This window comes from Marmota flaviventris, chromosome 5 (assembly GCF_047511675.1).
Source record: "Marmota flaviventris isolate mMarFla1 chromosome 5, mMarFla1.hap1, whole genome shotgun sequence".
Lineage (NCBI taxonomy): Eukaryota > Metazoa > Chordata > Mammalia > Rodentia > Sciuridae > Marmota > Marmota flaviventris.
The window spans coordinates 1860035-1921241 of NC_092502.1; the positions used below are offsets into that span (position 1 = coordinate 1860035).

Genomic DNA, 61207 nt, shown 5'->3' on the forward strand with positions numbered 1-61207 from the left:
ACCGCTGACCCCCAAACAGAGCCCAACTTCCTAAGGGTGACCTGCAGATGCTGGGCTGATCCTTGGTCACCCAGCAACCCCCCAACTCCCGTGGTCACTGCTCAGGGGATGAGGCTGCAGGCACAGCTGCTAGGCTCAAGCCAAGGGATCCGCCCCTGACAAACATTTCCTGGGCAAGGTGGTGGTTGAGGGAGCAGCCCGACCACTGTGAAGGCAAGGGTGAGGCAGTGTAGGAACGAATAGGGGGGTGTGTGTCCCACCATAAGCAAAAGGCGCGCCTGGCTGGAAACCCAGGAAGCAGCCCAGGAATCCCAAGGGGCGCGGTACAGGTGCTCCCTGGGGGCGCCTAGGGACTACACCGTACCGGATCCCGGCGGGAGCAGCTTTGGTCCTCGAAGCCAGCTTACATACATTCCAATACCCCACGTCCACCTGGATACCCCAGCACTCTCCACTCCTGCGTGCAACTGCACACCCTTAGGACCCCCCTCGTGCCCCGCGCACATCTGAACACCTTGTGCTACTCATTCGGACACTCCTGCACCCCGCATACACCCTCAGCACCCCAGTACCCCAAGCGCTCCCACTCACCCCGGCACCCCACGCACCTACGGCCGCAGGAGGGGCCAGCACCACAAGGCTCTAACTTCTAGGGCCCCGCCCGCCCCCTGCCCGCCCCGCCCCAGCCCCAGCCCCGGCGGGCGCCCCCTGCGGCGCTGCCCCGCCCCCGCCGCCCCGCGCCGCCCTGGGCCTCGGCCCGCCGCCCGGCCGCCTGCCCACCTGGCGCAGCGCCGCCCTCGGAGCCCGCGCACCGGTGCACACCCGTGCACACCCGTGCACCCCGCGCACCCCGCGACCACAGGAGGGCCGAGTGCCGCCGCAGCTTCTCCTGCTCCCCGGGCCCGGCCCGCCCCGGCGCCCGCGCTCTCGGGGCGGACTCCTGGCCCTCAGGTCCTCAGCCTGGCAATGGCTCCACTCGGATACTTCTTAGTGCTCTGCAGCCTGGAGCAGGCGCTGGGCAGCTACCCGATCTGGTGGTGAGTGAGCTCCTCGCGTTCTCCCCGGCCCGGGTGCCGCCCCAGAGCAGCCGTCCCTTCGGGCATGGCCCCTGAAGACGCTCCGCGCGCGGTCAGTCTCCACTGGGACCTGTTCAGGCAGCGGGTAGCGAGGTTCTTGAGGCAATTACCGCCCCATCTGGGTAGAGGGAACGGAGAAGGTTCCAGCTGTCCCCAGCATCGGCGTCGGGCATCGGACAGAGGTGGAAAGAGGGTCAGTTTAGATAGCACTAGCCTAGGCGAGGGGCGAGGGAAGAGGGCAAGTGGGAAGCAGCGCTTCTCCAGAGACTCTTTTAGGGTATCTCTCTCTCTCTCTCTCTCTCTCTCTCTCTCTCTCTCTCTCTCACACACACACACACACACACACACACACACACACACACACACTTTAAAACAAAGTCAGAGAGACAAGACTGAACAGCTCGGAGCCGTGCAGTTACGTAAAGACAGCCCGGACCCGGCGGGGAGTGGCGCGGAGCGGGCGGCGGGCGCACTGGAGCCAGCTCTGAGCCTTGCGCGCCGCCCGGCCAGCCGTTGCAGATGTGGGGGTCCCCAGGGACACTCTCTGTGAGCCCGCTGCCCGCTGCCTGCATCTGCCTAGCAAGGAAGGGCTGCTGGAGAGAGGGATAAAGCAATGGATTTGAGAGCGAGGGGGAGGCTCCAGGACTCGCATCCGAGAGGAGCGTGCTGTCTGATCCATTCCACACAAGGCACGCTACTTGCGAGACCCTCCTCAACTTAGGGGTGGAAGTACAGATAAACCAAAAGCAAGGTCTGCGTTCTCCTGTCTCCAGTCTCCGCTGCACCTACCCTGAAGGGAGGGAGAATAAGGGCGACTCTTCCCCACTGGTAATTCCTCAGAGCACCCCACCATCGTGCAAGGGTCATCCCAGCTCCGACGCGGGGACGCTTGCAGATGCCCAGATGTGAGGAACACCAGTGGGAGGAATGTGGGCGCCAAGGGGCTGGGAAGCGTCGCTGATGGGGACCTAGTTGGACAGAAGCCTCCCCGCAAACATGCACACTCTCCCCTCCCACCCAGGAACAACTCTCCGACGGCTTGCCTAGAATTATAATAATTACACCGAAGGGAAGCGGGGAGACCGAGCGAGCCGAAGTACATCTAATCCGATAATAATTTTTCTCTTCGAGATGGTTCAAGAGAGGAGCCAGGGAGCCTGAGGTGGGGACGCGGGGCCAGGCGCAGCAGTGCGGGGAGGGTGGGTGGGCAGCTAGGGTTGCTGAAGCCCTGCGGACTGCCCGCTCCTGCGCCAGGCTGCAGGACAGCGGACACGAGATCCGCTTCAGACATCCCCGCATGCCCCGCGTCCCCGCGTCCCGGCGTGGCACCTGAGGCGCCGGGTGGCCTCCCCGGGCGCCGGCTGAGACGGCGCGCGCCCCTGGGGCGCAGGGACACTGACGCGCGTCCCGCCGGCTGTGGGGAGCCAGGGGCAGCGCGTCCAGGAGAGCCCCGCGGGCTGCCCGCTCCTGCGCCAGGCTTCTAATTAGAACCCGCCGCCGCCGCATTCCTGCGCGCAAGAGGAAGCGCTTCGCCCCCGCGCTCCTCCCATGGAGATGGGCTTCTTCGCCAGCCTCTGGGCTGCCCTGCGACCTGGAATCCTTGCCCCGGCCGTCCTGGGGGTCCCTAGCCTTGCCCACCCACCCCTATACAGATTCATAACCCTTCTCACCTGGGCTGTATGAATTCCATCCCAGATGGACTCTCAGATACACTCAGTCGCACCCTGGCATTCTTCAGGTGAGCCAGGAGGGATGCAGCCTTCCCCACCCCCCCATCAAGAGACTTGGGCAGCCCTTTTGCCCCAGGAGGCAGGGGGTGGCATGGAAGTCCGTCCCCTATGATAGGGGTGGGTGGGAGGGCCACCTTTCCACCGGCCTACACTCCCACTTTGTTCTCAGTAGGATTCTCACACTTAGCAATTCTGCTTCCTGAAAAGAGGTTCCCCGCCCCCCTTGTGGAGGGTGACAAGATAGAGTCCTCCTCCTGCCTCCTTATCCATCCCCACCCCACCCGCAGCTGGGCAAGAGCACACAGAGAGGAGGGCTCCAAAAGTCAGTGCCTCAGTGACTTGGCCAGCCACAGTGTAGTGTCCGTGCCTCAGTGACCTCGGCGAGGCGGGTGCAGCCAGGTGCAGCTGCTTCAGGAAGCTTCTCTTTCATCTGCACCCTCTACCTGCCCAAGCTTCCAGTGCTTGGTCTTTCCTGCTCCCACTCTGGGCCAGGCGGATCATTTCTCAGGGAGAGGAAGGGCCATCTTAGCCATTGTTGGGGGCGCTGGTGGTGAGCAAGCAGAGAAGGTGCTTAGGGGGCTTTCTTTATGACTTCTCACCTTCACCCTCAGCCTCCCTGATTGGCTATTTAGTTTCACCTTCCCTCCCTAAAACAAAGCAGCTAGCCCCACCGCTCTCCTCCCTGCCCCAGCACCACACATAGAATGTGCATGACTGGGACCTCCTCACCTGGATAAGCCCAGCCAGGAAGCAGCTCACATCAGGAGCGATTAGGCTTTGATGCTGGTGTGACTCTTGGGGGAGGGGAGCAGGGAGGTGTCACTGCAGCCATTGCTGCAGGCAGCCCTGTGGGAATGTGAAGGGCTGCCCACCCCCAGACCTGCTCAGTGGGGCTGTGTCTTCAACCCTCCATGTGGTGCTCTGGGGTCCCAAGGCAGAGTAGGAGTGATCCCAGAGAAACTAGCCATCCTAAGCAAGACCAGAGCAGTCCAGAGCTGGGTGGAACTCCAAGAAGGTCCATCCTGGGATCTTCAAGTGACAAAGGGGAGCCAGGTGAAGGGACCAGACCAAGGCATGGCCCTACAGGAACACACACTGCAGGGAGGTATGTCTCTTGCTCCCTCCACTCGCCTATTCAGTTCTCTTTTCATGGAAGTATAATTCATCAGAAGAGCCCACATATCAGCGGTCAGGTGACGCGGCTAAGAGGACATGGAGGACAGTATCCATAGGTACTGATTGATCTGAGATGTACTGTGAGCTCCTCCTCCTTCCCATGTCTGGGCTGATGGCATCTCATCATGTCCCCAGCAGGCCCCTGGAGGCCAGCCTCTCCTCCCCAACCTCAGCAGCTACTGGCCCTCTTCCAAGTTCCTGTGCTTCCCTCACCAGGCTGCACTCCTGCCCAGCCACCTCCGACCTCCCTTCACAGTTCTCACCCACTGTCCCTCCCTTGGGCCTTATGCCCTTATTGTCACTTGGATTTCCCATCTGATTTGGCCACTGCCCACTGCCTGCAGAGCAGGGTGAGCCCATGCCCTGGCCCCTGTCTCCCAGCAGGGCCCCTCTCTTGCTGCTTGGCCCCTCTGTGCCTACTGGACATGAGCTCCTAAGCACAGAGGCCATGCTATAGAGCAGTATGAGGCCAGTGTCCAGCCTTCTCCCTGCTCCTTGGTGGCTCAGATTTAGACAACTCCCCCTCTGAGGGACTCCCTGGTGCCCTCAGAGCCTGATGCCCATATCACAGTGACAGAAACACTTCATGAGTGTAGGACCATACCTGAATCCCTCTGCTCAGTGTCAGCCCTCTGTGGCCTCTTTCCTCCTCTTTGACCCCGATCCCCACATGCTGGCCCCACCAACACAGATGACCTGGGGTGGAGCACTCAGCCCTTCCTCCCAGCCTAGCTCCACCTGGAGGTGCCTGGTCATCAGTGGCCCCACTGCTTGTGGGGACCAAGCATCCCAGTGGAGTCAAGGTTGGTGATGGAGAGTGTACAGAGAGTGGTTGGGACCCTAGGGAGGGGTGGGATAAAGAGAAGTTTCCAGATGAGATTCACAAGCTCGTGTGATGAGAGGCACGTGGCCAGCAGTGCAGAGCAGATGAGGAGATCAAGAGACCAGCTGGGCAGGTACTGGTGACAACAGGGACCCAGGGAAGGCTGAGCAAGGTGTCTGGCCACCCCCCCCCCCCAGAGCTGGCCTGCTCCTTTGAACCTGCCCAGGAGGATAGCCCCCCCCCCGCCCCATCTCTCTGTCTTTTGGGCCCCTTTCTGCACCTCTAGCTGGCCAGATCAGTACTCAGCATACAGAACTTAAAAAGCGAGAGAAACCAACATGCTAGATGAATCCTGGGCCTGTGCTGGGAATCTCAGGGAACTGCGGTGAGGATTTCTTTCTGGAACCGACAAAAATCAAACTTTTTACAAGGGGCACAATCAGAAGTGGCTTCAGGAGGAGAATCTGTGGCCAGAATCATTGTGGCACACAGGACCAGGACCAGAACCCACACACTAGTTCATGGCAAGCCCCTTCCTGAGCACAGAGCTCCTGCCTCAGCTCACTTGTCCCTCCTGGGCTTCGGTGCCTGGGAGCCTGCCTAGGGCTGCATCTCCCAGGCTGCTGCTCCGTTTCTTCAGACCTTGTGCCTTTTTACCCCGTTCAAATGATGCTTATTTGCATAAGCCTTCTAGCCCCTTTGTAATCAGCCGGATGGATGAGGTGATGGATGGGTAGTACAGTCACATTGAATGCAATCTCAGGGGACTGCCAATGGCCTGGTGGACACTTCTTCCAGAGTCTCTTGGACAAACCTCCAGCCTAGGCAGATGGAAAATTCCAGCCCCCTGGCAGCTCTGCCTCCCTTCTCATGGTGTGACTCAGGAAGGAGGAAGCAGAGTTCAGATTTGTTACCTGTATCCAGAAAACATGGCCGGCACTTCTCGAGGTATGGTTCGCCCACCAGAGCCTGTCTGTGCACAGCTGGTCACTTGTTAGGAAGAAATAGAAACAGAAATTGGAAGAAGAGTTCCCGGTGCTGTCACAGCTGTGTCACATGCTGCAGTGTTCCATGCCCTTTGCCAGAGTGACTGGTGTCTGCAGAGCACCTCCACACCTGCTGGCCTGTCTGGACCACCTCCAGAAGGGAGGGTCTTCCACACACACTGCTGCCCCTGCCCCTGTCCTTGGAGGTTTACATTTGCCCCTGTTGAGAGAAGTTAAAGGGCTGGGGACAACACTGCTGAGAGGTTTCAGAAAAAGGCTGGCTTGGCATCTCTGAAAGCCACTGCGTGGCTCCAGGAGAGGAGCTGGGAGCCAAGGGTGCAGGTGGTGGACAAGAGGGCTGGTTTGGGCTCAGAGTGGGGAAAGGCTGCCTTGGGTTGATGTAGATGGCCATCTGCAGAACCAGAGGCTGAGGACAGGAAGCAGGGAGCCGGGAGCCGGCCGTAGACACAGCGCGATCCTATGACACCACTGGGGACAGAACCACATGCTACAGCCACTACCAGTCCTCCCAGTAGATGCACGACCCTCAAATCCACAGCCAGAGGACAGGTGTTGAGGGCGCTGGGCTGAGGAGCAGGACTGAGGCATGGACTTGCCACATGCCCTGACGCCTGCTCACACGGGATGTGTCCCTCCCTTGTGAATGACCCAAACATCACCTGCACCGTTGGGGCTGGATGTGGGTGCGGGGTGCCCAGTGAGCAGGAGGCACTGTTCTCCTCTCCTCTGGTCCTACCTTTCCCCTCTGCCGCCATCAGGAAGGTCATGTTGAACGAAGAACAGGTGGACAGATGGGCAAAGGGTCTTTCCTGTGGAAAACAGACACTGCACTTGAGTTTGGGCGGACAAGAGGACACAATTTAATGTTTTCACCACCTGCCCGTCCCACTGGTTGACGAGATCCCAGCCCTGAGGCTCAGGGGCCCGGCCTCTGCCTGTGCCTCGGTCTCCCTCCCAGGTTCCCCAGGTGACACCCTGGAGGTGTCTCACACATTGGAGCTTCCACATTCCTTCCCCAGCAAAACGTGCTGCCGCCGCCCAGGGAGGCTGGCAAACGCATGGCCGCCGGCACGGGAGCCTCCCCGCCTGCTGGGACTCGTCAAGGTATGTGTCAGTAATCCGCAGGCCCGGTGGGGCAGGACTAGGCGCTGACTGTGAGGGCCCCAGGCAGGGCTGTGCAGCCTGGGGAGGGAGGCAGTGGCCCCGACCCCAAGGGACTGGGAACCCCCCAGCTCAGAAAGTCTCTGGCCACTAAGAAGTGCCTCCCATGGGTGAAAAGAGTCCAGATGGCTCCCGGGCAGCCCCTGCTGGCGAGGACAGACTACTTGGGTCATCCATCCACTGAGAGGGTGAACAGCCCCACACTTGGGGTCATAGATCTGAGGATGGAGATCTTATCCTGCCCATGCAAAGGCCCTGAGGTCAGAAGACCCTTCAAAACAGGACTAGTGCTCCGGAGGCCTTCATACACGCAGCCCAGCCAGGCCCTCTGCAGCAGAGACCCCCCACACACACACACGAATTCTCCTTGTCGCTCAGGGCTGGGCAGAGCCACTGTATCCTCCCTGCCTAGATCAAACTCTGTGCCAGTGAAGAATAAGACAGGAGAGGTGCCTCCTACCCCAGATGCAGATGTGGGAGAAGTTGGGTGAGGGTCAGAGGCACCAGGAAGGCACCAGCAGGGCCAGGGCACACAGCTCTCCTACTAGGGGTGACCCCTGAAGAGCTGTCTTGGGATGGGTCCATCCCCAGTAAGGTCAGAGGAGCAATGCAGACCTGGGAGTGAACACAAGTCCAGCCCCTCCTCAGCCTCTCTCGTGGAGCCTTGGGTAGGTCAAGACCCGATCACCTAGTCTGACACAGAGGAAAGGTGAGGCCCAGGCCGGGCAAGGCTGTCACAGTGAGCCAGCGAATGCTGGGGCCCAGCCGGAGCCCACATCCAGGCCCAGCGCAATACCACTGGCCTCAGCCCCACTGCCGAGCCCTTCTCCCTGCCAGCAGCCTACATGAAGAATGACTGGCAGGTCCCCTGCTTGCACCTGGACCCCCTCCCTGGGACATGCAAGCACAGAGTTATGTCCTTGGTGCACAGGTGCTCCGACCTTGCCAAACTGTACTACAAAAAGAAACCTGAAAGCCTGCCAACCCCGGGAGGACTTACTGGGGAGCAGCAGCAACTCTGGAGCAGGACCCCCTGGGCTACCAGAACCCCACATCCACAGGGTATGAGGAGGCCTTGCAAGTCCAGCATCACAGAGCCTGCCCTGAGCTAAGTGCCACCAGAGACGGGACACATGAACACTAAGACACACTTGAGACCCAACAGAAGCTGGAGGCCCTCGGCCCAGAGAGGCCAGCACTGGCCCAGGCTGGGCTGGCCTGCTGCCCGCCTTGAAGTCCTGGGCTGGCCTCCTTCCTCCAGCATGTCACAGCCAGCATCTCTGCTGTACCCCTGGCCAGGTGCCCGGCCTTTCAACAGGAGCGAGGGGAGGAGGGAAAACCATTAGTGCTGGCGGATGGCGGGCGTGGCTCGTGTGGCTGTGGCCACAGCTGAAACTGTGAGCGAGGCACAGGGTCCACTTTCCAGCACAGCATTCTGCAAGCTCAGAGTTGAAGGCAATGGTCTCCCCTTAAAGACCAGTAGGACCGAAAAACAAAAAGCCACCAGCGTGAGAGAGTGAGGCAGGACACACGTCCCACGCAGGCTTCTCCAGTCATGCTCATTTCACTCTCAGACGTGCTTCCCACAGAAGGAGAGGCCCATGCTGCTTTCTAAGGCCTCCTGTCATTGTTGAACAACGTCTTCCTCCTTGATAGTGACCATGGGGTGGCCTCCACTCGCCGGTGCCCAAGCTTGGCCATTGGCCCTTTCTGGCCGGGGCATGGTCTCTGAAGGCTGTGATTCCAGAGGAGGGCACAGCGGTGTGTTCCACATGGACACCAAGTTTGGGGGTCTGGGGGACATCGCCTTGTCACAGTGGGACAGTTGAGAGCCTTGCTGCTTGGCCAGGGGGCAGCTGAGCAGGGGCTGTGCACACCTTCCAAGACTTGGTTGGCTATGAGAGGGGAACTGGAGTGAATTCCTCACAGGGTGAATCACCGAGGCCAGGTGCAGGGAAATGGGTGCAGCGAGGGCGGGCCAGCCTCTCGGCTTCTCCCCCTGGGGCTGGGCAGGGCCCTCCAGTCTCTGCTATTGCCACTATCCCGAGGCAGGGATGGACCTCCCTGTGACCTGGATGGACAGACAGGTGGGATGCAGGGTGTGAGTGGAAGTTACTGATTACAGGGTCCCACTCCCAGTGCTCACCTGAGCAGGCCGAGGGTGTGATCTGAGCCCAGACTCCATGGTCCTTCAAGTGAGTGACTTTGAATAAAGGCCTCCTCTCGGTCTGGACGCTGGTCTTCGTCCTCTGAAGCCCCTTTGTGAGAGGGTAGTGAGAAGCCTGCAGGAACCTGGTGGGAGTTGGGTGGGCACCTGAGGCTCCAGGCAGGGGTGGGTTCATGCTGGAGGGGTGAGACCTCTAGCTTGGCTGCTGGCCTGTAGATGTCTCTTGGGACCGACTGCCAGACTCAGGGTCCACTGGCTGTGTCCCTGCCCACACCTGGCAGCTTTGCATCCTGTGCCAGCCTACTCTGGGGTGTCCCCACTGTTTGTGTATCAATGGTACACCTGGCTCTCTGTAGCATCCTTGTGTCCTCCAGAAGGCAAGTTGAAGGTCTAGACATCCGGACCCTCCCAGTTGCTTCTATGGAGATGGGCTGGAGGGAAGCAGGAGAGCAGATGGCAGGGACCTTGGGATCCCTGTGAACTTATACTCAGGGCTGTGGAGGGCAAACACATTTTGCATTTGAACTCGTTCTTTGAAAATTCCGGTCTGTCCACCAGCCTTTGACATCTTGGAACATCTGAGTCACAAGTAGCCTCAGAATCCAGCTTGTCTTAAACCAGCAACTCTGCTGTCTTGGGACCACCTGAGAGGACCCTGCTCTAAACCAGGGACCTCCCCCCAGTTCAGCAGAGGTGTCAAGAGTCTCAAAGGACAGGCCAGAGTAGACCAGCCCTGGGGGGCAAGACCTGACAAGGGGCCACCACCCTTGTCCCCCTCAAGGACTATCCTAATATGCAAATGGAGCAGGGCAGGAGGTGGGCATCCTGTGACATCCTATGTCCTTAGCCCGTGGTGGCTGATGTGGGGGCTATTGAGCCATGCCATTGAGATCAGACTCATCATAAATATTATTTTGCATGGACAGGGCTTAGTACATTTTAGGGTCACCATAGGGTATTGGGAAGGGAGGACCTTGGGTCCAACATGCTGGAAACCCTGTTTTGCCATCCCAACCCAACAGCATGCACAGGCTCCTGGAGGCTCTCCAGTTGTCCTGCAGGTTGTGTGTTGGAGGGAGCCATACACGGGAGAGAGGGCGTCATCCATGAGCTCCGTCCAGTGGTCACATGGGAGATGGGAAGGGGGAGACAGCTGGGGACAGTCACAAGTGGCAGGAGCAGTGGGGGGTTGGAGGAACCAATTTAGCACAGCAAGAGTCCCTGTGCATAGCAGGGCACTGTGGCACAGGCGTGGCAGGAGGTGGATCCTCCGGGCGGCTTGCATCCCCAGAGCTTGTGGCATTGGGCTCAGGAAGTTGTGTCCCTCCTCAACACATTTCTTTTCCCCTTTGGGCCCAAGAGCTTAGAGGGTGCTGAGACTCAGGGAAGGTGGGAAGTCCAGTATGAGCGGGAGAAGGGAGGTGGTAAACCTTAGGCTCCTACTGCTGTAAGACAGGGGCTCCTGAGGCTCACAGGCCTGACTGCATCCGAAGCTCAGGGTCTCAGGAAGCCAAAATCAAGGAGTCTGTTGGGCTTGGGAAGAGCCTGTCTCTACCCTCATCCTCGTGGTCGAGGAGCAGTTGCTAGCTGTAGGATCTACTCTCCCAGTCCTGGAAGGCTGTGGCCCAGGGTCCCTCTCAGCTCTTAGTGGTCATTCTATGGTCCTGGAGTGTGGCCCCCTTCTCAGGACCAGCAATTGCAAGGTGCATCCCAGGCTCCAGAGAAGACTCAGAGAGCTCAAGGTGGCCACAGTAACTCGGATTGCCCGACATTGATTTTCATCTGCAAAATACCACTGGGACATCCTCTGCACAGTTCTGGGCCCCGGGATGGGGAAGTTGGGGTCCTGCCAGATTCTGAGCTTGCAGAGGTTTGGGGATGAGGACAAGGCAGGTGCCATCCACTATCCAGGCCAGGTCCTCTGGGTGCAGAGCAGACAGCTGAGAGGAGCAGCAGGAGAGCTGAGGTGGAGAAGAGCCCTGGGAGAAGGTCTGTGTCTCCAGATCTCACATCACATCTCTATTAAGGCTCAGGGCAGCCTCCGGGTGCCAGGCCACTGAGCAGGACCTCTCCAGCCTTCCAAGACAGGAAAACAACATCTCATTTTCACCTGCCATTAGTTGCAGCAGGGTCTTGCCTTCCGTCCTAAATGGGGGTGGCTGTGGCCACACTGTCACAGGGAGAAGGCAGGCACTGTCATCTCAGGTAACAGTTGATGTGGAGAACACAAATGCCATCAGTTCTCTAAAATTGTGTAGGAACTCAGCCACTTGTTGGGTGAGCTGAGGGTCACGGCCGGGGACCAGGAGGCTGCTGTCCACATGTCTGATTCCTCCTTCTGTACCAGTGCTCCAATTGTCCCTTCTGGGCCAGCACTTGAGAAGGACATATCCAGCACCCAGACCAGGGGTTGCATGAGTAACAGGGGCTCTTGATGTTGTTCACTAAGGACTGATGAGTGGCTGGGTCAGGAACTTGAATTTGACAACCCTCAGCCATCAAATGCTTGGACTTGGTTCCTTGAAACTGTTCCCTCTCCACCTGCTCCCTCCTTAGTACTTGGGCACCTCAACCCACAAATGCAGACTTCCATGTCTGTGTGACCGGCCCAAGAGCCCAGGTGAGTTTGATGTCATATTTTGTGCATCCTGAGAAACTGTTCTGAGAGTGGCTGGGAGACACAAGCACTCTGTGCCATCCTGGGTGGGGTACTTTTCAGCTTGTGAAGTCCTCTGCCACGCAGCACCACCATCCTAGCCACAGCTCCCTAAGGAGGCCCGTCCAGGCCTTCCCCTCTCCTGGCCCTTATCCCAGGCCAGAGCTCCCATGTCCTCCCAGAGGGTGCCACAGATGGTGGCTTTGCAGCTATTCATTCATTAGGGGCACCTGTGTTCTCCCTGGACTAGAAGTTTGTGTCCTGGGGATTCTGGGGAAGGGAGGGACAGTGTGCACAGTGTGTACTTCTGTATGATGTTTCATAGGACAATATATCTTGTGTGGGGTTGTTAAGGCCCAGTTGAGCCCCCTTGGGCCTTATGCCTCTCCCTCATCAGTGAGAGCCCTCTCAGCTGCTGCCCCCAACCTGAGACGCTGCAGTGCTGGGGCCTTCTTGGGCCCAGCTCTCTAGGAAGGAGAAAGGGTCTGGGTACCCTAACTCAAAGGGCCCTGGGGTTCAGAGAAGACAGGAGAGGCCTCCCCTCCAACCTCCCCAAGTCCATGAGGACAAGCATAGGGACCCAGTGAGGATTCGTGGGGGCCAGAGCAGCTGCTGGCACCCTGGTTGGGGAAGGTGGCAAGCTGGGGCCTGCCAGGGCAGTGGGGGGAGCAGAGGAACTGACTCAGCACCCGGAAGAGCTGGCGCTGGGAGAGCCTGGGGAGCCCCCTCTGCCTCCCAGCAGCACCCCACCCTACCCCGTCCTGACCGCCCGGCGAGGTGGGAAAGGTGCTGAGACTGCAGGCCCTGTCCTGTCTGCAGAAGCTGCAGGGTCCAGGGCTGGGCATTCATCAGCTCACTTCCCCCATCCACCATCGGCAGCCCCGGAGTAAGACGCGGCCTCTAGCATCCAGCAGTGGAAGCCACCTGACCTTCAGAAATGGTCACAGCCCCAGGATCAGTTCCTATTTTGAAGACAGCTAGAGAGACGAGTCCTCGTTTTTTCTGTCTAAACAGATTCCTTTATTTTCCATTTGTTCTCCGTCTCCGAGTCAACAAAACATCCAACAACAGTTTCCTTCTTGTGGATGGATGGACAGATGGACAGACAGGTGTAGCTCACCCCTTCCCTGGTGGCTGTGAGTAACCAAAAAGAAGAACAGGTTCTGTGGGCCTCAGGACTGGGCCATTTCTGAGAAGCTCTCAGATGGAGCCACAACCTACAAACCTCTCCCCACAACTTTCTGTCAGGGAGATTGCCGAACATCCAGAAGAGATGCAGAACCTGAACCCCAAACACCGCGGGTCCGCACCCCACATTCCACACTGCCTGGAGCGCCCTGGACCTGCCATCCTCTCTGGCCCATCCTTCCCTCTTCATGCTTTTGTGTACAAGCCAACCCCTGTTGCCCTCCACCACTTGGGCATGCATGTCGCTAACTAGCACCTCCTGTGTGCCAGTGTCACCCCATAGAAGGGGTGGAAGTGAAGCACCCTGGTCCTGGTGGAGGAGAGGTCCACCAAGGTAACTAGCCCATCCCCAATTAGACAGAAGGCTCCCAGTCCTGAGTGGCCAGTCCCCCAGCTCACCGCACTCACTTGCCCCTGAGGCACCTCAGCTGGGGCTGGGGCTCCTGGCTCCCACCATGCTCAACCCCCACAGAGGGCTCCCTCCGCACCCCCTTCTCATCATTCAGGAGGCCTGGCAGGAAGTGAGAAGGGCCAGCCAGAGGGAGACCAGATGTCTCCTCCAGTCTGTTCCTGCCCGTGTGCTGGACACCCAGGTGACCCCCAGCTACTTGGTCCTCAGAGACCCCTCTCCCTGAAACCTCCACTCATGGCTGAGGGTGTCATCCCAACACCTCAGGCTGCCTGTGAGGGCGGACCCCAAAAGGAGAAGGCACAGCTGAATCCAGAGGCCCAGCGCCACATGCAGGAGGGGACCCAAGAGGGAGCCGGGGAGAAAGCCTCAGCAGTCATCAGAGTGGGGGACGTAGAAACCAGGATGGAGAGGGTTGGACAACAGGTGATGGAGGTGTGGGTGCTTTGAAGGGAAGCATGACTGAGGTCCAGGGGAGATTCTTCTTAGTTTTTACAGCTAGGAGTATCTTGGAACAGGGTGGGTGCCAGTGGACAGCTGGACCAGAGGGAGGGCTGAGGCGTGGAGGGAGTGGCTAGAGCTTTTCATGACTCATTGCTGCAGGAGGTAAGCAGGTGCCCAGTGGGCAGGCCTGATGTGGGTACATCTGGGGGCCTCTGGTTTTCAGTGTGGTCAGCCAAGAGTATAGGGGAGCATGAGGTACAGCCACACCCTTCTCCCTGGTTCAGTCTTTCCCCTCTCTGGGCTCTAGGGCACCTGGCCTGCCCCTCCTCTGTCCCACTCTTGAGGGCAGGGACCACTGATCCTGGCCCCATTCCAGTTTCTCAGCCCCTGAGCCAGGGCCCAGGCAGAAGGCTGACCTTCTGCTAGGCATAATGGCACATGACTGTGATCCCAGCTGTAACCCAGCTGGGGGTGGAGGGTTGCAAGTTAGAGGTCAGCCTGGCAACTTAGCAGGACCCTGCTTCGAAATAAAATTCTTGGAAAGGGCTGGTGCAGGAGGCAGCTCAGCAATACAGCTTGCCTAGCATACAGGAGGCCTTAGGTTCAAGGAGAAAGAAAGAGGAAAACTGTCCTTCTGTCCTGCCAAGTGCCACTCAGACTACACCTGGAGCACCCATGTGGTTTGTGCAGCACTAGCATGGACACTAGGGGGTCTCCATGGCCTGTACCCAGAGAGGAAAATGTGAGCCATTCTCATCCCATGTGGGGCAGGTGTACCCTGCGCTGGATCTAAGAGAGAAGCACAGGAGCGTGGACGGGAAAGTCCATGTGACTCTGAGACCGGAGGTGGCCCCCCAGGTACTCCAGGGCCAGCCCTCCCAGTAGCACTACAGGGAGGGACATGTGGGGAAACTTGGCAGGTGTCACCTGCCCGCAGACCCCACAATAGTGGGGTGAGGAGCAAGCGTGACCCACAATGTCCTGCACACAGGGGACCCATGACACCATGAGTGGGGTTTGGAGGCAACAGAGGGGGTGGTGGCGGGCAAAAGGCAATTGGACCCACTGATGTCTCTTTCTGTTCTTCCCACCCCACCCTTCTCCAAAAGGACTTGGCAAATCTTTCTTTTAGATTGAGGTGCAGTTTTATAGAGCTGGTCCCGCATCTGAGGCTCTGCATCTGCAGGGTTAACTGAGGATTGAAATATTTGGGAGAAAATTGCGTGTGTCCTGAACCCTGGGGTCCTATTCCCTGAATGATACACTTTAGCAGCCATCTACACCATGCTACATTGTGTCGGGTATCACTGTAATCTAGAGATGATTTAAAGTTTTAGGGGACAATGTGCCATTTTATGCAAGGGACTTGAGTAACTGCAGATCTTAGTATCCATGGGAGATCTAGGAGCCAGTCCCCACCCTGTGGATACTGAGGGGTGCTGTGTCTTGAACACATCTTATTGAGGGTGCGTGTCTTGTATCTTTGGGGTAAATAGCCAAATATGGGCAGGAATGGGTTTCATGTGATTCTTGCCCCGATCACATCCCTACTCCAGAAGCTGAGCTTCTCCTCCTGGGCCCTAAGGTGCCCCTATTTAGGAAGCCCCTGTGCAGGCCTGGGGCCACCTGCTCTGGGGTACATCCCAAGGCCCTAATTTAGTAGCCAGCAATTCTAGTCTCTGCATTCTCCAAAAGCATTGGGGGCCTCCACCAGTGTCCTAATGCGCCCAGGATCCCTGCATTCCCAAGGGTGGGGGGGTGTGGGCCCTTCTTTTGCCTCCCACATCCGTCAGTTTGCTCGGTGCTGTATCAGGTACACGGATGGGAAGGGCCCTGGCTTTTCCTTAATATCAAGTTTCCGTCAAAGCAGAAGTGTCCTGCCCCTCAGTGCACATGTGCCCCCAAAGCAAAAGGCCTATGTGTGCCCCAGGGCAGGGCAGCCTCCCCACTGTGTTCCCGGCTGGCCCTAACCACCTGTCCTCCTTGCTAGGTCACTGGCCATCGGGCCCCAGTACACCTCTCTGAGCACACACCCCATCCTCTGTGCCAGCATCCCAGGCCTGGTGCCCAAGCAGCTGCGCTTCTGCAGAAACTACGTGGAGATCATGCCTAGCGTGGCTGAGGGTGTCAAGCTGGGCATCCAGGAGTGCCAGCACCAGTTCCGTGGCCGCCGCTGGAATTGCACCACTGTGGATGACAGCCTGGCCATCTTCGGGCCTGTGCTCGACAAAGGTACCTGCCCTGCTACCATGTGTCCTCTCAGGGACTTGGGAAGCCTGTGAGGGAGGGGCAGGCTGGCCTGGGATGTGCAGATGCAGGGTCCCTGGGTGTGCCTCCTCCTCCCTCCCTCTCAGGAGCCAGGGCTTATAGGGAGAAAACCCCAGGAAGGGAGAGGAGCTGGGGCTGTGGGTTGGTCCAGGAAAGAGAGGACGGTGGGAGACTGGGTGTTGGTTGGCTGCTGCCAAAGAGCAAATTAACCCATAATGTAGTGGCTAGAGCAATGATTACCATGTGCCATTGCAGCCTGCTGGCCAGGGGTGCATCTGCCCATGTCATGAGGCCAGCCCAGCTGGACACCATGAAGGGCCTACTCGACGGGGGCTTCTTAACAGCCTGGGGCCTGGATCTCAGGGCAGATATAGGGAGAGAGAGGAAGAGACAGACAGAGACAGAGACAGGCAAAGAGAAACAAAGAGACTGAGACAAGGGACTAGGGGACAGAGACAGGGAGAAACGGGTAGGGAGACAAAGACACAGAGACCCAGAAACAGACACAGCCAGGCAGAGAGACAGAGGGAAACAAAGAGAAACAGGAGGCAAAGGTAGAGAGAGAGACACAGAGGGGGACCATGGGAGAGAGGACACACAAAATGCAAGCTTTTGTGGCTTTGGAACAAAACTGAGGAAAATCAAATGATTGGAATCACTTCTAAGCATACAATCCTGTGCATTAGCACATTCATAGAATTGTTGACACAACCTCTCATTCCAGAATGTTTGCATCACCCTCAAAGAAACCCATGCCCATGAGTGGCCCCTCCAGGCCCTCTTCCCCTCCAGACCCTTGGCCACTGGCCTGCTGCCTGTACCTATGGACTCTCCTGTTGTGGACATTGCCTACAGCATGGTCACTCACTGTGCGACTTCTGGGGCTAGCTTCTTCCCTCAGCATGGCGGTTCAAGGGACGTCTGTAGGAGCATGTCAGTACTTTGTGGCTTTTAGTGGATGAATACTCTACTCTCCCAGGAAGGATGGACCACATTGTCTATCCCTTCCCCAGTTGGTGGACACCAGGGTTGTCTCCACCTTTTGACTATGTGAAGAGTGCTGCTAAGAACAGCATTTCTTGGGCAAGCATTTCTTTTTGAATCTTTGGGGAATAAAATCAGGAGTGGTGATTGCTGGGTCATATGCTAATTCTATACTTAGTTTTTCAAGGAACTGCCCAATGTTTTCCATAGTAGCTGAACCATTGTGCATTCCTACCAGCAATGCCTGAGGATGCCGATTTTACACATCCTCAGCAACACTCAGTTTTGCTTGTGAGCCATTGTGGTGTATGTATGAGGCATCTGTCTGTGTTTCATGTGCACACGCCAATGGTAAAGTGTGCTCATTGGTTTTCTGCATATTGTATTTGAAGAATTGTCTGTTCAAATCCTTGATCCATTTTTTAATTGAATCATTTGTCTTCTTATCATTGAGTTACATGTGCTTTTTATATATTCTGGATACTAAACGTTTATCAGATACATGATTTGCAAATATTTCCTACCATGTGTATCACTTTTGTGATAGCAGCCTTTGATGCACAAAAGAGCTTACTGTTGATGAAGTCCAATAAATTTAGATGTCATATCAAAGCAAGCATTTCCTAAGCCTAACTCACAAAGATGCACAGCTATGCTTTCTCTCTTACCTTCAGGCCAGGTGAGTGAGCTACTTTGAGCTTCTTTATGCATTTGCTATCAAGTGGGGATCCGGTCACATTCCTCTGCCTGTGGAATCCTGTCATTCCAGTACTTTCTGTTGAAAGGTTGTTCCTCTCCCTCTGAATGATCTTGACACCCTGGTCAAGAATCAGTTGGCCAATTCCATTCCATTGGCCTATGTGTCTATATTTTTGTGAATACTACACTATTTTGTTTGTTGTAACTTTGGAGGATGTTTTGGGCAATGTGTGTCCCAACTTTGGATTTCTCTTCCAAAATTATTGTGGCTATTGGAGTTCCTTGCAATTCTATTTTTTCCACTTTGTTGTTGTTGATGATGATGCATTATAGTTGGTTTTTTTTTCTAATAAACAAAATTGTATTTACTTAGAAGCATTCAGAATGTCAACAAAACAGCTGCAACTTTTTTTTTTTTGCAATTACAGAGTGGTATTCAGTTAACAGAACAACAATTATTTCATATAAGCTGCATCAGAGACAACTGAAGATGAAAAACTACCGTCCCCATATATAACTAATTTGTGCTGTGCACCAACAAGAACCTGCTTTAAATTTCCATGCCAATTTACAACCCCCATACTGTACCAGGCAAGGTTAGTGGCTATTGAAAATACCACCAGGACAGGGCTATCTAAAGACACATTCGGTAGTGTGTTAACTATACAAAAAAAGACACTGTACAGTTTAAAAACAAATCTTACACAGCCTTACATTTCAATTTTTTTCTTTAAAAGGAGTGAGTTGTGTACAAGGGGGTTAAATGCTTTATAGACAAGAAAAAAAAACTGCGCTAGAACCAACTTATTCATCATCATCATCTTCTTCTTCATCTTCATCTTCTTCATCTTCCTCTTCCTCCTCATCCTCTTCATCTTCCTCATCTTCCTCCTCTTCCTTCTTTTTCTTGCTTTTTTCAGCCTTGACAACTCCCTTTTTTGCTGCATCAGGTTTTCCTTTAGCTCGGTAGGCAGCAATATCCTTTTCGTATTTTTCCTTCAGCTTGGCAGCTTTCTTTTCATAAGGCTGCTTATCATCTGCAGCAGTGTTATTCCACATCTCTCCCAGTTTCTTTGCAACATCACCAATGGATAGGCCAGGATGTTCTCCCTTGATTTTGGGGCGATACTCAGAACAGAACAAGAAGAAGGCCGACGGAGGCCTCTTGGGTGCATTGGGATCCTTGAACTTCTTTTTTGTTTCCCCTTTAGGAGGGATATAGGTTTTCATTTCTCTTTCATAACGGGCCTTGTCCGCCTTTGCCATGTCTTCAAATTTTCCTTTCTCTTTAGCAGACATGGTCTTCCACCTCTCTGAGCACTTCTTAGAAAACTCTGAGAAGTTGACTGAAGCATCTGGGTGCTTCTTCTTGTGCTCCTCCCGGCAAGTTTGCACAGAGAATGCATATGATGACATTTTGCCTCTCGGCTTCTTAGGATCTCCTTTGCCTATGTTTAGTTATTTTTTTAACACAGTAGTGACATTAACTTCCCATAAAACCAGACGGGAACATGGCAATGATAGCCGATTCCTAGAAGTGGCTATGCCAACCAAAAGACGGTCCTTCGGTGTAATCTCAAAAAGCCTGGATATTCCATATATGTTATGTATATCTTATCTGCCTGTGTCGGTTCTGAATTTCTTACGGGTCATTTAAACAATTTTTAAATCTGCAAAGCCATTTTTAAACAACAAAACCAAAGGTCAAAAAAACTTATGCTGCCAAATTGTTGATTTGCGGTAGACACAAAATAAATAAGGAGACCAAGTGAGTTGACCTTTTAAAATTATAGGCCGTAAAAAAAAAGGAAAGAAAAAAGAAATCATCGTGCATCGAAAGTTTTCCCGATTCCTTAAAAAAAATACCCTCTTTGCATAAAACTTTGCTCGGAGGGAGGAGCAGCAAGCCCCAGGGCTCGGGACCAGGCTGGGGAGGCGGTGGCACTGCAAGGCAGCCTCGTTTCCTATCGGTTTGGCCCTGAGATGTATTTCTGTTCTGACTAAACACGTCCGGTCTGAAGTTTCTTCGAGTAAACAAGGATGAGGGACAAAAGCCACTCCTGCTCGCGGTTCCGCGGCCCCCTCCCCCCGCCGGGGGAGTGTTTCTGGGAGCCGTGAAAGTTGGGGTGCCTCAGCGCAGGGCGGGCGCCCCAGACTCCAGAACATGTTGATGGGTTTGTTATTATATATACAAACGTGCACACAACATGATAATATAATTTGGCCAAGGTCACTCTACCTTGCAATTCTATACAAATTGTAGATCAGCTTTTCCATTGCTGCAAAAAGTCAGTTGAGCTTCTGGTGGGACTGAGTGAAGCTGTGGGCTGCTTTGGGATGGTCCTGCCTTGCCAACCACACTGCGTCTTCCCTCAAGAGCGCAGGATGGAGCACCCTCTCTGTGCCTACTTGTATGCTGTGGCTTTCAGGACACAGGGCTTGCACCTCTGTGGTTAATGTATTCCCGAGTGCTCTGTTCTCCTGGTGCTGTTGTAAATGGAATTGCTGCCCGATTCTTTTTCCAGGTTGTTCATTACTGATCTTTAGAGACACATCTTGTCAGGTGCCATGGTGCATATCTGTAATCTCAGCAACTTGGGAGACTCAAGACAGGAAAATCAAAGTTCAAGGCCAGCCTTAGCAAGACGCTGCCTCAAAATAAAGAGTAGAAAGGGCTGGGGATGTAGCTCAGTGGTAGAGTCCCTGGGTTCAATCCCAGTACCCCAAAAAATTATAAGATAAGAGTTTTCTGTGCTTTGAGTCTGTATCCTGCAATTTTGATTATTGGCTGTGAAGTGTGTGTGTGTGTGTGTGTGTGTGTACTGTTTGCACATCTGTGTGCATACCGTTTGCCCCTTGTAATCCTCTAGGGACAGGTTGAAGAGAAGCAGGACTACTCTCCCCTTACCTCTTTCCCTAACTCCTCTGGCTTGGACCTCCAGAGCCCTGCTGAAGAGAAGTGGTGAGAGTGGCAGCCTGCCTGGTCCCCCACCAGGCCGGAGGCCTTCAGCCTTCACCACTGTGTGCCACTTGGTTACAGGTCCCCACGAGGTCCCCAGGTGGCAGAAGTTTCTGTACTTCACTTTTGAATGTTTTCAAGGAAAACCCTGTGCAGTGGCTGCTCTGCCCCCACAGAGTTCAGAATTCAGCAAAGCAGTGTCTTGACTCAGAGAGATGCCAGGTCGATTTTTGGATGCTGGCTGCCACTTGTACCCAGACCTCCCTGTGCCAGTCTCAGCCCCCACACCCACACCACCCTTTGCTGGGCGCTGTGCCCTTTGGCTATTTCCAGAGGTCTGACTGTGGGGTCCGGCAGTTTGGGCTTGCTTTTCCATGGCTCCTGGAGTTTCCTACCGGGTCCTGGGGTGTGAGCAGACCACAGACCCCACCACTCGATGGCATAGAGGTCACCATGGAGGAGCATCATGAAGTTTGCAGTGTAGTCAGCTCCTGAAGGGGCCATCGCTTCCTGGAGCAGGGCCCAGGAACACACTGTCCATGGAGGCACCCAGGTGACCAGCAGGGGGAAGGAGCTTGGGCAGAGGGCCAGGTCGTATGGGAAGGGCTCACCAGGGACCCTGCATCCTGCAGTGTTCCTCACAGCATGGCCACAGCTGGGGTCCACTTCCCATCTCCACAGCCCTTCTCCTCTGGCTTCCTGGGCTTGCGCCCACAGCCCCAGCCTTCCATTGCTCAGGTCAAAAGCCTCGGGCTCCCGATGAGCCTCTAAGGCTCAGAGCCCCTTGGCAACACCTTCAGCCTCCATCCAGAGCCTGGTACTTCCCACCATGCCCTCCCACCACCCAGATCCCAGTCACTGCAGGCACTCCCATGAGACCCCTTGGCCATGCCCCATGACCAAGAGAGCTGGTGTTCCTCCCTTGACAGCCATGCCACGCTGCCCACCTGCCTCCTTGGCCCCGTCCCGGCAATGCACAGAATGTGTGTGCCCCCGCACTCCTAGCCCCCCAGGCCACGGTATCAGGAGGTAAAGCCTGTGGGAGGTGATGAGGTCATGAGATGGGAGCTTCAAGATGGGATCAGTGTCCTTATCTGGGGATCCCAGGGAGCCCTCCCCCAGGATCCACCTCTGTCCTCACCATGTGAGGACAGTAAGATGGGTGGCCGTGGGCCAGAAGCAGCCCTCACCAGGCCGGAACCTGCCAGGCCGTGACCTTGGGCTTCGGCCTCCAGAACTGGAGCAGCACATCTGTGTTTCACACCACCAGGGCCAGCGTCCTTGTCAGGCAGCCCAAGTGGACCAAGACACTCCCTGACCCGTCCACCCGTGGGCCTCCTGGCTGCTTCTCAAACTCGAGGCACAGTTTACTCCTGACTCACACCAGGGAGGGCTGCCAGGAGCACTCTTCCCACTCTGTCTTTACAGATCACCACCCGGGTCCCACAGGGCCCTGTCCTCATGCCAACAGGTTTTGTCATACATAGCACCCCCGCCCCCAGTGCTTCTGTTCCCCTCACATGGCTTCTCAGTCCACCAGCCCTGCCTCAATTTTCCTTCCCATGTACAGTGTCAGTGCAGCCCACCCTGCCCAAGGCCAGGGGAAGCCCACCTTGCACACACTGTCTGATACCCAAGGAAGGAGCAAGTGGCCTTGCCATAGCCCAGCAGCTGGGATTCAGGAGGTTGGGTGTCCAATCGAGGAGCCAGCCCTGCGGGCCACAGGCATTGGTGGAAGCCAGCTGAGGAGGCCTGTGTGTGGCTGGTGCAGCCTGGCTGGGAGAGTCTGCACCCTGGTGTGGCCATGCCCCACCCCCATCCATCCAGGATGGCAGTCCGGTTGGAGGTAGAGGAAGAGACTGGAGCTGGGGGCCTGAGGCCCCTGTGCCCTTGAAGGAGAGTGGCTCACGTCCTGGACTGTCAGCGTCCTGTCTATGAAGTGGGAGAATGCTGCAGCCTGCCACTTCACAGAGCTGCTGGTCAGGTGTCACAGACTTGATCGCAGCTTGGTTCTGGAATTGGAGGAGTTGGGTCCTCAGGGCCACATGGCTCCCCAGGAATGTCAGGGTATGGGGGTGTTACTTGTGTAGGCATGTGCACTTGAGTATGGGATGTGTGTATTGTAGTGCGTGCAGTGCTGACACACAATGGTCCGTGCACATGTGTATATATTGGCCATACACAGTTATCACGTGTGTGTGTCTTGGTGTGTGTGGGTGCAGGATGTGCATGCATGTGGCACACACATGTGCTACAGTGTGTGCTGTGCATACAGGTAGCACTGTGTCTTGGTGTGTGTGGGTGCAGGACGTGCATGTATGTGGCACACACACCCGCTGTAGTGTGTGCTGCACATACAGGTGGCACATGCAGCTTGGTGTGTGCTATGCACGTGTGTACATGGTGCGGAATGGTGGCCCGGGGCAGGGAGAAGTGTGCCGCGTGTGCTGCTGCCAAGCAGACCCAGACAGGGTGCTGGTGTCAGGGGGGTGTATGGCTCGAGAGCCAGGTAGAGTTCCCAGGGCCTCCCCCTCCCCAGAAAAGGAGTAAGCAGCAGGGATTTGGAAAGAAGGCAAGAAGCCTGTCCACCTGGCAGCTAGCCCAGGTGGTGGAGGAGGGTGTGCGGAGTGGGGTGAGGAGGGGACACCATCCTTCCCTAGAAGCCCTGTTGCCATCCAGGGAGCCTGGGGGCATGCCACACCAGTCAGGGTGTCTCTCAGGAGAGGGGAGGATACCTGCATGATTCCATAACTGCTGTCCTTGGGCCAGAAGAGAAGATGGCCCTATGACCCCATTTCAGTGAGGGGCTGCAGGGAGCAGGTAGACGAACTCCTGTAGGGCTGCCACTCAGACAGCAAGTCTGTCCCCAAGACTAACCCTCGGGAGCACAGCTACCAGGGCCTGGATTGGACCACAACCTTGGAAAGGCACAGGTTTGCACACCAGGGCCCTAGACTGGAGATTGACTTTGGGACCAGCTGGATGAATGCAAACCCCAAAGTCAGCCTGTGGCCTCATCTCAGCCAGCTGGAGGAGCCTGCAGACGTGTCCTTCTCTGAGCCCCTGGCATGCCTTGGGACTCATCTTCAGGGCTGGGCTGTATTCCTGTGTGGCTAGACCACACTTTGCTTATCCACTCGGATGTTGATGGACATTTGGGTTGTTCTCTCTTCTGGCCTATTGTAAACAATGCCACTCTTTGTGGGGGTGTATGTTTCCAGTTCCCTGGGGAATACAGCCAGGGCAGTGTTGCTGGCCACTGGGGACCACTGGCATTCGAGGAACAGCTAAACGTCTGCAAAGCATCTGCGTCCTTTCACCTTCCTTCGGCCAGAGATGAGGGCTCTGACTTCCGCTCCATCTCACCAGCACTTGCTGTTTCTGGCTTTTGCTCTGCTCTGAGCTCCCTGCTCCGTGAGCAGGGGTGTCTCACTGAGTTTTCCCTTGGATTCCCCAGAGGCCCGAGGGTGTGGAGTGTGTTCTCCTGTGTTCATTAGCCATCTGAGTGTCCTCTTTGGAGAAATGTCTGCTCAGTCCTTCCACCACGTTCTGATGGCGTTGTCTTTTTGCTCTGGAGTTCTGAAGTCCTTTGTATAGTTGGTGTGCAATCCATTATCCAGGACATGATCTGCACATATTTCCTTTCACTCTGTGGATTATCTTTTCACTTTGAAGCATAAAAGTTTTCAATTTTGATGAAGTCCAATTCATCTTCTTTTTTCTTTGGTTGCTTAGTTTGGGGCACCACTGCCTAATCCAAGGTCACAAAGATGTATTCTCCTCAAGTTTTCTTGTAAGAGTCTTATAGCTTTAACTGCTGCGTTTGAGTCTCTGATCTGTGTTGAGTTGATCTTGTGTGTACGGTGTGAGACATAGATTTTCCTTTCCATGTGAAAGTCTAGCTGTTCCAGCCTCATTTGCTGCAGGGACAGCTCCCCACTTCCACAGCCAGCCCCGTTGGTCTGGGCATCCTTGTCAAAGCTGAACTGCCTTTATTTATGGGCCACCTCTTCTGTTCCACTGGTCTTTCTGCCTGACTCTACACTGTACTGTAGAGTCAGTACTGCTTTGGTATCTGTAGCTCTGTAGCATGTTTTGAAGTCAGAAACTGAGAGGTCTCCAACTTTTACCTTTTTTTCAAGATTTATTTGGTTATTTGAGGCCTCTGACAGTTCTGCATGAATGTTAGAATCAACTTATCAGGGGCTGGGGCTGTAGCTCAATGGTAAAGCGCTTGCCTCATATGTGTGAGGCTTTGGGTTTGATCCTCAGCACCACACAAAAATAAATAAAGATACTTGTGTTCATCTACAAGCAAATGAATGTATTTTTTAAAAAAAGAATCAACTTACCAGTTTTAGCACAAAAGACTGGATTTTTAGGGGTTGTGTGGAATCTGCAGGTCAGTTGGGGAGTATTGCCATATCAACAACATTAAATCTTCTGATCCACGAACACAGAATCTTTCCATTTACATTGGTCTCAATTTCTCCCAATGTGGCACAGTTTGAGAGTACCGTTCTTATTCTTCCTTGATTAAATCCACTCCCAACTGCCATATTCATTTTTGATGCTGTCATAAATGTGTTGTTTTCTTCATCTTCTGTTCAGATTGTTCATTCCTGGTGTGTGGTGTTTGTTTTGGGGATTTTGTTTGTGGTTTGTTTGCAGACCTGGACGTTGAACCCAGGGCCTTGTAGATGGTAGGCAAGTGTTTCACCACGGAGCTACCCTCTCAGGCCTTTGTATTTCATTCTGAGACAGGGCCTCACTAGGTTTCCCAGGCTGGCCTTGACTTTCGATCCTCCTGCCTCAGCCTCTGGAGTTACTGGGATCACAGGTGTTCACCACACCCAGCGTTGTATATTTTTAGTATGCCACAGGAGCTCTGTAACCTGGCTGAAGTTGTTCATTGTTCTAACAGACGGGATTTTTGCAGATATCTTTTTTTGTACATAAGAGGGTTTTACCTCTTCCTCACAGTCCAGGTTCCTTTTATCCAGGACGTGTTGAACAGCAGTAGAGGTGGGGCACTCATGTTTCCCTCCAAATCGGGAAGATCCAGCTTCTCACCATTGGGCACCATGTCAGCCGTGGGCCCAGCCCATTTTTAAGCTTTATGGATCTAGGTGTGAAAACCTTGTCCTTACAGATAAAGAGAGGAAATGGGAGAGTTTTATTATAATGCATCATTCAATTCTTTGGAATTTTTTGGAGTTATATGTGCCCAAAACTGTAAGGCCATCTATTAACAAAAAGTTTAAAAGTCTGTCAGCACACAAATCAATTAGATCTTCCTTAAATTGTGTGGAAAACAGGAAATTAGAAGTAACTGATTCTCATAAGATCCAATCATTATGAATAGCACCCTACTTCTGGGACAAATCCCTAAGGCTGAGGGCTTTCCAGGAAGATTCTGGGATATCCTAGAACCAGAGGGGTATACATGGGCCTGATGTATACAGTCCTCCCTATTGCAGGCACACACCCGGGCCTGTACACAGTTGGTGCCCTGAGGGCAGCACAGAGGTATGCTCCAGCTCTTCGCAGGTGCTCTGTGAAGGTGTGTCCAGGGTAGACAGGGCTGTGCCTGGGGCTGTGAAGTGGGAAGTGTTCCCCCAGGGGAAGCACCCTTGTCCAGATCTCCTAGTACTCTCCCTCTCAACACACAGATGGTACTTTCCATGTACCATTTCAGGGCTCAACACCTGGCAGCCACTCAGTCCTAACACCCATCCAACAAGGCCAACACTGTCGTGAGCCTGTTTTCCAAGACAGAAAACCAAGGCACTGTGGCCATATGGGCCTCCAGCCTTAATGGCTTAGCTGCAAAGTCTCCAAACAGAGGGTGGGGCCTCGGATATAAGCCCAACAAGGTCCCCCTGGTGTGGCTCAGGCCTGTGGAGGTAGTGGGGACTGCCTGGAGGGTAGGACAGTTGCTATGGAGGCCAGGAATGGGTTAAGACTCCTGAGCCCCCACCTCACCCCCAAGTTTGTTTGAGGAGAGGGTGAAGAGTCTGCAGGTCACTGAAGATTTCTCAAAGGGCCTGAATAAACTCAGAAGGCTCCCCAAGGCCAAGCAACCCCTGCAGGTGTCTGGTCCTGCCCTAAGGAGCGGACAGGCAAGCTGGCTTCTGGCCAGAAGGCTAGAGGAACCCCTGACCCTCATATTCATTCCTTCACTTCCTAACAGTGGCCTATGTGCTGGCACCTGGACTGTTTGGCTTCAGCATCCCACACCCTCTCCCCACCAATGCAGACCCTGTCCTGCCTCAGGGTGGGAGCAGGCTACATTGTCCCTTCTGCAAACATGTCTGAGCGCCCGCCATCAGTTAGCAGCCTCCTCTGTCTCCCCTGCCCCCCCTTCTCTCAGGCTCCCTCCCCTCTCCTTGTACTTCTCTCAGACTGTCTCACCCTCCTCCCTTTTCCACTGGATGAGCAGGGAACTCTCACTGCTTGGTTTAAATAGGAAAGAGGATGCCTGGGATTAAAGGGCAGGATTCCTAGTGGGCCCCTCCAGGTGCCCCAGAGAGAGGCCAGCTAAGGGAGCCATTGTGGAATCCCCCGACCCCGCCAGCCTCAGAGGCTCAACTTGGCTCACAGTAATCAATCTGATTGGATTAGGGTCAGGGTGACCCTAATCATGTCAAAGGTCACTCCCGGCTTTGTGGCAGACACCATGGGGATGCCTGGTCACCCTGCTGAGGCGGCCTCGTTGAACAGAGTTTAACATCGGCCAACCTGTGAGGGGAGCCAGCCTCACGCAAGTGTGCGTGTGAAAGTGCATCTGAGCATGCACTGTGTGTGGGTGTGTATGTGTATGTGTGTGTGCACATGTGTGTGCACGTCTGTGCTGTGTGGGGAGTGTCTGCGTGTACGGGCATGTGTATGATGCGCCATGCTGTGCTTGTGGAGTGCACATGCATGTGTGTGAATGTGTGTTATGTGGGCGGCGTGTTTGCAATGTAGTAGTTTGTGAGAATAGGAAGGAAGGGCCATGTACACCTTCTGCTTCTAGTCCCATCTGCCCTTGGTCCATCTGGCCTGGGACTGTGGGCCAGGCCCACCAGACAGCTTGGGGAAGCACCGGTGCCTGGGACAGCCAGAGAAGCAGAGCCGGGCAGGTTCTGAAGAGTTCTCTCCTCTTCAATCCAACCTAGCTCTGGGCAGAAAAGCATTTGAGGAATTTTGAGAGCATGGAGACTGGTGCAGCTTATCTGTTCCTTAAGGCCGGCCCTGGACACCTGGAGGGCCTGAGCCAGCTGACACCCTCTCTTGACCTCTGGTGAGGTGAAGCCAGTGGGGAGGCTGTAAGCACAGAGGCCTGCCAGGGCTGTCCAAAGAAGGCTGCTCAGCCCCAGGGCCTGGGACCCACGGATGGACGTCAGAAGAGCGGCAGACATTCCTGGGAGGAGGCCAGTGGGAAGTGCAGTAAATGTGGCTGCCCAGCAGGGTTGGGGGTGACTTGTGGCTTTGCTGGGAGCCCATCTTTGTATTGGCTGAGTGGGCCGTTTGTACCTCAGAGAAGAATTACAGGGACCATAAGGGGATGAGATCTGATGCCCCAGGACCCCTGGATGCTGGGGCCTCAGGTTGCACTCACCCTGATATGAGTTGCTCCCAGAGTCCTCCTAAGCCCAGGTTCCTGGGCCATGCAGCTCCTTTTGTAGGAGGGGCCTGTCAGGGCTTGCCTCTCTGAACCTGCCTTGGGGGCATTTCTCTTCCACTGTCCCCAGCAGCCCCTGGGGGTGCTCTGCTGGCAGAGGCAGCCCTTAGTCACTATAGGGTTCTTACTGGAGCCTCACCCACTTGGACAGTCCCCAGCCCACACATTCTGACTCCTGTTGAGGGGTGGCTGACCCCACTCAATGTAGGGTATGGTCAGACTCCCTGTGTTCCTCAAGCCCCAAGGGTGGCAGAGGTGGGGATTTTGGGGTGTCAGGTTCTCAGTGTGTGCCGTTGGTCAGCCCAGAGACAAACCCCCACGTCTCCCAAACTTAAACCCTGTTCTCTTTAGAGAGGGGCAGCCCAGCTTTCCTTCCCTCCAGGGCAAAGCCCCTTCCTAATGATTGTCTCCAACATCCGGAACCCCTCAGGGGGTGGTCCCTGCACCGTCCTGTGTGTCCACAGCCTACCCAGAGGGCCGGCAAGGGGAGGGGCTGCCGGCCAGCCCGGGGAGTCCCCAGCCTGCATGCTCAGGCGGGGACCAAAGGGCAGCTCTTTAGGGAAACGGCATCCCCAAATCCAGGTTGCGACCCCTGACCCCTCCCATCCGAAAGTGTTGCCATTCACGGCGCATTGGGGGTGGGGGCTTGGCTGGCTCCGGGGGCCTCTCCGGTATATCATTAACTCTCCGCAATGGGAGGGGGACCCCGGCCGACACCCCGCCGCGCCCGGCTCTGAGCACAATGTCCCCGCGACGACGACAAGATTAAGCACAAGGGAAAAGTGAAAATGCTGTTGGCGATTCACACGCCCTTCGGGGTGTTGAATTAGAGCGACTGAATAGGGATTTCCCCTCGCGCCGACGGCCCGGCGGGCAGCGCATACTTCCAGGTTGCTATGACTGGCCGGGGATCGCCTAATCACCGGCCAGGGGGAAATTCATATAAAATATCGCCGGCCATTGTGGGCCTAACGCGGCGTGACAGTGCGGCACAAAGCCGGATTCATCAGCCCCAGCGGGTCAGCAAGGCGTCCGGCCGCGCGGGCCGCCGGGCGGTGTCAGGGGCCGCGGCCACGCTGGGGCGCGGGCGCATTCCGCTCTCAGGTGGCTCCTGGGCCTTTTGTGCCGCCGTGTGATTACCAAATGCCACCGCGACACCCCCTCCGGGCCGCCAGGCTCCTCAGCGGCCTGGAGAGGGGCCGCGGGAAGGAGGGAAGGTGGGCAGCTTGGACAAGAGGCGCCGGGGCGTCGGCCGCCAGCGCGCACCCGCTGGGGCACACCGACCGCTCCTGTCTGCCTGGCAGTGCCTGGTCCTCCCGCCAACCTGACTAGCTGGAGTACTAGGCCGGGAAGGGGTGCCCACCGTTGGGAGTTCTGGAAGCCCACGGAGCCCTCCCTACCGAAATGGGAAGGATGGTTTGGTTGCTTCCAAGTGACCTAGGATTGGAGCAGCCTGGACCATGTCCAGAGTGGCCTGGAGGCCCCTACCAGGATGGACTCCATCGCTGAGTCCTCCCATCCCAGCTCAGAGTGAACCCCCAGACAGGACCCTGGTGGAAACTGAGAGAACTTGAGGAAGAGGCTTGGTGTATTTGGGGCAGCAGGTGCCCACCCTGACCCTTGTGTGGGCCAGGTGTGGGGGGGTGTTGTAAAGTGCTGATGCTGATAGATTAGTCTGCTGTGCTCTCTATGACCATCTGCCAGGATCTCCCCAAGGTCCATTCCTGTGCAGTGGCAGTTTCATCAGGGATAGGTCCTGTGCTCCAAGAATTCTGAGGCAGAGGAGGACCCAGAGAGGGCTCTGTCTGTGCAGGCTGTGGCTGGATTTGAGCTTCCCTGCACCTTGCTCATAATGAACTCTCAGATCCTAGATCAATGAATGGACAGTTGGTGAGTGGATGGCGGTTGGGTGAATGGAAACTGGAAGACAAAATGGATAGAATAGATGATGATGGGTGGATGGGGGTGGATGGAAGCTGGAGAATAGGATGAATGGGTGATTGATGGAGAACGTATAGATGGCTGGTTAGTTGGATGGTTGGTTGGTTGGATGGATGGTAGCCAGATGGATGGATGAGTGAATTGATGGATGGTGGATGGATTGAATAGATGGGGAGTGAATGATAGATGGATATAGATGGATGGGTGGGGAATGGTGGATGAAGGGTGGATGGGTGGATGCGTTGATTTTAAAAAATGGAAAGAAGGAAGGAAGGATAGATAGTTGATACTTTGCTTGAACTTGCTAAATGAAACTACAGCAAGTGCTGGATGAAGATGGTTTCCCCAGGTGTCATTCACTTCTATTTTGGAACAATTTACCACATATTTCTCTTATTTTTCTCTTTCCCTACACCTGACCACAGTGTAGGAAGAATCTTGGGTCTGAACAGAGCAAGCTGTCTATAGCCTGAAAAGTTCACCCAGGCTCTGCCTGGCCAAATGTCAGCATTAGTCTAAGTGTCCTGGTCCCTCAGCCCACAGCCTCTCCCCCTCCTCCTTTGACTTTGAGTGGCCCATTTGAAATAAGGCATTTTACCTCAGACTGGAAAGGTCTCCTGCTCTCTGGAGTGATGGCTGATGGCTTCACCCCACACCCACCCACAGACCTCTGTGGTGCCAACAGAAACGGAAATTTCTAACAACGGTGTTATTTGTGGCAAAGAAATTGGCTGTGATGAAGGCAGCAGCCTTGCCCTCCTCAGGGACCTCAGGAAGCCTTGTCCCCAGCAACTCCAGGAAGGAGATTACTCTGGACTGGTTCATTGACAACCTGCTTATTGCAACACCCTGAGGAAATCTGATAAGAGCAACAGATGCTCTTTCCAGGAACACACACTCCTTCCCAGACACACCCATGCATTCTGCCACAACCTCAGAGGGCTGCCAACCCTAGAGGACTGCCTGCCCCTCGACCCCTGGGTGAAATCAGCAGTCCCTGTGCTTCGGAATGTCACCTGGGGCCATTCTCCTGGGCAGCCTCAGGGTGTTTTCTGACTTTCAACTTTGACATAGTCCTCAATCTGCAAAAGCCTGGCGGGAGGCTTACCAGGAGTCCCGGAGCCCTTGTCTGGCTCCAGGATGCTGACACAGGAACAACCACGCACCATCCACTGAAGCCAGGACTCCAGTCTTCCAAGTAAGCTGGCTTGACTCACGTCACTGCTTTTCTACTGACCTCCCTTTTCTGTCCCAAAATCCCATCTCAGGTCCTTCATTGCTTTTTGTCACCACATTGCTTAGGCTCCTCTGGCCCTCCTCCCCTGTCCTGACCCTGGGACCACCGAGGACATGGCCAAGTATTTTTAGGAAGGCCCTTGATTTCGGTTCACGGGAGGTCTTTTGACAGTTAGGTGCAGGCTGTGCCCCTTGAAGGTGGAGCAGTGCCCTCAGGGTCCCATGGTGCCTGTCCATTGCTGGGATGCTGATGCCATCCCTTGCTTAGGGTGTCTGCTGGGTCTCCAGCACACAGCCACAGGCCACAGGTCTCTCTTTGTGATCCATCAGTGTCGTGGGGAACTGCTTGGGGACTAGTGACTTCAGAACACACCATCTCTCACTTCTCTGGCCTGCAGCTTCTATGACGGCCTCACAGCTGGGGATTTCTGTCCTGGTGGTCTGAACCTGTTTGTAGAGCCCTGGTATCTCATTTCTTCCTGGGCCAGTTGAAGGTCAGTTTCAGGGCTTCCTCAGCTTGGCCAGCCTGACATTCTCTGGAAGGAACCTCACCTCTTCATTTGACATCAGAGGAAACTGAGGCTCAGCAGAGAGCACTGATCAATTTGCTGGTGACAGAGCCAAGCAAAAATGAGGTCCCTTCCCTGTGTCTTAAGTCCTGAGCTCCACCCTCCCTCCCCTGCACACCCTTGCCCTCAAGTGTGTCTGCCAGCCCTGTGCTATTTGCCTAAGTTCTGATAAGCAGAGATCTCCCAGCCCTTACCCTGGGCAGGGCATGGGCAAGGCTTAGAGAGCTCTGGTCCCTGGCTCTCCTTATCTTTCAGGGTCTGTTCAGAAGACAGAGAAGGGCAGGGAGTAGGGACCAGCTGGGAGACAGCTCCTGCAACAAAGCGGGTTTTCTTGTCTGGGTCAGAGCATTCAGGAATTGGAGTGTCAGCCTGGAGAAGGTCCGCAAAACTTGGAGTGAGAGAGGGCAGGTGGAGAAGCCGAATGTGTTTCTCCAGGAGGTCAGTTAGATGCTCCCTCTGGGCTGCCCTGGGAGGGGCAGCCAGGAAACTAAGTTGCAAAATCCCCCAGGCCACTTGCTTAGGATTCCTAACCCAGGCTCAGGGACAGCAGGGAAGGGTAGGCCAGTCCCAGAGAGTTAAGAAGAAAGTATGCCCAACCCCCACCCCAGAGGGGCAGGGAGGGAGCATCTTAGGTCCTTGAAAGATAGGATAAGGCCAGGTGTGGTAGCCAGGCCTATAATCCCAGAGACTCTGGAGGCCTGGACAGGAGGATCACAAGTTCAAGGCCAGCCTGGGCAACTTAGAAAGACCCTGTCTCAAAAAATAAAAGAGCTGGGGTATAGCTTAGTAGTAGAGCACCCCTGGGTTTAATCCCCTGTACCACAAGTAAATAAATAAATAAATAAGATAAAATTTTTAAAAATAAATAGAGATAGATTAAGGAGGGGTCTCTGTAGAATGGAGGCAGGAGGGAAGTGGCTGGTGTCTGGCATATACTGGCATCTACCTACTCAGTGCCTTAGGGCCTGGGAAAGGCCACTCCAGGCCTGTTTGTGAACTGAGGATTCATATGAGGAAAGGAAAACAGGAGGACCTTGGGAAGGTGCAAGGAAGTGGCCACCTGGCAGGGGGACTATCCTGGGTCCACCAGAGGACATGGCTCACCCAGTGCCATTAGCCTGGGTGCCTTGGAGCAGCAGGGGCTGGCCTGCTGAAGGTAGGCTCGCTGCCTACCCCAGGGCTCCTACCCTTTCCTGTGGCCCCACAAACTTTGAGTAGCCTTGTTCTCCAAACTGGAAATGAAAGGTGAGCAAGACACAATCCCTGCCCTAGGAAGTGTCCAGGCTGGGGACACATCACAGGAGCAGCGCAGGTCCAGTTGAGGAGCAGTGGAGGCTGGTGTAGGGGGGACCCCCCAGCTGGGAGACCTGGAGGCTGTCAGGGGCCATACCAGCTACAGACATCATCCAGGACCCTGGCTGTTGCCCCATAGAATAGATAGGACTGTGGTAGGCACAGCCTGAGCCAGGGAAGAACGGGGAGCAGCAACAGATGGAAAAGCAGGGTCACGCAAGGAGTAGCCTTGCAGATCTTGGGAAGTGCCACATTGTCATTTGGCTTTATACAAAGAACTTGGCTTGTGTGGCGGGTGTGATGTGTGTGTGTATGTGTGTATACATACATGTGTGTGTGTCAGAGGAGTTATATGGAACTGGGGATGCCAAGCCCAATTAGGAAACTCTTTGCGGTCCAGGTGGGAGACAGACTCACAGAGAAGGGCCTAGAAGGGTGGAAGAGGCTGGGAGACCCCAGGGCCCACTTGGGAGAGTGGAGAGTTCCTTTCTGGGCTCCTGGCTGGATGCAGGGGCTGTCCCGGCTCTTGGTAGAGCCCTAGGAAGGGTAAAAGAGCAGCTGGGGCCTGCAAAGGGTCATCCAGGGAGTGTGTGCAAATCCATGGAAAGGGTCACCAGGGTCGCCCAGAGGGACCCAGGGAGGCTGTGACCAGTCAGCCAGGGGAAAGGTGGCAGGAAGCCACCACCCAAAACACTTTCTGGTTTGTGAATCCTCAGATCTGGGGAAAGCGTGCTTCAGGTGATGGACGCGTGGACATGTGCTGAGCCTTGCAGTGTGTGGGTGCGTGCTTACTGCTCCCCTGCCCTGCCTGCCTGGGCTTTGGGGCACATGAAGCTGCGGGGCTTCCCTCCCAGGACTGAGCTGCAGAAGGTGTGGAAGCAGCCCTGCAACCTGCCTGCTTGCCCTGGGACAGAGCTCCTGGGTGTCCTGATGGAATTAAGGAGGCCACAGCCTTCCAACCCCAAGGGGCCTGAGGGAACGTCTGCCCAGGAGACCCTCCACACCCCTTCCTGTCCCACTGAGGGAGGTCTCCTGCTCTCTTCTTCCTCCTGACAGCCCAGGGCATCAAGGAGAGAGAGATAAGAAAAGGTCCCTGCAGGACCACAGCAGAGACACTAAGAAACCGCACAAGGGTGTGTGAGCCCCCAGAGACCTGGGCCTGTGGCACTGGAAGCCCAGAGCATTTTTTAGCTAGGTTCATATAATCCCTGCTTATCAGTAGGTCAGATTCTCATTCATCTTGCTCTGGCACTTTCTCTCAGAATGCCATGCTTAACATACAGCAGGTACTTAGCACACCTACGTCAGATGGCAGGTGGAGAAGAGAGTGACCTCCATGGACCACAGGGCCCACATCCCCCCCACCCAGCAGGCAGTGACTGGATACCTGGCAGCAGAGGCTGCATGCACTCAGGAGCAGAGGTACCACTCATTCCTGCATCTCCAAGCCCAGGCTCTCTGAAGGCCTTCTGCCTCCCTTGAATCCCAGCCCCCCACACCGACAACCTTCTCACAAACTCCAGCCCTCCCCAACTGCCCTTCCACAAAAATACCACCACTTTCCTCCTCAGCCTCAGTTTCCCTGTTTGGAGGAAGAATCATGGAACACTAGGCAGCTCCAACATTACCCATGAGCCAATAGCGGCCAGCATATATTCCCTGTAGCCCTCAGTGGCCATGGGCCCAGGTTGGGGGCAGTGTGTGCACTGCAGGCCACTGGCCTTGAGACAGTTCCAGAAGAGGCAGCCCTACACCTGGGCCTTGTAGGTTCCTGGAGTGAGGGATGGCAGAGGGGACGGTAAGAGCAGGTTGCCACAGGCAGAACAAGAGTTGCACTGGGGAGAGGGGTGGTGGTCTCCACATGGGTCACAGGCCCAGGACCAGGTAAATTCTGTTTTGCTGCCTTCTTGCAGTCCCATGATTATTGTGAGGTCCTGTTACATTAGTTACTACTTATCCACAGGGATACACTGCAAGACCCCCAGTGGATGCTGAAACCATGGATGGTACCATGCCCTCTCTAAACCATGCTTTTTTTTTTTCCTGTATAAACTTATAAACCTGTGATGACATTTCATGTTTCAGTAAGGTACAGTAAGATATTAACAATTAATGCTGAAATAAAGCAGTTTGTAACAATATACTATACAGAAGTTAAGCAAATGTGATCTCTCTCAACATATTGGTAAGTTTTCCTTTATGAGCTGTGGACCTCATATTTTTCTGCAGTCTGAGGTATTACAGGAAAGTTACCATGTGTTTCTTTTTCCTTCTTCTTAGCAACCTCAGCATACTCTTTCTTTCCTTTCCTTTTCTTCAGATTGAGAACTTGCTCCTTTTCATATACAAGAGGCACTTAATAAATACCTTCTCTTTGGCATATCCAAATTGCCAGCTTCACTGCTCTTGCACTTTGGGGCCATTATTAGGTAAACAAGGGTAACTTGAACACAGCATTGTGATATTGCAACTGTCAATCTGATAACCACGGTAGCTACTGATGGGTAATGGGTAACAGATGGGTAATGTGTACACGGTGGTTTCACTGGAGGAAGGGATGACTCACACCCTCGCAGGACCAAGCAGGCTCCTGTGAGATTTCTTCATACTACTCAAACCACTGTGTTGTTTAAACTGGTGAGTTCTTTCTTCCTTCTTTTCTTCCTATCTTTCCTTCTTCTTCTTTTTTTCTTTTTGTGGTGTGTGTGTGTGTGTGTGCACGCACGCGTGCACACACACACACACTTGGGATTGAACCCAGGGTTGCTTTCCCACTAAGCTACATCCCTAGCCCTTTTTATATTTCAATTTGAGTCAGCAGCGTGCTAAGTTGCCCAGGTTGATCTTGAACTTGCAATCCTCCTGCATCAGTTTCCTGAGCCTCTGGGATTTCAGCATGTGCTACCATGCCAAGCTATGACTTGTTTATTTCTGAAAATTTCCACTTAATATTTTCAGACTGTGGTTGACCATGGGTAACTGAAACCTCTGATAAGGGGGCTACTGAATTGCTAATTGAATTCCGTGGGATGGGCATGCCATGGCTTTGCATCTATCTACCTGTTGATGGACACTTGGGTGCCTCCCATTTGAGGATATCACAAGAGCACTGCTGTTGCCTTTGTCTTGTCTTAGTGCAGATGTGGGCTTCTGTAGGGGAGGGATCCAGTGACTCGGTGGGAATACGCCTAGCTTCTGGAGTTGCTGCCAGCATGCTCTCCAAGGGACACACTGTGTCATCGCCTCCTCCTTGCTGTTCTCTGACTCTGCAACTCCAGCTGTTCCTTGGTATAAGTGGAGCCTCTGTTGGTTCTGGTTTGCACTGCTCCTTGCCAAGGAGTGTTGAGCATGTGCTTGTAGACCCTTGTGCACTTTTTAAAAATTCACATATTTATGATACACAAATACATCATTTAATGTTCAAATCAGGGCTTTTGGCATATCCATCACCTTAAATATTTATCTTTTTTTGTAGAAAAACATTTAAAATCCTCTCTTTTAGCTCCCCACTCATCCTGGGGAATCGAAACCCAAGTCCTCATGCATATCAGACAAATGTTCTATAGCTGAGACTCATCCCCAGCCCCTCTCTTAGCTATGCTTAAATATTCAATAACTTTTGCTCACTGGGCTCACACTATTGTCACTCATATGTGGAAGCTGAAACATCTGTTCTCATAGAAGTGGACCACAGGCTGGGACGGGAGGGAGAAGGGCATTAGGGAGAGGCTGGTCAAAATTGCAGTAAGACAGCAGGATGACTCTGGTGGCGGCTGCAGAGCCCTCTGGGCACTGAAAAAAAAAGCAGTTGTAACAATATATTATACAGAGCCATTCCTGCTGTCTTACTGCAATTTTGACCAGCCTCTCCCTAATGCCCTTCTTCCTCCCGTCCCAGCCTCTGGTCCACTTCTATGAGAACAGATGTTTCAGCTTCCACATATGAGTGACAACATGTGCTACTTGCCTTTCTGTGCCTGGCTTATTTCGCTTAGCATGATGATCTCCAGTTCCATCCATGTGGCCATTGACAGGATTCGCTCTTTTTAAGGACTGAACAGTCTTTCACTGCGCATACTACAGAGTGATAATAACCCAGACAGCACGGTATTGGCATGAAAACAAACCCACACAATGCAGCAGAGCAGAGACCCCAGGGATAAACCCACATATTGACAGCGGACTGATTTTCAACAAGGCGCCAAGAACGCATACTGGGGAAAGGACAGTCGTTCCAATAGATGGTGCTGGGGGACTAGAGATCACCTGCAGAGGAAGGCGACTAAACCATACCAAAGACAAACGTGAGACCTGAAATGTCAAACCACTGGAAGAAAACGGGAAACGCTTCCCCGACCTGGTCTGGGCAGGACGCCCCACCCAGGCCGCCGGAACCCCGCGCTCCTCCGGCTCTCCTAGGCTGGTGGCGGCGCGCCCTCCCCCAGCCTCCTGCCAGCCCCGCCGACCCCGTCCCTCCTCTCTCCGCAGCCACACGGGAGTCGGCCTTCGTCCACGCGATTGCTTCCGCCGGCGTGGCCTTCGCGGTGACGCGCTCGTGCGCAGAGGGCTCGGCCGCCATCTGCGGCTGCAGCAGCCGCCACCAGGGCGCGCCCGGCGAGGGCTGGAAGTGGGGCGGCTGCAGCGAGGACATCGAGTTTGGCGGGATGGTGTCTCGAGAGTTCGCTGATGCCCGGGAGAACCGGCCGGATGCCCGCTCCGCCATGAACCGCCACAACAACGAGGCCGGTCGCCAGGTACGTGCCCGGGATCAAGGGTCCTGGGGCAATGGGGGCTTCCTCAGCAGGGCGAGCGTCTGGCGGGCAGCACGGCGGGCGGGGGGAGGGCTGCCTGCGGTGCCCAGACTGGAGGTCTGTCACGTCTTGTCCAGCAATACCTGAAGGTCAGCACTGTCCACCTGCGCTCCAAACATCCCGTGCATGCCTATGGGATGGCGAGGCCACCTGTGTGTGGGGTCACTGGGAGGAGGGAGGCCTACATGATCCCCTGTGCCATCCAGGGAGAAAGAGGCAGGGGAGTCTGCAACCAGGACATGCACTCGAGGTGACCAGACACCAAGGGGAGCATATGTCTGTAATCCCAGTGACTTGGGAGGTGGAGACAGGAAGATTGCAAGTTCAAAGCCAGCCTCAGCAAAAAGTGAGGTACTAAGCAACCCAGTGAGACCCTACCTCTAAATAAAATACAAAATTGGTCTGGGATGTGGCTCAGTGGTCAAGTGCCCCTGAGTTCAATCCCTGGTACTTACTATATATATATAAATTTTGGAAGATAGTTAAGACACTTTCCCATAAGACAGAAAGAGCCAAAAATAGCCAAAAGAGATGAAAGATAAACAAGAACAGAAAATGTGGCAGGTCTTTCCAACAGACACAAAGATGAATACAAAGAGGAGCAATTTAGCCAAAAAAAAATTTATTTATATATATATATATATATATATATATATATATATATATATATATACATACACACACACACACACACACACACACAACACACACACACACACACAACACACACCAAAAAAAAAAAATCAGGAAGTTTCCCCAGAACTGTCAGTGGCTGAACAGCAAGGAGGAAAGACCCACAAGACGCACTGATGTGAAGTTCAGAGCCTACAACATATTGAAGCCCACTAACTTTCAGGAAGAATGTTTGGGTTTATGCAAAAGATTAGGAATCAAAATTGGATCAGACTTCTCAGAACAACAATGAAGGTTAGAATAAAATAGGGTAATACCTTCAGAACTCCGAGGGACAAAATGGTTTAAACCAAGAGTTTCAGACCCAGCTAAACTATACATTAAACAGCATATGCAGTAGAAAATATTTGTTTTCAGACATACATATTTTACAAAATTTACCAGAATTCATCTTCTGGCAAAAAAAGATATCTCCAAGAAGATGAAATTTATAGAATTGATAGATGCATGAGCATCCTGAAGAAGGCATTTAGGTAATTAAGGAAGAATTGGAGGATGAATCAATGACAGATACATTAATAAAAGCAAAGAGAAAAAGTCATGTGGGAAAAGAAATAATACACCGCATGGCTTCGTGGAGTATGACATTTAACATGGGTCTAACACCATCAGCAGAAATGTTGATCTTACTGAAATTCTGCTATAGTTATTAGATTGGGGAGGGGGAGAGTTGAGAAGTGTGGTTGGGTGATGAGACAGAGAACCAAATTTCCATCTCATGGTGAGAAGCCCCCTTGGCTGAGTTACTCATGGTAGATGGCACCGTGGTGGGAGGACAAGTGAGAGGGAGAGATATCATGGAGAGACAGGGAGCAGGGAGGGCCAGGCTTGATTTTCTATAAACCCTCTGACAAGAACTAACTAGGGCCCACAAGGACTTTCTCAATTTCTTCCTTCATCACAGACATTATAGAAGTAGAATCAGCCAAGGGGGTCCATAAGGAGGGACATCACAGGCTACTGCTTTGGGAGACTTGAGTCTGACAGGAGTACCATCCTTCCATAGGAACAGAGGCACTTGGAGAGGGCCTCTGTTCTGCCTGGTATTCCTGCAGGTGAGCTGCAGGGAAAGAGCAGGCCCCTCAGTAGAGACATAACAGGGGCTGTGTCCCCAGTGAGCTAATAACTTCTCACCTCTTTCTATTTAAGTGTATTTTAATTGACATATAATAATTGCACATATTTTGGGATACAACGTGACATTTAAATACATGTATACAGTGTGTAAAGATCAGATCAAGGTCACTGACATTTCTATCACTTCAAACGTTGATCATTTCTTTGTCATGGGAATGTTCAGAATCCTCTCCACTGGTCATTTTGTGGTCAACACCGTAGTTACCCCCACTTCACCATGTCACATTAGAAGTCATTTCTCTTGTCCAACTTAGGCCTCACCTTTTAAAGGTCTTACTATCTCTCCACATCACCACCCTGGGGACCAAGCTCCCAGCACGTGAACCTTGGGGGAAACACCACATCCAAACCATGGCAGCCCCACGCAGCCGACATGTCAGGTTAGGAATGAATGCAGTCAATACCCAAATCATGAACGTGATCCTCTACATCCTTCTCTTCATTAAGTCCTGGGAATCCACCATTGGGTTTGCACATGCAGCACTTCTCCATTAGGATTAGCCATATCTGGAGGGTCATGAGTGACCAGGTCCTACCACAGTCAACAGTGTCACCATAGACAGTTCTGAATGCCAGCTGCCCCTTTGCCTTCACCTACACCCCTTTCCCCAGAGAAGGAAAGGGAGGCTGTGTTCCCACTATCCTCCTGAAGTCCCACCTCTCCCCCCTTTCCCCAGAGAAGGGAAGCATTTTCTATTACCAAACACACTCCTCATCCAGGCCCTGTCCAATGTCCTCAGGCCCCCAAGGCCTCCCTGAGTTCATAAGGGATCACTCCCAGGGTTCCTACTCAGAACTCCCAGCCCTGAAGCACCTATTCTGGGCAGCCCTCCAATTCTCCCTCTTTGGATGAAGGTCTTCCTTCTGGCATCCACAGACCATGACACCTATGCTTTTAATGTCCCCCATCACACCCACAGGACATACACAGAAAGGAAGCCTCTCAGGTCCTGTGACTTGGAGGCCTTGGATCTGGCAGGACAGACCTCTGGGCTGGAGCACTAGTTGCTATAGGGAAGGTGGTGGTGCTGGGGGAGCACGAAGGGCCCCGGGGGCTTTATGGAGCAGGTGGGCTGCAGGCAAAGAGCAGGGAGAGAAGCAGCAGGGGGTTGAGCAGACCCTGACTCACATGGGCACTTCTGCAGGCCATTGCCAGTCATATGCACCTCAAGTGCAAGTGTCACGGTTTGTCGGGCAGCTGCGAGGTGAAGACCTGCTGGTGGTCGCAGCCCGATTTCCGCACCATTGGTGACTTTCTCAAGGACAAGTATGACAGCGCCTCTGAGATGGTGGTGGAGAAGCACCGCGAGTCGCGCGGCTGGGTGGAGACCCTGCGGCCACGCTACACCTACTTCAAGGTGCCCACGGAGCGTGACCTGGTCTACTACGAGGCCTCGCCCAATTTCTGTGAGCCCAACCCGGAGACCGGCTCCTTTGGCACGCGTGACCGCACATGCAACGTCAGCTCACATGGCATTGACGGCTGCGACCTGCTATGCTGCGGCCGTGGCCACAATGCGCGCACCGAGCGGCGCAGGGAAAAATGCCATTGCGTGTTCCACTGGTGCTGCTATGTCAGCTGCCAGGAGTGTGCGCGCGTCTACGACGTGCATACCTGCAAATAGGCGGCTCTCCAGAGACCGCGGGACAGGGCTCCCACTGGGGCCCGACCCCCGCCTGGAGGTGGGCTCCTCTCTGACAGGGCAGGGCTTAGACAGGGGCAGGTGGAGTTACTCCTTGGACAGGTAGGGCTGGTGAATGAGCAGAGGTTGCTTGACTGGGTGGAGCCCCTTTCCAGTAGAGCCGGCTCTGAAAGGGGCGGGACTTCGGAACCGGTTTCTCCCTGGAGTGGAGCTGCAGTCCCAGGCTCGGCTTGAAGGGAGGGACCTGCGGGAACTGGGCCGCTGGAAAAGGGGCTTTTTCCTGTTTAAGTGGAGCTCCTGACTGGAGGGGGGCTCCCGTGGGTGGGACTTTGGATGGGGCAGGGCTCCTCTCTGAGGGTGGGGCTTTTTCTGTGGGGCGGGGCTCCTGAGGGCCCACTACCCTCTTCTGCCCGCTGAGCAAAGCGCATCCCCTGATGAAGTGAGCTGCAGAGACCCCACGGGAGGTACTGGATCCCCGTTTCCATGCTTCTGGAATCTGGGAGCTTTTCTCCAGCCCCTGGGCACCTCTCTCTCCACCTAGGGACTCCCACTGTCCCCACTGGGACCCTCTGGAGGAAAGTCTCCGGCGTCCCCTCACCCTCCAACCCTGAGAACCCAGCTCAGACCTGGGAGAACTGACTTGGTAGAGGGTGGCTGGGGAGGGGTCTGAATCCCTGGGCCTCTTCCCACTGAGGCCTGCCTCTGGCCTGGCCTCCAATCCCAGGCCTCTTCCAGGAAATGTGCCACTGTTCCCAGGCCACTGGAGTTCCTGTTCTGGTCTGGGCTGTGCCCAGCCCCCAAGGCCACTCAGAGATGAGTTCTGTGAGAACTGTGGGGGCATCAGCTCAGACCCTGCCTTAGACAGAGGACCCACAGCCCCGGCAGTCTCCCTCCCAGCCCCACATGGCCAGCATTGAACCCTCCACCCTGCTGTTGAGGCCAAGGTGTCCAAACCTACCTGTCACCAGCCAACATCCAGGAGCTTTTGAAGTCTCTGCCTGGGCTGGGAGTGAGAGGACACTGGACCCATCCAGCTGGTGCCCAGGGGCTGTCCACAGAGAACTCTCCTTTGTCTCTGCCACTGTGAAATGTCCCCACCCTCCAGGTAGGGGAGGGGACACAGCCAGGAAGGGGAGTTGAAGGCTAGAAGAGGCCATGTGCCAGGAACGTCCTCAGCCTGGAATTGTTCATTCTGGGTCTTAATTTCATTTCCAATGCTGCTATCACTGGAGTTTGACAAACAGATGTGTTACCTTTTTTTCTTTTCTTTCTATGAAAGAAATTATTTTAGTGATAGTGTGTAAGTTTCAAATAATGGGGAAAATAAAATAAATAAGGACGCTTTTTTGTGGCTTGTGCTGGTTTTTTTCCCCTTTGATCTTGTTATTTTGGATGAGCATCTACTAATTGCACATACGTGAGACTCAGGGTGATATTTTGACACGTGCAGTCTCCTGCCCTTACCGTTTGTGGTGGGCTGGGCCCATGCTGGGAAAGTGAAGATGCTGCTCAGGAGAGGGATCCGGGACAGGGGACACATGGCCAGCCACAAGGAGGCTGTCAGCACGCCTCTGCAGGGGGCCCAGGGCCAGCATTCCAGGAGGAAGGAGCAGAGGCAGCTCAGTCAAGCAGAGGAGGACCCAGCAACTGTGCCATAGTCTAGATCAGTGTGGACCAGAGTCCTTGGGTAGTGGGGTGACGATGGGGGTGGTAGGAGGCTGTGTGTGGGAGCAGGGCACCAGGTAGCCATTGGTGAACAGACATTGAGAAGGGACCTGGGCCAAACTTCATGCAAGTCAGTGTTGCAGAGGAGACAGGGATCAGGTCACCTCCACATACGTCCACGTTCACGTGTCCAGCATCCCAGCATAACCCTGTATGTGCCAAGTCTTCTAGGTTTGGAGACAGCAGCCTGTCTGCTGTTGGCTTCTGAGTTGAGTCAGTTGGATCCTGCAGGACTCACAGGACCCCAGAGTGGGGCTGGCGACCGGGAATGTCTCAGACCCCATCTGTGGGAATCTATGGACCAGAATTGTACTGCTTTCTAGGCAGCCCAGGGCCTCTGCCAAGCCAAGCAGGGAGAGTCCCCAGAACAAGCAAGGCATCCCACTGCTTGCTGAGCAGGCTCATGCCCACCTCTCTCAGAATAAAAGTGCATCTTAGAAACAAGCTGGAGGCCTCTCTCAAGACTACACTCCTGCCTGTCCAAGCCCTGCTGGGGTCTCTGCTCTCTTCTCTGCCCTTTCATGCCTGCCCCCTCTCACTGTCCCTACCTCTGGTCCTGCCCTCATGTCCTGCTGAGGTCTTCCAGGGGAAGCTCAGAAGGTGGAGGCAGCTGAAGGAAGCAGGACTGGTCCCACCCTCTCAAAAGCTCATGTCCAACACAGCCATTCCTACAGGCCATTTGCAAGCTGATGGTAAGACAGGGCCAGGGGGCTAGAGAAGGCCTTGGCAGTCCTTCTCAGCCTGACGTCCGATTGCTGTAACTCACCCATGAGCTCTGGAATTGGGAAACCCGCCTGGCCTACAAGGGCAAGGGAGAAAGGAGAGCACAGCTATGTGGAGTAAGGAGGTAGGAGGACCGAGGCAGCCCCGGAGAAGGGTGGGCACAGCACACACCCACCCTCAGCAGAGGTGGGCTGCCTGGCCTGGGAGAGGAGGAACACAGTCCCCAGGCCAACACGGGGAATTGGGGCTGCCTGGGTCATGGGCAGGGCCCTAACAGGCCCGCTCATCCCCAACACAACTTCTCAATCTGCCAACCACATGTAACCCCAGAAGGAGGCTGGCCCCTGGGCACTGAAGCTGTGAAGGCTGGAGAAGAGGGGGCAAGGCTGCTGTTGACCTGCCACATGCACCTGCTCCAGGGAGCCCCACGGAGCTGGTAACATGACACCTACACTGTGGGGCTGGTACCATGGTACCATTTCCAAGTCAAAGGACCCATTTACTGGCTTTGTGGCAGGGCTGCCCAGGAGGCCCCTGAAGCCCTTGAGTGGACACAGGCAGGCCCAGACCCTGCCAATATGGCCCACAGGCCCTCCAAGGAGTGCACTGTGGAGTCTGAGGGGTTAGGGGAAAGAAGGTGACCTGAGATGCAGTGACACAGGGCCAGTGCCCCCCCCCCCACACACACACACTCACCTCAACATCTACCCCTTGTCCAATGGCCTGAGGGCTATGCCTCGCATTGCTCTGACCCCCAGTGCAGTCCTTGTACAGATCCAATGTGCAAAACAGCCCAGGGCCGGCTGACTTCTGCCAGTTCTGCCCACCACATTAAATGTGCAAGGCTTCCTTGGTCACATCATCTTGTGAAGGACACCAGTGTCACACAGGGTGGGGACAGGCAAGCATGGCATCGTGGGACAATGTGGGCAGGATGGGACATGTGTGGGAGTCGAGGTGGGTACCATGGTTGGGGTGGGAAAAGGAGCATGTGTGGGAGCCAAGGTGAGGACAGAATGGTGACCACTTGCTAAGCATGAATACTGGTGAAGGTCTTTGGGTCTTATTCTGATCCTACACAGACACACACCCACTCTGGCCAGGTCGCAGAGCCACTCAGACTCTCAGGCACACTGTCCCCTCACAGTGTCCTTAGAGCTCTCAGACCTTAGAGGAGGATGGCTGGGGGCACGGCTGCTGGATGGTCTTGGGAACAATTCTGTGCTGGTGCCTTGCAGTCCCTGAAGGGCTGACTGGCCAGAGCCTGGCATGCCCATGGGGAAGCAGGGCCCAGGCCCAGACTCTGGACCACCAGTACCCCTTCTATCGCCTTTTGAGTCCCCGCTTCAGCCCTGTGTGCCCTCTGGGCAGGTGCTCCCATGTTGCTCTCCAACCCATGAACTCCTTCCCTCAGGCCTCAGGGCTCGCTGCACCCTCACCAGGCACATTCCAGGAGGTAGCCCACTCTCTGGAGCTGCAGGGGTACAGTAGTCCTGACCTACCACCAGGTAGGGCTACTGAGGAATGCCCAGGTAGAGCAGGGGTCAGCCAGGGCCAGACAGGTGGCAAGCAGATGCTCTGTAAAGAGAGCCTGAGACTAAGGGTGCGGAGCCCAGCCAAAGCAGGACAGGCACCCATTCTCCCCTCTGGGAAATGAGTCAACAATGGGAGGGGCAGGGGATCCCAGGCCCACTCATCCTGTCAAGCCATCCTGGGTGATAGCCATAAGACGGTCAGTCCCTGGGGCAGTGACGGGAGCCTTGGTCTAGGCCAGTCTGTCAGGTGTGCAGCTTCTCTGAGTTGGGGCCCTGAGCAGGAGCCACCTTAATTGGCACCTGCCGGGGGCCCAGTGCCAGGGTCATCCCAGATGAAAGAGACAGACTCAACCGGGAGGCGGCTGGGCAGGCGGGCAGAGGAGGTGGCAAAGTGTGGGCACGGCCACCAGGCCACAGATACCTGAGAAGTTGGAGTCACGCAGGGGTGAGATGCCCAGAGATTCCCAGGGGGCTGAGATGCCTAGAGTCCCACATAGCTTTCAGAGGAGCAGAGCCCACATGCTCAGATGTAGGTCCCTGAGCCGCATCCTGACCCGGCTGGGCACGGGAGATCACTGGGAAGATGGTCTCTGCTCTTTAGAAGGGAGATGCCTGGCCAGCTGTTCCCATCCCCAATGCCATGGCCCTGGGGTAGACAGGGGCAGATCCCAGAAGAGTGCCAAGGAATTGGGCATCTGCAGCCCACAGGGCCACAGGACAGACCCCGGTTAATGCCCATGTGGGGGTTGTAATGAGAAACCCTTGAGCAAGCTCTGCTCAGGGCCTCAGTTTCCCTTTCATGGAAGAGGAAATGGCCTGCAGGATTCTCCCCCACAGTGTTGCTGGCCCAGCTGCCATCAGAGGCCACTGTGGAGTCCCTCACCTGCCAAGAGTTCAGCATGCCCCCCAGGAGCCCCAGCCCCCTGGCCCCACTCAGAGCCAGGCGGGGCGTCAGAAGCTGCCTCTCTGGGGAGTTTATAGCCCCCTCCCCGCCCTGGCAGGGAGGAAATGAGCTTGGTGGGCCTGTTCACAGGTCGTTGAGACAGCCCACGAATAACCATATAAAAGGCTGTGGGGCCCCACCCCACCAGGGGCCCCTGCCACAGCCCCTGCAGATCTCACACTCTCAGGCTTTGAAGTCCTGCAGGGGGTGTGGCCGGCCCCACCTGGGGCCCACCCCCTGCCAACCCTCCCCTGGACTCCCACTTTCTGGGAGGTGGGAGGTCCTAGGGCCTCAGTTTCCTTCCTTTGGGGACCAGCCTAAAGGTTGCTATCCTGGCCAAGCCCCCCACCCAGAACACTTGAAGCCAGCCGGGCTTGGACCCCAGGGCAGCAGGTGCCAGCAAAACTTGGATCTCCATGCCTGGCACAAGGTGCCAAGGACCAGCCACCTACACACACCTGGAGGCCATGACCAGCAGGGCGACACTGTGGGCTGAGAAGTCTAGGGCAAGACACAGGGAGCCCTACACCTAAGGCTGCAAGGGGGCTTTCACAGTCCCCAGGAGATGCCTGGGGACAGGAGGCACAGGAAAGAACTAGGGAAACACCCCACGCATCCTGGAAGAGGCAATCGTCCAGAAGCCTATTGCTAGGACTGGGGGGAGCCAGGGTGCCCCAGAAGGAAGAGAGCTGGGGGTGTGACAGCCCTGGGGACAGCTCCTCTAAGGATGGGGTGTTTTGTGGTAACACTAGCCCCAGGTTTCTGTACAGATACCCCCTAACCTCTGTACCAGCCTTCTCATCACCTCATCACCTCAGTTTACCAGTCTGTATAGCCGAGAGGTTGTCTGGTCAACTCAGTCCTGACAAGGGTGGCCCAGCCACTGGGATCCAGCAACTGGCCTCGCTCCTTGCTTCCCTGGAGACTTCTGGAGCCTAACCTGACAAAGCACATGCCTTTTCCCCGTCAAGAGCGTTTCACCTGGGATAATAGTCATGGCCACACTGCAGCCCAAGCTCAGAGCCAGGCATCATCGAGTGGGGCCCCCAGGCCTCCAGTCAGCCAAGTGAGGCTCAGCTGGTCGATGGTCCACCCTCTGTCCAGGGCCCTGGCTACAGCCCCTGCCCTCCCACCCACAGTCCTTGCCCTCCTTGAGCTGCCCGAGTGGGGTGAGGAGCAAGTGTCAAACAAGTACTGACCTTCCACATGTCCAGGGAGTCTGAGAGTCAGCTCTTCCCTGGGACCCAAGGGACACAGCCCTGCCCTGGAACCTGAGGAACACAGCCCTGCCCTGGGATCTGAGGGACACAGCCCTGCCCTGGGGACCTGGGATGTGGAGGACATGCCTCTGCCTTGGGGCCTGGGGGTCTGGGGGACATGGCCCTGCTCAGAGCCTAGCTGGTGGACTGGGCTGGGCCCTTGTTCCCTACAGTTCTCCCCTACAGTTGCCCCAATAGGCCCCAGGCTCACCTCTTGCCTGGCTACTACCCTTGAGAATACCCCAGTCTCCTTCAGAAACCCTCTCCAAAGGGACACCCAAGAGCAGGACACTGAGGTCAGAGCCCTCAGGGGCAGCAGCTTCCCTTCCAGCAGCCCTTGGCCTCCAGGGCCAGAGCAGGGGCTGGACACCCTCCCCTCAACACACACACTGCCCCACATGCTGGGCTGGCATGCTGTCCATCCGGAGTCCAGTGATCTGGAGAAGTGCATGACCTTCCAGGGTAATACCCCAGGCTGGGGAAAGGGTCAGTGTCTCTCCTTGGAGAATTGAACCCATCCTTTTTGGTGCCCTCAGGCCTGCCTGGAAGGGTTTCAGCAGGAGGCGAACACGATGTCCTGTCTCCAAGGCTCCGAAATCCTCTGAGAGGTCATCCCTGTGATACCAGGACAGGGCCGGCCGTGGCTGGGGAGCCTAGGAGCTGCCCACTGCCTGCCTGCCCCTCCTGGCTGCAGCTGGGACAGGGGCTGGAGAAGGTGCTAATTGCTGTTTAGCTTGGAGCCTGCTCCTGGCTCTTGCCTTTTCCCCTCTCTCTCTCTTTTTTTATTTGAGCTTCTAGGCACACGGTAAATAGTCATTTGGCTCTCAGGGCCCTGCAAATTGGTGTTTATGGTGTGAAGACCAGGACTCTCCACCCAAACACAGGCTGGCTGGGAGGGAGGAGGCACAGGGTAGGAGGGAGGCACCCCCAGTCTCCAGGTCCAGCTGGGGTTGTGGGTTGATGCAGGAGGGCTCCTAGAAGAGTTGAGGCTCCCACAGCAGAGGAGCCCTTCTGAGGAGACCCCTAGGTTGGGGCAGCTGGGTGGCAGAGTACAAGCTCAGCACGAGCAAGGCTGGGATTCAGTCCCCAGAGAGAGAGGGAAGCTCAAGTTTTCTCAGGCCCTGCTGCACGCAGGCCCCCTCGCCCAGTGGCCATCTGCAGATAGAGAGCAGGAATAAGGGCCTGCGTGCAGAGGGTGCCCAGGGGAACTTCATGCTGGGAAGATGGAGGCTGGAGGTCCTGCTGGGAGAAGGGGCCTCCAGATACCTGCCCCTCCGTGGGGAGGCCGGTAGCAGAGCCTCTGCATGCTGCGCTGCTCAGCGGGCCTCCACCCAGGCTCCTTGGCTCCCTCACTCTGCCCAGAAACCTGGGCATCACAGCAGCCTCATTCTGTCCCCTCTCAGTCCCTGGCTTGGCACAAGCTGCCCTGCTGCCCTGCAGTACCAGCCCTCACAAAGCAAGTTGGCTCCAGCCCAGTGCAGACTGCAGCCTGCAGAGGCCCAAGTGCAGGAGCTCCAGGGAAGACCGATTGACATGTAGAGTCTGGAACAGACATTATTATCACTGGAGTCTGGATTAAGGGCCTGCAGCAGACTGGTCCAGGCAGCCTTCCTCTGGGCACAGACCTGAGCCTGTATCTTCTCTGTTCAAGCACCTTCCATGGCTCCCCAGGGCCCAAGGGATAGAATTTGAGTTCTCAACCTGTGTCCCATCAAAATCTGATTCTGCAGTGGAGCCTCCCATCGATGGAGCAAGAATTGAGCCCCCAATAGGGGGCTACTACCTTTCTGTCCCCTGCCTCCATTCCTTCAGCCTCAGATACCCCCTAATCTCTGTACCAGCATTCTCATCACCTCTAGCAGGAGCCAAGTGCTCACCTCTCTCCATCCTGTTTTATAACCCTCAATGACTCCCACTGACTCCAAGGCTAACTCTACCTCACTGGCCTCCCCTGCCCACATTCCTAGGGGCCCTGGAAGGGACCTGGGACTCACTAGGCCCATGCATGGTAAAGAAGGGGGTAACTATGTGTTCCTGGCCTCTCCCCCTGGACACCCCTGAGTGCCTTGCAGGGGAGGCCCCCAGCTCAGCACTGCTCTTCTCTCTCTACCTCCGCTGGCTCCCACAGTCCCAGTTCCCAGAAGATTTGCTTCCCCAGGCCCGGCCCTCCAGCAGGCTGGACAGTCAGCTCAATCTGCACTGCAGGGCCATTGTGGGGAGTGCCCTATGATCTGGGGTAGATTTGGGGAGAGTTGAGGCACCTATGAAATGGTCCCTGGAGACATGTGCACCAAGGAGCCACATCCTGGGCCAAGAGTCCTGCCCCCAGACCTGCCCCAGGAGGGACAGCCCTCACACAGCGGCATGGCTGTGAGGAAGGGCCCCTGTCTCAGAATTGTGGCACCACAGCCAGTCTCATTAGGAACGTGGAACCCAGGGCCAGGAACAAGCCTGGCTGTAATGCTGACCCAGCCCAGCTGGAAGACAAGGGTCTGCGGGCTGCTACTGGTCTTCTCCACTCAGGCAGCACCAACCAGGGGGCACAATGGGGCCTGTGTCTCTAGACCAGGTCAGCTCAACCTGATGAGGAGGACTGAAGGTGCCCCTGAGGATGTGTGGACAGCCTCCATGGTGTGCAGGAGGTGGCCAAGTCAGATTCCTGGACACCCCAGACATGGGCCTGCAGTCCTCCCCTCCCAAGCTGCCTACCTGTCAGAGGATTGGGCACCTCTGGCCATCAAGCAGCTGCCCCAGGCATAGCTCATCAAGCCAGACCTGACTGCTTCTTATCATATAATGAAAGCTTGCTTCTCATCTACTGTGGGCACACTGTTGTGGGGAAACTGCAAGTGAGGAAGCCACAGGTGGGAATGGTGCAGGTGAAGATAGTGCAGGTGAGATGGTACAGGTGGGGTGGTGCAGGTGGGATGAAGCAGATAGAATGATGTGGGAGGATGGTGCAGTGAGGATGATGCAGGTGAGGTGGTACAGGTGGGATGGAGCAGGTGGGGATGGTGAAGGTGGGGATGGTACAGATGGGTGGTGCAGGAGGAATGGTGCAGGTGGGGATGGTGCAGGTGGGGATGGTGCAGGTGGGGTGGTGCAGGTGGGGTGGTGCAGATGGGGATGATGCAGATGGGATGGTGCAAGTGGGGGTGGTACAGGTGGTGATGGTGCAGGTGGGGTGGTGCATGTGGGGATGGTGCAGGTGGGATGGAGCAGGTGGGGATGGTGCAGATGGGATAGTGCAGGTGGGGTGGTGCAGGTGGGATGATGCAGTTGGGGATGGTGCAGGTGAAGATGGTGCATGGGGTGATGCAGGTGGAGTGGTGTAGGTGAAGATGGTGCAGGTGGGATGATACAGTTGGGGATGGTGCAGGTGGGATGGTACAGGTGGGGATGGTGTAGGTGGGGATGGTGCAGGTGGGGATGGTACAGGTGGGATGGTGCAGGTGGGGATAGTGTAGGTGGGGTGGTGTAGGTGGGGTGGTGTAGGTGGGGATGGTATAAGTGGGGTGGTGCAGGTGGGGATGGTGCAGATGGGATGGTGCAGGTGGGATGGTGCAGATGGGGATGGTGCAGGTGAAGATGGTGCAGGTGGGGATGATGCAGGTGGGGTGGTGCAGGTAGGGATAGTGCAGGTGGGGATGGTCAGGTGAGGTGGTGCAAGTGGGGATGATGCAGATGGGATGGTGCAGGTGGAATGGTGCAGGTGGGGTGGTGCAGGTGGGGATGGTGCAGGTGGGATGGTGCAGATGAAGATGGTGCAGGTGGGGTGATGCAGGTGGGGTGGTGCAGGTGAAGATGGTGCAGGTGGGATGGTGCAGGTGAGATGGTGCAGGTGGGGAGGTGCAGGTGGGAATGGTGCAGGTGGAATGATGTGGAGGATGGTGCAAGTGGGAATGGTGCAGGCGGGGATGGTGCAGGTAGAATGATGTAGGAGAGTGGTGCAAGTGAGGATGGTGCAAGTGAGGATGGTGCAGGTGGGGTGGTGCAGGTGGGGATGGTGCAGATGGGATGGTGGAGGTGGGGATGGTGCAGGTGGAATGATGTGAAGGATGGTGAAAGTGGGAATGGTGCAGGTGGGGATGGTGCAGGTAAGATGGTGGAGGTGGTCTGGTGCAGGTGGGGATGGTGCATGTGGGATGATGCATGTGGGATGGTGGAGGTGGGATGGTGCAGGTGGGGTAGTGCAGGTGGGGATGGTGCATGTGGGAATGGTGCCTGTGGTATGGTGCAGGTGGGAATGGTCCAGGTGGGATGGTGCCGGTGGGGATGTTACAGGTGGGGATGGTGCAGGTAGGGTGGTGCAGTTGGGATGGTGCAAGTGGGATGGTGCAGGTGGGGTGGTGCAGGTAGTATGGTGCAGCTGGGGATAGTGCAGATGGGATGGTGCAGGTGGGATGTGCAGATGGAATGATGTAGGAGGGTGGTGCATGTAGGGGATGGTGAAGGTGGGGTGGTGCAGGTGGGATAGTGCAGGTAAGGATGGTGCAGGTGGGGATGGTGCATGTGGGATGATGCAGGTGTGGTGGTAGGTGGCTATAAATCAGGAGGATGGTGCAGGTAGGATGGCATAGGTGAGGATGGTGCATGTGGGGATAGTGCAAGTGGAGATGATCAGTTGGACATGGTGTAAATGGGTATGGTACAGGTGGGGATAGATCAAATTAAGATGGTGCAGGTGGGATGATATAGGTGGGGATGGTGCAGGTGTGATTTGCAGGTGGGATGGTGCATGTGGGGATTGTGTAGGTGGGGATGGTGTAGGTGGGGATGGTACAGATGAGGATATTTCAGGTGAAGATAGTGCAGGTGGGATTATGCAGTTGGGAATGGTGCAGGTGGGGATGGTGCAGGTGGGATGATGCAGTTGGGGATGGTGCAGGTGGGGATGGTGCAGGTGGGTGGTGCAGGTGGGATGGTGCAGGTGGGTGGTGCAGGTGGGATGGTGCAGGTGGGTGGTGCGGGTGAGGATGGTGCAGGTGAGGTGGTGCAGGTGGGATGGTGCAGGTGGGGATGGTGCAGGTGGATGGTGCAGGTGGATGGTGCAGGTGGGGTGGTACAGGTGAGGATCGTTCAGGTGGGGATGGTGTAGGTGGATGGTGCAGGTGGGGTGGTACAGGTGAGGATCGTTCAGGTGGGGATGGTGTAGGTGGGTGGTGCAGGTGGAATGGTACAGGTTGGGATTGTGCAGGTGGGGATGGTGCAGGTGGACATTGTGGTGACAGGTTTTGGGTCATCCTCCTTGCCTTTCCTGTCTGATGGCCCAGTCTTGAATTCAGGTAAAGATAGAAGTTTCCTCAGCCCAGGTCTGGCTCCTCCTAACTATAGGTAAGCCCGGTCCAGGTCATCCTGCGGAAGCTTTGAGGTAGAGCTGGACCATCCACTGTTTTGCTCCCAGAGCCAGGGAGTTCATGAGCAAGCAGGAGAGTGTGATGACCGTCATGTCCCTCCCTCTGGGGCCTGGGGTCCTTGAACAGTCCCTAGTTGTGAAGTATGTGGGACACATCGGGCTGGCCCTACCAGTGGCCTTCCAGGTCTGTGCCTCACCTGGCTGGCAGGAAGTTCAGCATTCAGGCTGACCAGGCAGAAGGCCCAGCCCATAGACACACCTTTGACCAGCTCCCAGCATAACCTTGGTCCCCAGCTTCTATTCTGCCATTAGGTGGATTTCTGGGCTTTTCTCTCCTGTGGATGATGGTTCCATTTCACACTCCAAAGTGCTGGTTTGGGTCTCCTCACATAGACTGCCCCCAGTTTCCACAGGCCACGCCCCCATCCCACATGGCCTGCCCCCATGTTCCACGCCCCATGCCCTGTTCCTATTCTCAGCACTGCAGGTACTTCTGGGCCAGAACAGCAGCTGAGCACTACCCAGATGGGTGCTCTAGCCCTGGGCGGGCTGTCATCCTGCAGGCCAGGGAAGGATCTCTGCCACCCCCTTGGGAACAGAGGCCCAGGCTCACCTGTCCACCTGCCTGTGTCTCTCCCTCTCTGCCCCCCATTCCTGTCTCCCTCACTGCAGCCAAGCCCAGGGGAATGTGAGGGCCTGAGGCCTGCAGACTCTGACACCCTGCGGTAGGCTCCCCTTCCCTCCCTGACTGCCTCCCTTCTGGAGCCATCTATCCCTGTACACACCTGCTGCACCCTCCCTCCCAGAGGCCCTGGCCACTCTCTGCAGCGGCCAGCAGGCAGAAGCTGGAGAACCCCTCCTGAGTAGGGGCTCTGAGTGGCAAGCCCACTGAACCTGCAGTGGAGGGCCAGGGATTGGAGGGAGCAGGCTCAGGAGCCACGTGCAACACCCAGATCCCATGGGGGACAGTTAGGCAATCAGAATGCTGGAGTACCGGAGGGCCAGTGCCCCTTCCATGAGATCAAGGAGACAGTTTGCCTGAAGATGCCCAGCACAGGAGCATGAAGTTGCTGTCCAGGCTGTGAGGGTGGCTACAGGTTTGGTGATAAGCCTGAGGGAACACGGAGGGGCCATTCCCCTGGGCTAGGTCCTGCCTATGCTCCTGGCCCAGCCTTGAGCCCAGATGCTGGGGGTGGGGCCCACGCTGGCGGCAGATGCCTTCAGCTGGGCTTTTTAATTAACCTCTGCTGGCTGCTCTGAAGGGCCCCAATTAAGTAGAGAATGTGATGGCAGAGTGGGGTCAAGGAGAGGGGCCATGTGATCACAGTGCAGTAGCCTGGGCAGGAGCGCCCCCACCTGACGGCCACCTCACAACTTTGCTCTCTCCAAGGGCAGTCCAGCTGGTGGGTGACAGGGAAGCTCTGCCAGCCTGCAGGCAGGAGACATGCCAGATCTCAGTACTGTCCTAAGCCCCTCTTGTCCAGTCTGCGTGGCCCCAGACCAGGTGGCCCCTTGCTGAGCCACCTCATCCTCTCTGGTCCCTGCTCATTCCTTTCCTATCCTGGAATAATGCCACCCAACCCTTCATTCTATAAGCTTGTCCTGAGCATCTGTGGTGTGTTCACTTCAAAGACAGCCAAAAAGGATAAACAAATAAATCTGTCAAATGTACATACACAATGAAATTAAGTGGAGCAGCAAGAGAAGCAGAGAAGATTGTTCCAGCCAAGAAAGGGGCAGAAATCTACAGGAGGGAGCCAGGCATGCTAACCACACCTGTAACCCCAGCTGCTCTGGAGGCCTAGGCAGGATCGCATGTTCCAGGCCAGCCTGGCAACAGGCTGAAAGTAAAGAAGAAAACAGAAAGTAAAAAAGGAATGGGAATGTCACTCAGTGATAAAAGGCTCCTGAGTTTAATTCCCAGCATCACAAAAATAAAATAAAATTTTAAAGAAAACATGAGAGAAAAGATGGATGTTTTTCCAAAGAAGATATACAAATGGCCAACAACACATGAAAAGATGCTCAACACACTTGGCTACCAGGGAGAAGCAAACCAGATCTACAGTGTGACACCATCCACGCCTGAGTGAGAGGGCTGCGAGTACCAGGGACTTCAAACTCCTCTCCAGGGCACAGAGGTCTCACAGGCTCCTGAACAAGAATACCAGCAATGTGCCTGACCTGCACATGACCCTGGGGCCCTGCAGGAGGGGTTGTGCCCTAGGACCTCAGGCCAGACGTTTGTGGGTCCCTGAGAGAGCACTCGTGCATCCTGACCCATGCATCTGAGGACTGGCCTGGTGGGCAGGTGGGTGGCCACCAGTGTCCAGCTGTGCAGCTGCCTGCCCTTATTCAGGGCAGTTCTGCAGAACCTGCAGCTGCAGAGTTGACATTCTCCATGCCTGGCTTTCTCCAAACATGTACATGGGGGGTTCTGGGGAGTGATGAGTGAGGGAGGAGGAGTAGGGGATCTCTTCTGGGTCACTCTAAGCCCTTCACCTACTCAGGAGGGCCAGGTGCCCCATGCAACCCTGGCCCTCTCCCCAGACCTGAGGGCCCAAGGTCTACTGAGCCAGGTGCTCCCTGGGTTCTTCTGGGGTTCCTGGCAGAGGGTTCCCAGCAGAGAGCCACTTCATTCCCCTGAGACGGTCACTAAGGCAACAGGTTGCCTCGGAGCTTGTCTCCCAACCAACTACTGTCCACACTGACCTGGGCAGTACACATATTCAGCTGAGCAGGCCAGTAGCCACCTGTAAGAAAGATAGCTGCCCTGCAGCTGCTGTGTGCAGAGACCATATGGAGAGCCCTCCCAAGGTCCTGACCCCCAGGACCTAGGGAGAACAAATATGAGGACTGCCACCAAGTCACCAGAGCCCCTGGAAGCTGCTGTGGTCTAGAAGGGTCTCCCCAAACCCATGCTTGGGGGCCAAATCCCCAGTCCTATGTAGGAGGGATGGTAGAGGGGCCCACAAGGGCATAGTGGCATCCCAGGAGGGGGAGCAACTGAAGCTAGCAACTGTCTGTCTGTCACATGCCCTGCAGCAGGAGGAGTGGGAGATCTCCCTAGGGCTGCCTAAGCCCTGGGACAAAGGGTTTCTGAACAGGCCCTGAGCTCAAGTTGGGCCCTTTGCAGATTCTGAGAGGGTTTTTCAAAATTTCTGAAAATCCCAACTCATGGACATTTGCATTGAAAGGAGATTAGGGATTCTGTCTCCCCCTAGAACCCCTAGGGCCTCAGGACTCTGGGCTGGCTGGCCTTGGTCCACATAGAATGAAAGCAGCTGTACTGCAGGTAAGAGGCAGAGTGCTGGGATCCCAGGGAGGGGCCAGGACTATCTGCCCCTGGGAGGGAGAGAGGGACTAAGGGGGGATGCAGAGGGAGACACACAGCTAGAAAGGAGCAACCCTCATCATGGCAGGGTGACTACGGTTCACAAGTTTATTACATACTTCTTAAAGAATGAGAAGAGAAAGGTTCAAAGGCCCCCAAAGAGAAATGAGGAATGTCTGCGGAGATGGGAATGCTAATTACTCTGACAATCATTACAAGTCGCGGACATCTGTCAACTATCAATATACCCCATAAGCTCAGACGATTATTATGTGCCAACCAAAGAGTTTTTAAAAACACAGGTCCTGCTAATACTGCTTTGGGCAATGTTGCCTGCATTCAAAATGGAAGAAAAAGCTAAATGTCAATCAGAGGTTGATAAAGCCAAACCTGCTGCCGACTCTCCCTCACCATTCCACACCTGTCCACCTGCTATAGGATGAGGCTAGGACCGCACAGAACACCACCTTGCCTGGTGGTGCTGGCCTGCCAGTGTGGGCTGCTGTGCCAGGACTGAGATACACCTCGGGGGGCATCAGGGGCCCCATCCCCAGGCCTTGTCCCAGCAGAGGAAACCTAGCCTGCGCAACAAGGCCACACACCCCTCTAGGCTGGCATGGGATGGAGAGAATGAGGGTGGAGCAGGTATAAGGGGAAAGAGAAATTGCCTGAAAGTTCCAGAGGTAAGAGAGGTTCCTGAGTCCACCCCATCTCCATTCTCAGCCTGGCCTCTGATCTTCTGGGTGGGATAGCCTAGAAAAGAAAAATCAAATTCAGCTTCTCCCATACTCTCAGCACCCAGTGCAGGAGGCTGCTGTCACCCCACACCACAGGATTTTCTCCCCATATGCTAGCAGCAATTCTGCAGCACTGGACACCAGCTGGGTGTACTCTAGCTCAATTCAGCTCTGATTCTGTGAACAGTGTCAGATTCCACAGATTGAGGGCTCAGTCCCCAAGGAAACCCCCATCTAAGATGCCAACCAGGCTGCCCTAACTGGCTATAAACCGGGATTCCTGCAACCCTCCCTGGATTGGATTAATTTGCTCAAGTGGTTCACAGAGCAGAGGGAAATACTTCCTTACATTTACTGCTTTATCACAGGATATTACAAAGGATGCAGATGAAGAGACGCATCAGTGAGGTAGGGGAAGAGGGCTTCATGCCTTCCATACTCCAGGAACCACAGGTTCAGCCACCAGGCTCTCAGAACCCTGTGCTTTTGGGGGTTTATGGAGATTTCTTTCCATGGGTGTGACACATTAAATCACTGGCCATTGGTGATCCACTCAGCCCGAAGCCCCTCTCTCTTCCCTGGAGGCTGACCCTGCCTTGGTCTTCCAGGGACCAGCCTTATCCTGAAGCTGCCTGGGCTGCCAGTCAGCAGAGGGCTCAGCAGCAGGCAAACACAGCCCTTAAGAGACTCCCAGGACCTTAAGGATGACCAAATACATATCTCACAGTGTCACAGCTCTGGAGAAGAGAGCAGGGCATGGTCCTCTCCCCACCCCATCCTCCAGGCAGCCATTAAGGGCATAAAGTTCTTCCTGTACTCAGATGCTGATGTTGGTGCATGTATGGTGGTGCCTTATGGCGCATGAATGGTGATGCCTGTATATGCATGTATGGTGGTGCCTTATGGTGCATGTATGGTGGTGCTTGTATGGTGTATGTATGGTGGTGCCTGTATGGTGCACGTATGGTTGTGTCTTCTGGTGCACGTATGGTGGTGCCTGTATGGTGCACGTATAGTGTTGCCTTGAAGTGCATGAACAGTGGTGCTTGTATGGTGCATGTATGGTGGTGTCTGTATGGTGGACAAAAGACCAAATCCAACTGAGAATCAGGATACCACACAGAACCGTCCCAGCTCAGCTGAGCTTGAGATCCGTCCAAAGTTAGCCTGCTCTGAGGCTCCTGCTGGGTGACGGGGAAGAGAGAATTCATGGAAGGGCAGAGTTGGGCAGAAAACCCCAAAGAGGTGGCCTCTGATCTGTCCAATGTGGTGGACAACCAACCCAACAGGCTGGACTGCCTGGTTCAATAGTGAGCTCCTGGGCAAAGAAATCCAGATGACACTGCAACCTGCAGAGGCGTCAGAGCCATCAAGTCCCAAGAGGCAGGGAAGGGCCTGGGGAAAGAGCCAACCAGCTGGCCACAGGCAGACCTAGGGGCTCCATCCCAGCTGTGTTCCATTTCAGGTACAGATACAACTACTCTGAGCACCTGAAGCCTGGCACAAATGCCACCCACCTCAGTCTGTACACAGAAGCTGCACAAAATGCCTGGGTGAAGAGTGGGATCCTTTTGGGTACAAACAGCTGTCACTGGTCTTCTGTTGGTTCTCACCTCCTGGGCACTCCTGCCTCGCCCCTTGGCTCTGGAGCATCCATCTCTCTAGCCACTCTCTCCAGGAGGCCAGTCTATTCAGCATCCCTGTCTCTGACCCAGTCCTCAGGCACAGGGAGGCACTGAGGGGAGGAGCCCTGGCTAAAAAGCTAGGCGCTGAGCTGGCTGGTGCAGGTGCCACCCTGCACCAGGGGTCTCCAGGCTGCCTCCACAGAAACAGCTCCCTCCAGCCAACTCACTTCGCCCCCTCCTGGCCGAAGCTGCTCCTATTTCGGTGCTCCGGAAAGAGAGGCTTCCGGTCTCCAAACTACTTCAGGGAGCAAAGCCAGTTTCCCCTGCAGCTTTTCTGGCAAGGACCTGTTCCAGGGCTCTCCACACCTGCTTGGCTCTCTTACCCTAGGATGGATCCCAAACAGACGCCCCAACAAGAAGGAAGGTCCATTTCTTAGTTTAAGGAGGGCATTGAGCAATTTGTCTCATTTTTTTCCACATTCAAAGCAATGCAAATGTATTCTTATTTCATTTTATTATTGTTTTTCTTGCAGTGCTGGGGATCAAACCTAGTGCCTGGTGCATGCTAGGCAAGGGCTCTTCCATTAAGTCACACCCCCAGCTTCGGGCTTTTTTTTTTTTTTTTTTAACTGAAAGTATCTTAAATAAACTTCTTCCTTTCTTTATTTTTTTTCATTTTACTGACTATTCTCAAAAAAAATGGAAATTTCTTTTATTGTCTAATTTTTAATATATAAATCTTTTAAGTGAATATGTAATTTTTTTTAACACTCAAACACCACCAAGACAGTGCAGTTTTACTGAGGGCTTAGCCCTACTTAGGGTATGATTGCTTGCTGGAACATAGCAATATTTTATTTACTGATTTATGTATGTATTTATTTATACATACAAGAACTTTTAAAACATTTTTAACCGGGCTGGGGATGTGGCTCAAGAGGTAATATGCTCACCTGGCATGCGCGGGGCGCTGGGTTCAATCCTCAGCACCATATAAAAATAAAATAAAGATGTTGTATACACCGAAAACTAAAAAATAAATATTAAAAAATTCTCTCTCTCTTTCTCTCTCTCTCTTTAAAAAAACACATTTTTAACCAACATATAGTAATTGCATATGTTTATGGGATACCTGAGGCATTTCAATAAGTACGTACAGCGTGTAATGACCAAATCACAGTAATCCACGAGTCCATCACCCTGTCTGCATTTTTTTCAGTTTTTCTTTTGAATACCCCCTTTCTTGGTCTGCATGCCTCTAAAGTGGCCATCATTGCTGCCTCAAAGGATGGCTGGGATTGCAGGTCCCCCTGTGGATGTGGGGGTTCCCCAGCACCACGAAAGTCCAGTGGGTCTCTGCACCCTCCTGAGGCTTTGTGTGAGCATTTGTTGTGTTTAGGGTGGGAGAGAACAACCTCCAAACAGCCACCCACTGCTCCTTGATGGCAGTGAGACTCATGCCAGAGCCCAGGCAGAGGAAGGGGCTGCATTTCAGGGACAGGGGTCACCATTGCCTGGGATCTCTGCAGCCTCCACAAGATCAGCTGCAGAGGAGTTTCCAGAAGTGTCAGCCACCAGATGCCCGGACCAAGGGAGAGAGTGGGCGAGAAGGACAGGGTAGTAAGCAGAAGGCTTTGGCCAGGCCCAGAAACCCCTGAGCTGAGCCCTGCCTCCTGCCTCAGCCTGGACACAGTGGGTAACTGGGCCAGGATCCAGGTGACCACCTACTTCCTAACTCTCCATAACACACAGGGTACTGGGCTGAAAAGAGCCTCCACTGCCCTCCAACACCTCTTGATCGGGGGACCCCTCAAAACACACAAAAGTTGCCAGGTCTCATTCCTTCAAATATGGAGAAGGGCTCTGATGGTCCTCTGCTGCTTTCTTGTCGTACGGGTCGAGGGGGGAGGGCTGCCTCTGTTGCACCTGCATCCCAGCTGAAGGCCACTTTACCAGAGGCCACTCAGACCACCATTCAGGGCAGCCTGGTCTGTACCCTGGCCTCTGTCCCCTGCGGACCCTGACCACTCTGGGGCAGTGATGTCCCCACCCTGGCCTCTGTCACCTACTGAATCTGATCAGCCGGCTCCCCACCTAGCTTCTGACCCTTGCTCCCCCTCGTTGGCTCTGGAGAGTGGGCACAAGTCTGCTCTGGTTATTGCAGTCTCCAGGGTAATGAAGCTAGCGCAGGAACACAGTGGGTGTCTGATACTTGGCCTGCGTCCCTAACCGTT

At 54.9% G+C, this 61207-nt stretch overlaps 2 protein-coding genes across 2 annotated transcripts; one reads left to right on the forward strand and one right to left on the reverse strand.

Annotated features, from left to right (window-relative positions):
• The first annotated feature begins 966 nt into the window (after positions 1 to 966).
• Wnt3a (Wnt family member 3A) lies at positions 967 to 43081 on the forward strand. The gene is made up of 4 exons (XM_027922455.3): positions 967 to 1037; positions 15828 to 16069; positions 37941 to 38206; positions 41239 to 43081. Exons 1-4 carry the CDS (start codon positions 967 to 969, stop codon positions 41716 to 41718), a joined length of 1059 nt encoding a protein of 352 aa, XP_027778256.1. The 3' UTR covers positions 41719 to 43081.
• Positions 18444 to 19263, reverse strand: LOC114080843 (high mobility group protein B1-like). The gene has a single exon (XM_034635286.2). It carries the CDS (start codon positions 19202 to 19204, stop codon positions 18593 to 18595), a length of 612 nt encoding a protein of 203 aa, XP_034491177.2. The 5' UTR covers positions 19205 to 19263; the 3' UTR covers positions 18444 to 18592.
• Positions 43082 to 61207: the final 18126 nt, after the last annotated feature.

Excerpts from the sequence above, each read along its gene's own strand:
- Wnt3a (XM_027922455.3), top strand. The coding sequence starts at position 967 with ATGGCTCCACTCGGATACTTCTTAGTGCTCTGCAGCCTGGAGCAGGCG. Across the intron at positions 1,038-15,827 it reads GGCAGCTACCCGATCTGGTG|GTCACTGGCCATCGGGCCCC; the intron begins GTGAGTGAGCTC and ends CCTCCTTGCTAG. Across the intron at positions 16,070-37,940 it reads CGGGCCTGTGCTCGACAAAG|CCACACGGGAGTCGGCCTTC; the intron begins GTACCTGCCCTG and ends CTCTCTCCGCAG.
- LOC114080843 (XM_034635286.2), bottom strand. The coding sequence starts at position 19,204 with ATGTCATCATATGCATTCTCTGTGCAAACTTGCCGGGAGGAGCACAAG.